Raw genomic sequence first — 72089 nt, 5'->3', positions numbered from 1 at the left:
ACAGGAGCCAGTAGTGTGCCCAGATGACCAAGAAAACCAACATATCCCAGCCTGTATCAGGAATAGTGTAAAAAATAAAACAAGATGGTTTAAGCTGGTACATTTACAATCAGCTGATCTACTGTGAGCTCAGAACAAGTATTTTTCTACATATAACAAAATTAATTTTTTTGCAGCTTGACAGGGTTAAAGGAACAAAAATTTATTGCAGTAACCAAACATTTCTCAATGGACAAGTGTGCAGTGATTACTTAACTAACACAAACAGTTTGCAGGCTCCATGCAAGGAATGTATGAGATAATTGTAGAGCATTCTCTTCCACTCGTATTTCACAAGTACTTTTTAGGTAGCTATGGAGACATTACAGCCTGTTTCATTTTGCTGTCATAACTAGATAGCTATTGACTGCTTGGTAAAATTCCTTGGAAGGTTGTGGAAAGATGAGGGAGTCTTAAGTACTGCAAGGTCTGAAAGCAAGAAGCTGAATAAAACAAAAACAGATTTCAGATGGAGACAGATGCATGGAGGCTCCTTGCAGGAGGTCCTCCTTTAGTACTTCAGAGTAAGGAGGTAAACATACTGCATGGATTTGGGAGGGGCAGGTCCTGCCTGACCAACCTGATCTCCTTCTATGATCAGGTGACCACCTGGTGGATGTGGGGCAGGCTGTGGATGTAGTCTACATGGACTGCAGCAAGGCCTTTGACACTGTCCCCCACAGCAAACTCCTGGCCAAGCTGTCAGCCTGTGGCTTGGACAGCAGCACTCTGTGCTGGGTTAGGAGCTGGCTGGAGGGCAGAGCCCAGAGAGTGGTGGTGAATGGTGCCACATCCAGCTGGCAGCCTGTCACTAGTGGTGTCCCCCAGGGATCAGTGCTGGGCCCCATCCTGTTCAGTATCTTTATTGATGATCTGGATGAGGGGATTGAGTCCATCATCAGTAAGTTTGCAGATGACACCAAGCTGGGAGCAGGTGTTGATCTGTTAGAAGGTAGAAGGGCTCTGCAGAGGGACCTTGACAGGCTGGACAGATGGGCAGAGGCCAATGGCATGAGACTTAACATGTCTAAGTGCTGAGTTCTACACAGTGACCACACCAACCCCATGCAGTGCTACAGGCTGGGGTCAGAGTGGCTGGAGAGCAGCCAGGCAGAAAGGGACCTGGGGGTACTGGTTGACAGTAGGCTGAACATGAGCCAGCAGCGTGCCCAGGTGGCCAAGAAGGCCAATGACATCCTAGTCTGGATCAGGAATAGCATGGCCAGCAGGAGCAGGGAAGTCATTCTGCCCTGTACTCAGCACTGGTTAGACCACACCTTGAGTACTGTGTCCAGTTCTGAGCCCCTCAGTTTAAGAAAGATGTTGAGTTTCTTGAACGTGTCCAGAGAAGGGCAACAAAGCTGGGGAGGGGTCTGGAGCACAAGCCCTATGAGGAGAGGCTGAGGGAGCTGGGGGTGTTTACCCTGGAGAGGAGGAGGCTCAGGGGAGACCTCATTGCCATCCACAACTGCATGAAGGGAGGCTGTAGCCAGGTGGGGGTTGGTCTCTTCTCCCAGGCAACCAGCAGCAGAACAAGAGGACACAGTCTCAAGCTGCACCAGGGGAGGTTTAAGCTGGATGTTAGGAAGAAATTCTACACAGAAAGAGTGATTTGCCATTGGAATGGGCTGCCCAGGGAGGTGGTGGAAGTGTTTAAAATAAGACTGGATGAGGCACTTAGTGCCATGGTTTAGTTGATTAGATGGTGTTGGGTGATAGGTTGGACTTGATGATCTTGAAGGCCCTTTCCAACCTGGTTAATTCTGTGATTCACTGTACAGTGTGCAGGCAAGAGAAGGATAGTCTCTCGACCAGGTCCAAAAGGAGAAGTATTTCTAGCTACCACTAACATCACTCTGCACAAAACCAGGCATTCTCCAAGGGTGTGCTGTGGCTTTGCTCCAACACAAAGCTCTCTGGAGACACGGTGGGACTCCATCCTTGCAATCATTATGCTGGGCTACACAATGTTCCCCTCTTCCTCTCAGCAGTTTATGTGGAAGCTTCATACCCAGCAAGCCTTGCAGGTCATCAGTGCCTTCCCTCTACACTCTGCAGGTATTCAGCCTTGGCACAGACTGGTTAAACAATCCTAAACTTCACTCTCCTTCCAACAACAGCTCAAGAGCTTGCTGTAAGCCATGCAAATGATGGTCATCAGCAACCAATTCTACCATGATGCTCCAAAACAATCCCACAGGAAAAGCCTTTTACCACATTGACACCTTTACGATCAAAACCTTCCACATATGAGGATTTAAGATCACACATCACAACAAGCAAGTCTGAAATACAAGATGCCAACCTAAAAAACAGTGTGTCACACAGAGAAGGACAGCAAATAATTATGGCTTTGGGCCCCATTTAGAACTCCTTCAGTCATGAGAACAACAGATCAGGCTCTTAACAGATTTCACCCTTTGGATCAAAGAGAAAGGAAAACCTGTTCAACCAAAGCATTTCTTTGAATTTCACCTTAGACCTAGTCACAACAATGGAGCCAGAACCTGCAGAATTATCTCTACTGCCAAGCTACAGGAAGTTTACCAGCACCACCCTGAAAACACACCTCAACTTTCTCATCTCCATGTTGTATTTAAAGCCTCATGGATGTTTACCAAAAAGATGCTCTCAAATAACCCTGCAACTGGAGGGGAGTAAGTCTCTGCTGTTGGTAAAAGCTTGAGCACCTACAACAGACCTGTTGCCAGTCCTTTCATGTAAGGCCCATCCACCTGTGCAACCACATCATCAATACTGTTTCACTAATTTGCGTGAAGGCTTGAAAGGGGGGAAGGATTCATCACCCTTTAAGCTCCCAAAAAAACTGGCTGAGGAGTGCCATTAATGCCCTCAGGGTGCACTGGTGTCACCAGCTTCTGTGGGTGGAAGCAGTCAGTCAAGACAGCACAAGAGAAGCTTTCACCACTCCCAGTGGCAGTCAATGTGGCCAACATTCACAGTGCCCTGAGCACAGGTTTGCCATGTGTTTCTCTAGCTGGCACTAGCAGCCAGCAAACAGCAAGGCTACCCAGCTCCAGTCCTCACCAGCACAGGGCTGTACTGGGAGTAGGACAAACTAGCCAGAGGGGCAGCACCACTGGGCAGCCCCAGACTCACCCCACATCTAGCTGCTCCCAGATGTTTCTGCCACCACAACTATGCCAGCAGCACCCCAGTTTTGTGGCATCACCACAAATCCAGCCGCATGCCCCACCAGGTACCAGAGGCACGTTATGTGACTGCTGCATCCCCATGCTGTGGGGCACAGCCCAGCCTCAACCCACTGCTGCTGGATGGCTACATGCCTCCCCCCAGGGTAATGGGGTGGAAGGGAGGCACATCTACATCCCCAACCCAGCAGCAGTCTTCCTGCTCACTCAGAGACCAGAGCCACCCCTCTCCCTGGAACCACACACCAAAATGGCCTCCAGTCCTCCCAGGCAAGAGTAGTGGGAAGAGATGTACACTCCTCCATAGTGTCCAAATTCCTGGATAGTGATGCACATCCCAAGGATACCCAAAACTCACATCTGATAGGGTCCTTCGGTTAGAATCTGTTAATTACATGTTTTACATCCAGGGGAAGATATAGACTGAGGTCTATAAGATACAGACCAAGCATTATATGCTCTCTGTGGAGGAAGAAAAGGAACCACAGCCCCAAACTAACCAATCCAACCAGCCAAAAACTAAACAAAACCCACAAAATATTTTTTAAATCCTCACCTAAGACAAGAAAAACTAGTTCTTAGAGCCAAATTAGGCTTAGCCAAGAAACATAAACAGGTATTTATGAACCTTTCCCTGCTCTTTCCCTCACAAATGTAATAAATTAAAAGTGTTGTCACAAGTTAAACAAGCTTCAGTTAAATGGAGGGGAAAAAAACAAACAAACACAAAACACGCTGGATGGCTCCAAGATCCAACTGACAAGTCTTTTCAGGTCTGCTCTAAACCAAAACCAACTTCCCAGAGATTTAAATTAAGAGTAAAGAAACCATCTCCTTTGCTTAAGGCTATTTTGGAAGCAGGACAGAGGATACTACAGCAAGACTGGCACCTGAACCCACCAGGAGGCATCCAGCTACCACATAACTTTCTTGGGAGATTAGTTGCTCAATACACCCACCTCTTCTGGAAGAAGACTTTGGCTCCACTGTGTGTACAGTTGTGAGCAGGAATTGGGAACACTAGAGCATGCCTTAGCTGCTCCAACATGTCCTTATATCCCACCTTCTATGTAAGCCACTAACCTGGTGAAATGGTCTATAATACACATGTTGTCCAGAAGAACCACCATTTGAACTTGGATCTTGAGAGAAGCCACCAGGGATGGCTACTTCAGCCTCCAGCTGCAACATGAAGATTCCTCCCTCGCAGCACAGAGATCCCTGTGAGGTAGGTTGCACAAAGCACTTCTCAGTGTGCAACACCTTGCATTTTCATTGTAACAGAATTTTGGAGAGGATGACATTTTTGCCTGGTTCTTAAAAGAGGAGCTCAATGTACCATCCCACCCCTCTCATTTAATAACAGTCTATCGGAGATGCTTCCCGAGCAGAAGAGAGAGCAAAGAGGCCTCAGCACAGGGAGCGAAGCCATCGAACCACCAGCTCTCACCATGAAGTCTATTTTCCAGCTTGGACACTTGGATAGGGAAACCAATGCAGGTCCCAGCACCAGGAACACTCCCTGTTCCCACACAGCCACAGCCCCATCCACACCCTAAGCCTTCACTTCTGCTCTATCCTGCACACAACAACTCTGAGAGACAGCACACTTAGCACAGAATCATAGAACTGTTGAGCTTGGAAGAGACCTCTGAGATCATTAAGTCCAGCAGCTTGCCTAGAGTACACAATCCCATTTCTCCCACCAGGCTCACTCCCAACACTCCTCCGGGATGGGCAAAGGTGAACTCATACTATATTTTAGCAGAGTTTTATAAACCTAAACCAGAGTTGTAAACGAAATACTTTGAAGGCCCAAGAAAAACTTGCAAAAGAAGGCAAGACAACACCATCATAAAGCAGACATCTACCAATACCCACTGGAACAAAGCTGGAAGTGGGGAGATTCAGACTGGACGTCTTCACCACGAGAGTGATGAGAGCCTGGAATGGGTTGTCCAGGGAGGTGGTTGGGGCCCCATCCCTGGAGGTGTTTAAGGCCAGGCTGAATGAGGCTCCAGGCAGCCTGATCTAGCGTGAGATGTCCCTGCCCATGACATGGGGGGGTTGGAGATAGATGATCCTTGTGGTCCCTTCCAACCCTGATTGATTCTATGATTCTATGGTCAAGCTGAGGAGATCTCCATAGGCTATATGCTCCCTCCCCATGACAACATCTTGTCTCCAGAACACTTCTTCATGAGAACACTACCTGATTCAAGCCTAAGGGAAAAGAGATTCTGGCACTCTCCATCTGGCAAGAGTGATTTTTACAAATCCATGGCAACTGTGTGTGCAGAATCCAAGTGCTACAACCATGTGGGATAAACAATTTTCAGAAACACAGAAACAACTCAGCACTTTTCTACAATGAAGATATTTCTTCGCACATGATCTTCAAGGAAGACATTATTTACCAGCATTACATTCTGTAGAACCTCAATTTGATACTACAGACACCTTCACATGCCAATCTCATGATGTCCAAAAGCATGGAGACCAGCTTCCAAAAGGGCCAGTCTGTTCTTTTGCCCATCCCACACATTCCCTATGACCCCTAGATCTAAAGAGCTAATCTTTTTCAACTGTGCTTACACCTTTCCCATGTTTTGCAAAGGCTGTATTTCTATCTAAACTTCATACATGGTTATAGCTAGTGAGTGCACATACCTTAGAGAGAAAATACCAAGACTTCAGTAAAACACCTATCTAGACATTCTGGATTATTCTGCATCCTTTGAAGAGACTTGAACTTTCTCAAACTCTGGAGGTAGTCAGAAATTAAATTTTGCTCAGATCAAAACCTATGCCCTAAAAAGACACTCAGTAGCACAGGACAGTCTAAGCATGCTCAGCAAATGCAGCACATCCTCAAAGCAACCTGAAAGGAGGCCAGAGTGAGGTGAGGGTCAGCATCTTCTCCCTAGTAATGAAAGTGACAAGAGGAAATTACCTCAAGCTGCAACAGGAAAGGTTTAGACTGGCTTTTAGAAGAAACTTCTTTGCTGAAAAGGTTCTCAAACACTGCAACAAGCTCCCCAGGGAAGTGATTGAATCCCCATCCCTGGAGGTGTTTTATAAGAGCCAGTGGTGCTGAAGCACATGGTTCAGCACCAGATTTGGTAGAGTAAAATATAAGTTAGGCTCGATCTTAAAAAATCTTCCAAACAGAACAAATCTATGATCAGAAGAGAAGGCTTTTGGGAGACCTCACAGCAGCCTTACGGTATATGAAGGGGACCTACAAAAAAAGCTGTGGAGGGATTGTTTACAAGGACATGTAGCACTAGAACAAGGGGCAATGGTTTTAATCTACAGAAGGGTAGATTTATCTTGGACATTAGGAAGAAATTCTTTACTATGAGGGTGGTGGAACACTGGAACAGGTTGCTAATGGAGTTGATTGAGGCCCCAATCCTAGAGACATTCAAGGTCGGGCTTGATAGGGCTTAGAGCAACCTGATCTAGTTGGAGATGTCCCTGCTTCATGCAAGGGGGTTGGAATAGAAAACATTTAAAGATCCCTTCTAACCCTAATCTGTGATAAACCTTAACTGCATCTTACTACAGCAGACAGAGAAGCCAGGTCTGACATTTTCTATGTCAAGGGAAGAAGCATAACAAAACAAACTCTGAGTCACTCAAATCACTCTACAGCAAGGAGTAACATCATTATTATTAAGGACTTCCCTTCTGAAATTAACTACTTAAGTCTGAAATCCTTAGTACTTGCTCTATGCTAGGTTGAACCTCTTGACCCATGACTGCCCAAGCATGAACCTGGCAGAAAACTAGACTCCCATGCCCATGCCTGCTGATAGAGCACATAGACAGCTGCATGCACAGCTGCCACAGCATTAACAAGAGGCACCACTCTTCCTCATGCCCAAAAATCAGATCCTGGTGCTAGTTTGGTAGATGCATGGGTGGGGTTTTTTCTGTCATGCATAGAAGAGCACAACAGGCAAAAGATTTGAAAATGAGGAGGCTGAGGGGGTTGTTTGGCAGTTTAATTGTTCCTACAGCACTGAAGCTATTTTTCTGTTATCGACTAAAAATAACATACATTTTATCTCCCTTCACAACCACCTTCATGTCCATGAGCTACTTGGGGTTACAGAGAACATTCATATATAAAATATACCCTGCACTTTTCCCTAGATTTTTGTTTCAGAGTTGATCGGTCCGGAGAAAGGCAGGCAAGACCAAATCATTACCATTTCCTCTTATTTTGACACATCATGACAGGGCAAGAAATTAAAGTTGTTCTCCCAAGAGTTTCACATTTGGAGCCACAAGAACTCTTTGATTTAAAATGTGCTGATTCACACTAGCAGTTATCAGATTCTTCTAGCCTGAGACATAATGACACAGCTGTGTTCAGCAGCACAAAGATTCTCCAGTTTAGAGTTCAAATGCTGCAGCAGCCAGCTCAAGTCTCAGACCTCAGTTTTCCACTGTTCTTTAAGAAAAAGCCTATAAAGAAAGATGTAAGTAGAAATCAACTTGTAGGTCACTGTACTTGATCTTGGTGCCTTTTGTTCATAGGTGGCCTTTGATGGGATTTTAATTATTCAAGAGTTACAACACTGTGCCTACTGGAAGTGTGATTAGCATCAAGATGTATGTTAAAAATAAAAAAAATAATAAAAAAAAACCCGACACTTTTTGTATTTTTATCTTACCTCAAACACCAGGAGCTAGCAACTACCTGTATGACTTCTGGTCCTGGTCCTTTGACACAACTTGTACTGCTTAATGGTGCAGAGCATCCCTACCTTAATGCAAACTGGGACATGGGTTTCCAGCCCAGCGCTGGACAGGAGATCTAATCAGGAAACCATATACATGCATAGCAAAGGGAACACACATCATAGGCAAGCAACTGTAAATCGAGTGTGACAACTGAATTATTAATGGAAAATCCCAGCCTTTAAGCACTACAGTAGCTGAACCAACACAGAAGTTAATTTGCAAAAGGGGGGGGGAGAGGGGAAAGTGGATGCATCATTACCTGCACCTTGAGGTGTGTTCACAGCTGAGCACCCACACTCAGAAGGAGAGATCCAAAGCAAAGATACCACCAGAAACCCACCAAGGCAGATGTTACAACTTGGCACGATCAACTGCTGAAGTTGCCAGAAGGCAGAAACGTGCAACAAGTGCAGATAATTATCCAATTGCATTAAAAACACTGTCCTCTAAAAAAAGGGACCAAGCTTTAACTCTGGATTGGACGCTGTGTTTTCCGAGCATTGGGCAAGAGATTTAATCTCTCAGGCATAGCATGGAGTCTTTCCTATGCTACAGAAAGATTAATGCTTGTAAACCTGCCATCTGCCAAAGACTTACCTGAAAAATGAACTACACTGATTTCTGAAAGTGCCACTTAATGGCAGTCACAGATCATCTGTTTAGCAGTCAACTTCTCAGCATTAACAGCAGTTCTTTTACAAAGACACAGGAAAGGCTGATGCCCTCCACCCAGTCAATCAAAGTCTGACAAAGGAAGAGTCCTAGGCACAGTAGCTTTGCTAAAGAGACACTGAAAAATACCACTTAGGCTCTGAGCACATAAACAAGCTTACACTAGGGCAAGACAGAGTGAGAACTTATACAAGACACTAAATAAATGGTGAGTATAAACACCAGCAGTAACCATGCAGCAAGACAAAGCAGTTTACCTCCCCCAGCCTGGATTCAAGAGCAAAGTTGCTAATGGGATGACTAATGGGATCTCACCATTGCAAATAGGCAGGGGGAGGGGGCTACTATTCAGCCTAAGTACAGGAAGACGCTGAGTGGTTTTATTTATGAAAGTGTTAAGTGTTTTTATGTATTCTTCATGCACAGCTGTATGCACAAGCTCTACCCAAGAAGAGTGAACACAACAAAACGCACCTGAATTGTCCAATAAATCCGTTCCTTGCATTTATACATTTACAGATTTAGCTTGGCCAGACAGAAATAGGTCAGATCATAATTGTACAACTTTAAAAAGCAACATAACTTGAGTTTTGAAAATAGAAAAGGCAGGTATGAGAACACACTGTTTTAAGTATACCAACCTAACTTGTGCATCATCATCACTTACAAAGTGAGGTAGTGGTTAGCAGCACCGTAAGGAAGAGTATGTAAAGTTAACAGCAGAACAGGCACTGACATCCTCTAACACTACACCTTTATAGAAAACACACAATGCAAAGCATGACGATGGAAATTAGTCACTTATTCAAATGAGTTTACAGCAACATTATCTTGTCCTGAGTAAGCTGAAGGTATACTTTGATGCAATCACATCAGTGTCAAGAAAGTGACTAAACCTTATTTGGTTTTAAATCTCTTCAAGGAAAGGATTTTCACTTCACTGAAAATGTTCCTTGAAGCAGTGAAAGAAACATCACAGAAACCCCGTTTGGATGGATTCAAGAAACACAAAACTTCCTGAAGGACACTGTACTGTGCACCTCATAACATGTAGCAATGCCTGTCCTCAAGCCACCCAGACACGGACAGTGAACAGGGACCAGGTTTTGTCCTCCTGTCCTCATCACAAGTGAGCAATGGGACCAGACAGGCTGCCAGCACCACCTGGTAACCTCAGTCTCCTGAGAATGGTTGTAATTTCAGGAACATGGAACATTCACAGAAATGTTATCCTCATGTTGACATGGGACACAAGCAAAGTCTCACCATACACCTCCACAGACATTTTCATGAGGACCCCACTCCTTCCTGCAAGGCATTCCACACTGCACAGGACATGCAACCCAAAATGGAAACAGAACTTACAACTAAGTAAGGGGAAAAAGGATGACATTTCTCTACATCTTTCTGCCTTGTGTTTCAGAGAAAAGCAAAAATACTACTCATCAACTTCTTCCAGAGCATGGATTTGCTGCAGACCCACACGTACAGGACACATCTTAGTACAGCAGAACTGACCCAGCAAGCAGATGACAACCTGGGACAAAACACGCTGAAGCTGAGGAAGTGACTGGATATGGAACCATGCATTTGGACTTGTCGTCTTGCCCTTATCTCTTTTAAGGAGGTTTCAGTGGCTGCTGAATATCTAACAGCACTTTGTTCAGACAGAAATACTACTGAAGACAGAACCCACTTCCTAAAGACCCCACTCCACAGTCAAGCAAACAGGTGGAGCTCCCACTGCCTTTGAAAAGGACAGAAACATCAAGTTCATACTCCTGGCACAGGAACACTGACCTGAATTTACGACCAATACAGCACACCACTAACAGTCACTCTCCCCAGCAAACAGAACAACTCCCTCTGCCTCTAGGACCTGATCTATCTGATACAGCTTTTCAAGAAGCCATCCCATTGTCACAACTTCCCAGGAACACGTACTATGCCAAACTATGGAGCACTTCAGCTCTTATTTCTTATTGAAGAAGTTGAGGCCAAAATCCTTGCTGCATTTGACACAAAGTTGAAACAGATTTCAGTTTTCCTAGCTTCCAGGATGCCTCTTGAAGCAATCTGCCATGCCAGCTCACTGAGAACAGTGGTTTTACTGAAACCCATACTCATAGGTTTTATTATAATTACAAGTCCCTTTTGTCCTACACAAATACAAATCCTCAAGCTATAGGTGGTACCTCTAGCAGAAGCAATAAATCCAGACTTAACTCACCAAAACCTCTTACTCCCAGACACTCAATAGTGTAAGCACAGAAAATATTCTTCATTCTACGACCCATTTTTGCTGTTTACTTTTTTGGAATGCAGGAGCACTCATATTGCTCAATCGTGCTGCCGTTGCAATACACACCAGAGCTTTCACATTGTGCTGTTGGTAGTATCTGTGCTTGGGCCAAACTAAGGAGAGCCAGCAGAGTCTCCGAAGGCTTTGCCACAGACAAACCTGAGTCCAAAACATTCCACCTGTGTTTCTGCACAAGCTCGGCAAGCGCTGCACCCCCAAAAGAGAGCACATATATGTTCCTACATCACAAAAAAGTATTTAACAACTAAATTCACATTTCCTCACACAAAAATAACTACATAGCACCTTTTTACTGCTACAGCTGCACCTCAGACAGTGTGTGAGCTGCTAGCACAGCTATTTAAATTTTTCAGAAGTCACAGATCTAAAAGAGACAGACCTGTAAGAAATAATAACAGGATGCAGGAAGCCTAGGCCTTAAATCAAAACACGTTTGTTAGCTTGAGCTCTCCACTGAAGTTTCAGAGCATTTGTGAAGCGTGGCTGTAGTATCCCACTAAAGCCTGAAAAGATTAAACCGGAGCCCATCCTGCCTCAAAACTTCCCGAAAAGTCGCGTCGATTTCCAGCATATAAATAAGTTACGATACGTCAGGACTCTCCCTTTAAAACCACTCTCCTTCCCCCTTCCAGCCCGGATGTCGCAAAAAGCAAGAAACACCTTCAATGCCGCCCCAGGAGCGAAGGCCGGACAGTTTTTGGCGAGGGAGAACTGTCTGGAGAGGTCGTCCCTCCTGGCACCCTCACCAACACCCCGAAAGCTACCCGTTCCCCGCGCGGCGCACGGCTGCCCTGCCCAGGGCGTTGGGTTCATGGTTCATGGCGGGCTCCCGCCCAGCCACTCGTTCCCTGGGGCGGATACACCCGGCGGGACAGACGGCCCCGGCCCACGACGGTGAGGAGGAGTCTGCTCCACTGCCGCCGCCAAGGTGGGGAAAGGCACCGAGGAGGCTCAGCCGCCGGGACGCAAATTTGAGAAGCCAAGCTCGGCTAGATTTCGGGCAGCCGGGCCCCGGGAACTTATGGAAGCGCCCCTTACCTGCACCCAAACCCCAGCGGGCCCCTCCCGGGACGCTCGTACCTCTGCTGGTTCCGGGCGGCCGCCGCTCGCTCCGCGCCGCTTCGCCGCCCACCCCGTCCCTGCTGGCCACGCCTGCACACCGCCCCCACCTCGCACACGACGAGCGGGATCCAGCCGGCCCGGGCTGGGCGTTTGCTTTGCTCCCCGGGGCAGGCGGCCTGATTGGACCCCACGGCAGTCATTCGGCGCCGCCGGCGAGAGGGGGGCGGGCTCGGCGCTGGGGCCTGGGCTCGGGTCGGAGTTCCGCTTCTCCACGCACTCAGCCTCGCCCTGCCCACAACCAGGCGCTCTCCATCAGGCGCCGCCCGCTGCCGTGGCCCGGGGTGGGGTGAAGGGCAGGGCCGGGTTCTCGCCGGCGTCCTGTGGAGTTGGGGCGGGTGCGAGTTCCTTGGGCTCCTTGCAGGGAAACAGCCCGAGCTGTCGCCCGTCCTGCCCCGTATCCGCGACACTCAATGCACACCTTCGCCGATAGTAACTTACACCCTCTAACGCGGGGCTGACTATAGTCCCCCTCCGAGATTGCTTCTTAGGAAGGGAAGGAGAACCAGGACCCCCGCGAGGAGGACTCCCGTTCCCGCAGCCCTAAGGAGACATCTACGGCCACCGCCGACTACCACGGCACTGGACACACGCCGTTGGCTGCCTCAGGCACAACCCTAGAACTAACCGTGCCTTGGTCTCTTGGCATACCAAAACAGTCAGCAGAGGCACTGGAACCCGAATAGGTTGTGGAGATTCCACCTCTGGAGGCATTCCAAACTCGCCTGGACGTGTTCCTGTGTGATTTACTCCAGGTGATCCTGCTCTAGCAGGAGGTTGGACTAAGATGGTCTTCAGAGGTCCCTTCCAACCCCTGCCATTCTGTGATACCGCTCTTTGAAGAGCAGAACCATGCCACTAGTGAAACAGAGAGCTTGGCTTCGCGGCGAGGTCCAACCAACCAGCTCTTAATGAGTTAGCCAAAACTTTTAATGTCAGAGTTCTTTCTCCCATTTCCTCTCCAAAGGCTTGGAAAGACAAACCTCTTACTACTTAGTTGTGCTTTTTTTCTGGTCACAATTTCTAAAAAAGTGGAAGTTGAAACATTTTGAATTTTCAGCAAAAACAGGAAGGTAGCATTTGTTGTTTAAGCACAGCTTGTAAAGATCAAAGGTGTCCAGAAAACTTTGGTCACCAGAGATGAGTGTTCACAAAGGATATAGATCCACTGATAAACAGATTTTCCCCAAGGGATAGACGTAGTTTCAGGTCTGAATATCTGTTACTTAATTTCATGTGAAACCTCAACAATGAGAGATCTCCATGTTGTCAGTCTTGGGGCCTCAGTTACCATTAAAGCTGTGGGTGCACAATTTTGTAGACATTGAGGCCACCTCTTAGCCACTGCATCTAACATTTTTGAAAAATAAGCCACTGATTTTCGACTCACTCTGTCTTCCTTCACTAGTGTTCTCTTAGCATGGCCCTGTTTAACATCCACATGTAATTCAGATTCTTTTTCTCAGTCTGGAAGGAACTTTGGTCAGTCTGCTTTTTGACACTTGAAGCTCTGCCTCCCTTCTGGTGTCCACAAAGTAACTTGTGTCAAAAGACCATACAGGGGTCTCACTAAAATGGAAAAATCCTCAAATCCATGTCTTGCAATATCCTATTAGCCCTAAAAATTGTTGCAGCTCTTTTTTAGTTTTAGGGAATGGTATTTTCAAAACTCTTTGGGCCCTTTCTGGATCAATACACCACAAACCTTCAATCAAAATATGTCCCTAATATTTAACCTTCTTTTCCATCATCTGTGCCTTGTTTTCAGATACTCTAAGCCCTTTTTCTAGCTTGATAATTAAGCAATTCCACCATGCTTCTATCATCTCCCCTTGTTCCCCTGTCACAAGCAAATCATCCACATACTGCAGTAACCTGATCCCTGGGGGTGGAGCAAATTCTCTCAGTATTTCTTATAAAGCTTGCCCAAACAGGAGTGGTACCTCTGTGTATCCATGCAAAAGGACTGTCCAGGTCAGACTTTGCTTTACTGTTTTTTCTTTTTCCACTTGCTCCCATTCACAGGCAAAGTACTGTTTGCTATCCTTTGTAAGTAGGCATCCCTAGAAGTATTCAGTCAAATACTGAATAATAGTGGCGTGAGGTTTAAAATAGTATAACGATCTGGTACCATGGGATGCCTTGGTTTAATAATCTCATTTACTATTCTTAAGTCTTACGGCATCCTATAGGTCCCTTAAAGCTATTTATTATTAGATGACTAGCTCTATCAATTAAAATCTTTATTATTTCATTCCTCAGCTTAGATAGAACCAGAGGATTAGCTTGGAGACTTTGTTAAATTCTTCTGATCCCCTTCAATCTAACACAATTCCCGACATCATTCCAACTGCTTCCTCTGTTCTCTTTCCTTGTCCACCCAAAAGACACAGGCATTCTCTTTTCCAATGCCCCCCCACCCCCCTGTACAATAAGCACAGCCAACATCCCCTCTGTGACCTCTACCTTTGCCTCTCAATTGTTCTCAAACACTTACTATGCATCTTTCTGAAGCTTTACTTGTCCTTGCTTCCTTGTCACCCTTAGTTATATTAATTTGCATTCCCAATTTATCCATTAAATCCTTTCCCAATAGATTGCAGTAACAATTAAGGGCAAATAAGAATTCACGCATTTTGAACTTATCTCCCAGATCTGTTAATAGTGGCTGGATAAAACATACCCATTCATCCTTTCCACTTAGGCCCTGAACTTTTAAAGATCCTTTTGACAGTGGTCCCTCTTTTGGCACAAAATTCAAGACAGATTGAGAGGCTCCAGTATCTACTAAGAAGTGTACCTCCTCTCAATTTGGACCCACTCTGCAAGTTTTCAAGGGCTCCCATGTGGTGGGCCCCTGGCATAATGGGAGCCCCTGACACCCCTAACAATACATTCCCATCAACTGGTGGACTTCCTTCTCACAAGGATCCACCTGTCTCTGCAGACATTTCCTCTTCCAATGCCCTTCTTTCCTGTGAATGGCACACTGATTTTTTTCCTAACCAAGGCCCTGATTTGCCCCTTCCTACCAAGAAAGACACTTTCTCTGCTGCCTTATCCCAGAAACAAACTCCAGCAGAGCCTCTATATCTCTCATTAGGACTGTAAATAGTCATTACAGCTCTAACAGCGCTATACAGGCATATACACTAATTTTCCCATGTTCCTCTCAACACCAAACTGAAAGCAGCTTCAGTTTCTTCCCCCACTAAAGGATTTTAATTTTGTTGGTGGGGGTGGGGGGCTGCCTGTAGTCAGAAGTAGCCCCATTTCACCAAAACTACTGAAACAAAGCTAAGCCAATAAATTTACGCAGCTTCAAAACAGACTTTTCAGGCTAAAGTGCCTGAGCAAAGACCTTCGCCTAATTAACTGCAAACAAATGTCAGTTTACACCCCTGTGCTACTCAATCTTCAAATCATGCCAAACACACAGAAAGCAGACACCTAGAGCAGAATGCAGGAAAACAAAACAAAACACCAACAACAGTCTCCTTTCAAGACCCATTCAGATGTGTTCCTGTGCGACCTGTGCTAGATTCTATGGTCCTGCTCTGGCAGGGGGGTTGGACTTGATGACCTTCAGAGGTCCCTCCAACCCCTAACATCCCATGATCCTGTGAACAAAAGTCTGAACACTGCAGAGATGAGGACAGTTAAGGGTTGAGGGTCTTACCCTCCAGGTACCAACCATGTTTAACACATGGCTGGCATTATTGCTACCACAGTTTGGCACCACAACAAAGATTCGCATCCCCAACCCTAATTTCCACAAATAGTCTTCTTGCCCACTCTCATTCAATCTCCATGAAGTGTTACCAGTTTGCTGTGGGCTGATCAGTAAGCTTCCCCATCCAGCAGGATTGTGCCAGGGTAGGCTTAGATTTGCTATTAGAAGAAACGTCTTCACTGAAAGGGTTCTCAAACACTGGAATAGGTTCCCCAGGGAGGTGGTTGACTCCCCATCCCTGGAGGTGTTTAAAAGATGTGGAGATGCGGTGTTGAGGCACATGGTTTAGCACCAGGCTTGGTGGAGTTAGATAATGGTTAGACATGATCATCTTAAATATTTTCTCTGACCAAAATGATTATATGATTCTACCCATCCCTCCAGAAATGGCTGGAGTTGGCCTAGCCCAATTACAAGCATTTCAGCAAATATTAATCCCCATTGAGAGTTGATATTCATCAACCTTTGTTTTCCGAGGCTGATCTGTTGATTCCTTTTTTTACACTCAGGTTCTTTAAACTCAGAAAGTGAAGATTCTTATTCAAGAACCTAATGCAGAAGGACTTTGTTAGTCAGGATGGTACATGAGCGAGATTGATCTGAGAACAAATCTGAGATGACAGGGCATTTCAAACAACTGTTTGAATTCTTTCATCAAAGCAAATATCTTTGCAAGTTAAGACAAATCTCTGATAAGGCTGTCTGGCTTGCTTCTCTCTCATCTCCCAGAATAGCTTAGCCCTTTTTGCTCCAGGCTGATTTGCAAGGAAATGTTGATTTTTCTCCACCTTCCTGAAGGTCCAGCAGCATCTGAGATGGCAAACATCTCACTTGTCCTTACCATGAAAGCTGCAGGAGGTTACAAAGAGTAAGAGTATTTTCCAGCATTCTTTCCCTCACTTTGCAATGGGAACACGTACCATCTCCATGGTTACAAATCAATAAATGGCGTTAAGCCTGGTATTGCAGGATCCCTCAGGCATTTTGAAAGCACAGCACCTCTTATGCAGTCTTCTTTGAGTAGTACTTCTACTTTCCTGGTATGTTCATGGATGGCACAGTACAACTGGGGATACACTGTTGTGGTGCAGTTACTCTTTCCAGCTGGATCAGCAGCATGAGCACACACACTCCAAGCCTCTGAGATCACGGGCACAAAGCGGGTGTGTCTGAGTGTCAGGGGTGGAAGCACAAGCAGGACCATGCCTCCTGCTGGCAGTGAATCTCAGATGAAGCTCCTTGCAGAGCAGCAGTGAATAACACTCTTATTCAATCTTCAGTGCGGCTATGCCCTGGGTTTGCCTGTACCTCACTGCTGAGTGACAAACATCAAATCCTAGAATCATTTCATCTGGAAAAGACCTTTAAGATCATTGAGTCCAACCATTATCTAACTCTATCAAGTCTGGTCCCTCAGCATCAGTGCAGTTCCTCATGCAGCTGTCCAGTCACACAAGCATTACTATCTTATTTCATACAGTTTAAGCGACTCACCTTGGTTAATTGGGAGTGTTAATGACTTGTAGTGATCCAGATGTCAGCTTCCCCTGGAAGGTATATGATATGAACAGTGTGATGGTCATGCCTCTCTATCAGTGAGTGGGGCCTCTCTACCAAGCAGGGCCCTGAAATACAAGTGATGTACATTACAGCAAATTTTTAGTTTCCTTTTTAAAACTTCAGCCCTTTATTTAGCCCCAGATGTTTTCCTTTTCACCAAACCCACTCCCCAGAATATAGCAGCTGAAAGAGCCATGAGATGTCCTTCTCAAAGGGCCATGATTTCACACTCTGGCTGTGCACATCTTTCATTTCAAGACAGCTCATAAAATGGATTTTGTGAGTCAGTCTCTTTATTCCTAGCCAGGTGTTAAACCCAAAGCTGAAAAAGGGTGTTTTCAGATCAGGTCTCTGCTACTGTCTCAGCTGGAGTTATGATAAGATCCTTTGAAGGCAGAGCTGGCACAGCTTGTGCAGATGTAGGTATTAAGCAGAGAAAATGGTGCTTCTGTCCTGGTAGCTTATTTCACTCAAGAAACCTGGAATTTACTCTCTCAGCAAAAGCATGGTTTTACTGTTAGAAGCCACATCTACCTTTGAAACATTCACTTTTCTGACCAACTGTTGTAGCTATGCTGCCAAAGCTGACCTGGCTTTCTACTACCTGAAGTATCCTGATAAATATTCAACAGAACTAGTAACTGTTTTAGCCAAAAGCTCAAGCTTTGGTATGACAATATGGTCAGTCTTGGGACAAAACATTGAACAAAGAGTTTCTAGCTGTCAAATCCAGCGTTTAACCTTCTTCCTTGTTTAAGTTCCTCTCCAATCCCTTCCTTAAAAGGAGAGGAGGAGAGATTCAGTGTCCAAAGGATCTGCTTAATCCACAGCAGCTGAAGTACAAAAATGCCCCCAAACTGTACCCCCCTAGAAGTGCCAAACCTTTGATCTCTATGTTCCCATCCCTGAGTCACCCTGTAGAAGAAAAGTCCTGCACAAAATGTTATCAGAGGAAAGCAGGCATGGTAGATGCAGCAGGACACAACCACCCTGCCAGAAACTCATTTTGTAACATCTGCCCAATCTGAAGATTTTTCTTCCAGATGCTGCTAAATTCATCCCTTGTAAAACTCATACTGTTAATCATGTCTGGCCTCATCACCTCATTACCTATACCTCACTGCTGATGACACCCTGTACCTAAATTTCTGTGCCCCAACCACTAGGATAACTCTTATTTGTCATTTCCCACTAATTCTGAGCTCACATAGCTTCATTTTGTCTAGCACTGGCTACACAAAGACATGACATTATTGGTATTTTGTTCCTTTCATAATGACTTTCACACTCCTATTCCCTTGGAAAATGTGTGAATTTTTTCCTTAATTTTGTCCTCAGTCTCTCAGGTACTCACCCAAGCACATCTCTTGGTTCAGTTTGTCCTTGGCATCAGCTTCTAGACTGCACCGTAATGAAAACCTGCCAGTGCTCCTGAATGCAGTTGTTCTATGATTCTGCTAAAACCAGGCTTAGAGGCATACCAGCTCTCCAGCAAGTAAAGCACTCATATAGCAATAAAATGCCTTTCTTAGGAGACTCTCACATATTGCATCCTACCATGTGGAAGCTATTCTCTCCACAGTGCCAACAAAGAAAACAATGGATGAAAAGGTGAAGGCTATATCTCAGTTCTCAGTATAATATCATACAGAGTCTCCTGAGGAAAGCTCTAAGCAAGGCAATGCATTTGCACAGTGCAGAGTAGCTGAATAGCTGCATTCACACCATCCAGCCCCTCTGCCACACAGCTGGCAAAAACGGCTGTGGTGCAAGCCCTGCTTCCAGAGCTGCAGATCTCTCTGCCTGGCACGCCATAGACATAACTCCAGAGCACACAATGAGTCAGTGTCAAAGCTAGCTCAGTCAGCTGCCCTCTAGGCTCAGGCTTTATCCTGCCTTCAGGAGAGAAAAACAACACCCGTGGTTCAGACATTCCTTAATGCTAGGGCTGAGAGGGCTGGAGGAGAAGGTGACAGTATCTTGCCTCGATGAGAGCAGGAACCACATTTGCTTCCCATTTACAAGTGCCCAAGATATGTGCACCTTGTTTACTCCTGGACTGACTTTTCTAGAAATGTGCTTCGATGGTGGCTTACTGAGGTGGGAAACAAGGCCAGGCTCCTAAGTTGAGTCACCCTGGTTGCGTGCAGGGCAGGAAGGGACGCTTTTGAGTAGCAAGCACCGGTAACTTGAAATTACTAAAATCTTCTGCTCCGGAGGGACAGTAAGCAAAATCTTAGGGACTGACTGGGATGGTCACTAAGCTATCTTACTGTATTAATCAGCCATGCTCCAAGCAAAGTGACAGACAACTATAACATGGGGATTATTTTATTCTGAAAGAAAGGAGAAATATGGAAAATACAGCTGAGAGCAAGCTGAAGGAGATAGTAATCATCACTTTAGCCGCTATTGCTTTGTTCTCCCTCCCTCTCTCTCAAGAGATTTTACACCTTAGAAATAGGGGGGAAACAACTTTCTTTCAAGAAACATATCTATTTTTTAGGTTAGAAGAAACATCAAAATGATCTTTACTCTCCACATCACTTGTGAGCCCTGTCTGTTTGTGTTAAGGATAAGTAGAAGAAGAGACAAAGGGATTTTGTTTAAGTAGGAACTAAGTCATGTCTCAGTTGGTGTGGCTGATATCAACAGTTTATAAACAGAATTTTAAGCCTATAGAATTAAGAAATATTGATATTGACAGCCTAAAACAAACTCTTGCTGGAAACAAACAATGGGGAAATCCCACTTCTGCACTCTTGTCAGAAGATGTGCAGGTTGAACTGAGTTTCAGTTATCTGTTGGTTAGCAGACAAAAGAGCTGCCTTGTCCCTTTACAAGTGCCTGAGTGCCTAACCGAAGTTATTACATAGACAATTTAAATCTAGACATCAAAACGCATTTTCAGATTGAATTTATTCAACAATGTCTCTGGTTAAAAGTTTTAACTTCCATCTCAGCCAAAATATTGGTTTTGACATTTTGAGAGAGATGCTCTTAGGATGAGGAGGTGAGTATTTTGGATCTTTGTGAAATGAAATATTCCAAGAACAGCAGCTAATCAAATTAATATAAAAATCAGAATGTAAATATTTAGCAATTCCATGGGAATGCACAAATATCCATCCATCATTTAGCCTGGTAGAAGCAGTGCTGACCAAGCAAGGATGTGAAGGCTGGGATGGATGCACAGTGGCAAAACCAAACACCACAGAAGTATCACCAGGCTGCAGGGTCACTCTGACTTATGAGCTGTGCTTCATGCGTTTGTTTTAGGTGTTCTGCTGCCACTGCAGCTCCTTCACAAGGGCAAGACTGACGGATGCAATGCAGGTTGCAGAAGTGAGTGGGTTTGGGAATGATGAAAGGCTGAACACACAAAGAAAAAGCAAGGGACAGAGAGCAAGAGGACATAACAAAACAATATAAGGGTGGAGAAGCGAATGTGCATCTCAGATGAGATTCATTATACTGAGTCTGATCTTGCTGAGGATGAAAGGCACACCTCCTCTGGCAGCCTGGTTTCATGAAAATACCTGCAGCTGTCATGTCTCATTGGCTAAATGCCGTTGTGCAGAAATGGGTTTACTAGCCCTATCAACTCATTAATACACAATTTGCTAATGCACACACACAAGGGCCAGGATCTTGCACCAGTGGTCCTGTTGTAGAGATTTTTGCGCCTAAAGCTTCTGAAAATATCTTTATAGAGACAGTTCTCCTTTAATTGGGGTAAGAGTGCACCATGTGCTGCAGGTTTCAACACCTGCAAGAGGAGATCTCTCTCAGTAAGAACAGCTATGCCTAGCTTCCATAACAGTGTCCTTGGTTCCTAAAATATTTTATCTTAAAAAGGTTCATGGAGAGAGTTTTGAATTTAAATGATCAAAGTTATTGTCATTTCTTCTTAACATCCATCTGGGGATATTTCTTGTAATCCTGGGTTCAGTAATGAACTATTTGAGCATTTCCAAATAACTTACTCTCTACTTTCCCTTACACAGATGGCTTCTTGTATAACTACATGCGACACTGCTATATTTGTACACAAACTGCCTTAAAATTTAAACAAAATTTCAGGAAGTTCAGATATGAGACTTTTAATTCATATGCAAACCATGTGCAGGGAACGTTCAAAAGAAGTTTCTACCCATCTTAGGCATTTGAAGAATGATGTTTTCACAGTTCAGATAAAATGGGGGTCAGAAGTAACCAGCATCTTTTGGCAAGTGTTTTACAAACATAAACGTCCCCCTTCATCTTTGGAAATCCAAACTTTAGACTGCATGACATTTAAAAATCTTGTTTAGGTTGTGTTTTTTGTTTTTTTTTTTTAACTAGACCATCCAGTCCAACCTTTGACCCAGCACTGAAGGGTCAACTCTAAACCACATCCCTAAGCACCAGGTCCACGCACTGCTTAAACACCTCCAGGAATGGTGACTCCATTGCTGCCCTGGGCAGACCATTCCAATGGTTGAGAACCCTCTCTGTGAAGAAATATTTCCCCTGGGGCAGCTTGAAACCATTTCCTCTGGTCCTGTCGCTTGTCACCAATGAGAAGAGACTGCCCCCTCCTCACTCCAGCCTCCCTTCAGGGAGTTGTAGAGAGTGATGAGGTCTCCCCTCAGCCTCCTCTTCTCCAGACTGAACACCCCCAGCTCCCTCAGACACTCCTCACAGGCCCTGTGCTTCAGGCCCTTCACTGGGCACACTCCAGAACCTCAATGTCCCTCTTGTAGTGAGTGGCCCAGAACTGAACACACTATTCAAGGTGTGGTCTCACCAGTGCTGAGCACAGGGGGATGATCCCTGTCCCCACAGGCCACAGTGCTTCTAATCCAAGCCAGGATGCCATTGGCTTTCTTGGCCACCTGGGCACACTGCTGACTCATATCTATCAAGGCATGCCTTGAGGTCCCTCTCTGAGTTACAGCATTCCAACCACACATCCCCAAGTCTGTAGCTCAAGCTAGGTTTATAACATAAGTTTAATTTTCTTTTTTTTAATAAATGAAATTAAATTCAATGTGAAAACCTGTGTCATAGAATCATAGATTGGTTTAAGTTAGAAAGAACCTTTGAGATCATTTAGTTCCAACCCCCTTGTCATGACCAGGGATATCTTCCACTAGACCCAGTTGCTCAAGGCCTTGAATGCCTCCCAGGGGTTGAGGGGGAAGGAGAGATGGGGCATCTGCAACCTCCCTGGGCAACCTGTTCCAGTGTCTTCCTAATATCTAGTCTAAATCTGCCCTCCTCAAGCTTCAATCCATCCCCCCTTGTCCTATCAAAACAAGCCCTTGTAAGAAGTCCCTTCTTGGCTTTCTTGTAGGTCCCTTTCAGGTACGGGAAGGTCACTATAAAAGCTCCTGAGAGCCTTCTTTTCTCCAGGCTAACAGCCCCAACTCCTGCAGCTGCAGGTAAATCTGCAGTTCCCAAGGGGTGTGTTTTGGCCACACAGCTCTTTTCAGGGAGACACGAAAGCCTCTATGGTCTGGACCCATCCGGATGCATTCCTGTGCAAGCTGCACTAGATTCTATGATCCTGCTCTGGCAGGGGGGTTGGACTTGATGATCTCTGGAGGTCCCTTCCAGCACCTAACATCCTATATTAATGCATGAGGATAGCAAATCTACAGCTGCCATTGGCACTGTGCTGTGCTGCAGAATTACATCTTCTGTTCATTATTACTCAGGGTTCAATATTCAGCTATAGAGAAGACATCTGGGTGGGTTATTGTGAGACAGGAAATACTATAGATAGCAGCACAGCATCACACTAGCTTTTAGCACAAAGCTCATCCTCATATGCTATTTTCTCCAAAAGCTTTAAAAAAAAAAATCAAATCACAGTAAGAATTCAGACTTAACTATCCATCTGGTGAGATTTAAATATAAAGAGTAGTTGCTATAACAGAAGTGTAGGGCTAATATGTCTTACTTTCTTCAATCATAGGTCAGCTCCAGATCCTGGTTTTCCAGTCAAAAAGCTGTGTCCCAGATATTGATTTAGTTTTAATTAATCAAGCCAAAAAACACTGCTGCTGCTTGCAAGTGCAGCTTCTCATATGCAGCTCAGGTTTGGTTGCTCATGCTCACTCTGTTTTTCAAGAGCTATCAACAAAATCATTACTTTAAGGCTGCATCAGCAACTCTTTACCAGGCAAGGCAAGCTAACAGCAGGAAGCAAGGGACTTCTCAAGGTCTTGAAGTCTGGCCACTCCCCCGTTCGCTGATGTTCATGGTTTTATCCTAATGGTACATGAATTCAAACTGGCAAGAACTTTCCACCGCATACCTGAACTACAGTCCAAGCTACCACATTGCTGTTCTTGTATAGGCATAGCATTAGCTAGCTGTACGTTAATCAGAAACACTACCTTAGCTTGGCAATAATTACACTTGGCAATTATTAACTCTCCATATACACTGCCTTCCCAGGTAGGAGAGTATCACTAATGCATAGTGTTCCTCTGCCTTGTGCACTTAAAAACTGATCTTACTGTAACAGTAAAGCAATTATTCTCAGAAAAAAAGGCCTTTGAAGTGTGGAGTTCTTTCAGCCTTGATTTCACAGGCAGGAAACAACTATATTAAGTGAAGAACAAAGGTCACACAGGTTGCCTGTAGCAAAGCAGCAAAACTAGATACAGATATACCAAGAATCAGGCTAGTTATTTAAAATGCAGTTGAACTCAGTATCCTCATATAAACAATGTAATGCAGAATAAAAATAGCAGTGGCGGTGCTCCCTCCTGTTTTCTTTCTCTTTCATGGGTTTTGTCACAGGTTCACCTGCCTGTTTCCCTATAACACAGAAGTGAGGGAAAGTAACACACAAAGAAAAGCTCCAGGTTAAGATAAAAAGAGTTTAAAATAAACGTGATAACATGACGCACAATTACCTTCGCCTGTTGCAGAAGCACTGTAGCAAAATGCAGAAAGCAGCACCTTAAAGCAGAAAACCAGCTCTCCAACTCCCACACATCCCGCTGCTGTTCCCACAGAAAAGAGCCAACACCCAAAACCCAGAACCCAAAGGCAGCAACTGGAACTGGAAGCCTCTCATGTTACAATCTGAACTTTAAGTCCCATAACACTATGCTCCAGCCTGTACTTTCATTTTGAAGCTGGCATGAGGCAGGATGCTTTTGAGTAACAGCAACAGATTTTCAACTCGACAGGGTTACAAAAACATTTGCCTCAACATACATCCTTTACTGCAAAGTAAGTTTAAAGAGCCTTCCCCAGCTCCTTATGAGGTTGAGGGAAAACTCTCAGTAGCCGTCGTGAGGGCAAATGAATCTGCAGACACTAATGTTAAAGCACTGGAGTTCATCCATCTCCCCAGGTTATTTTAGCATTAGTAAAAGATTAAGAAAAAAGAGCTCCCTGTCTAAAAGTACAGGTAAAAACCTCACAGCAATATGACTTGGTAAGCTCCAAATAGCAGTAATACCCATGAAGTCCTAGCACCATTTCAGATTCAAGATTCTAATTCCTCTTCTCAGCATTAAACTCATTTAACTGACAAAATTCTGCCACAGTACTGACAAGTAACTCCAAATGAAAACTCAGATAACGAGATTTTGTAGATTAAATTAGTCTCACACCAGATTTCTAATTAGGAAGGCTAAGTAAAACCCTATTTGAATCCTCATTTCAGAAGGCTGGTGAGATGAGGTACCTCTGCTACAACAGTGAGATTGGGGCTAGTGCTTAACACTTAAACATGATATTGTTAGTCTTGTTATGTCTCTTCATTTACACTTGTCTTTACACCACGACTTCATATGTGTAGAAAACCATGGGTATGCACAAGTAACTGGCAAGTGGGTATTTTTGAAACAATGTGAGAGGATCAGACCTTCACTTCTCATGGAAGTGTAGCCAGAAACAGCATTTCAATCCATTATGGACTTTGAAAATATGAACTTTTTCTACAGAAAGCTTTAAGAAGAAGAGAGTCTGTAGAGAGGCCAGCTGGATGACTCAGATGCCAACCAATAATTAGTCTCATTTTCCTTACAATTAAGTGTATACAAAAATCTTGCTCATTTTGAAGGAAGAAAACCCAACTTCATCAATGAATGATCAGTTCTCATCTTGAGCTAGATGACAAGTAATGTGGTCATTTCAGGAGAGACTCATTCACTGTGGGGAACAAAAATGTGCTCCCTTCCTCAGACTCCTCCTGAAACTTTTATTCCTATACTGTAGCATGAGTTCCAAAAGGCAGGCCTAGCAAACATTTTAATTTCAGTTTACAAGCTTTAGGAAAATAACCTCATTGCTCGAAAAAACACAGCAATCATAAGAACACCTTGTCATGGATTGAGTTGCTGTTATTCGTATCATGCTGCAGTCATGCCAGTTTCAAAAATGAAAGTGCTAACTGGAGTAAGGTATAATGGGGCTTGAAGTTCAGGTTGCAACACGGGAGGCTTCCTGTTCTGGTTACTGCTTCTGGGTTCCGCGTTCCTGTCTCTTTCCTGCAGGCATAGTGGCGGAATGGGTGGGAGTCAGGTAGCTGCTGGGTTTGGTTTTCTGTTTTATGCTGTTTTTTTTTTTCCCACTGTGCTGCTTCTGCAAACAGGCTAAGCTAAGTTAATCATGAATTGTATTATTAGATTAATTAGATTATTAGCTAATGCAATTATGCATTGTGCTTATGATATCTTATGCTACATTAAACTCTTATTTATCTCAGCCCTGAATTTTTGTATGTTACTCTTCCCCTCAACTTTTTTATTGGGGGAGCAGGCAGGTTAGCCCTTGTGCTAAATCATTGCACACCTAAAACATGGAAAACTGATAGGCAAAGTTAAAAATCTGGGAGTGGTGTCCTGAACTTACAAAAGGGAAGTCACATCTGCTTAATAAAGTTTGTGGCTATTTTCTGTATGGCTTTGCTGAAGCTAAATGCTGGCTGAGTTCAGACGTTTATCCTGGCTTTGCTCTTAAGCCAAGTTTCCTGTTTCCACAGTAGAAGCTCTGTGCAGCCTGTCTAACATTTGTTCTGAAGTTTCAGCAGAAGACCTTTAAATTACAGATTATTGTCTCTGATGCAGAAAGAACTGATTTGTTCATGTTTATCAAGATACATTCTCAAGAAAACGATATCAATACCGTAATGATCCTATGCGTTTGAGATATTTTGACTAAAATTGTTGTACTAAAAATCAAATTAGGTTTAAAATTGAGGTGCAGATCACTTCTATTTAGTTTTTAACCATTAGATTATTTCTGGGACTGACTGGTGTGCTGACGGTGCTGTCCTGTGCAGCCTGTTCAGAACCAGTCTTGGACTTTTTCAAGACAGTACTGCACCATTCTCACATTATTAGTAGTACCAGTAAAGCAGGAATCCCCCTGCAGGAAAATCACATTATCACAGTGTCACACTATCACAGAATGTTAGGGGTTGGAAGGGACCTCCAGAGGTTACTGAGTCCAACCACCCTGCCAAAGCGGAATCACCTAGGGCAGGCTATACAGGAACGTATCCAGATGGGTTTTGAACGTCTCCAGAGGAGACTCCATAACCTTTCTGGGCAGCCTGTTCCAGGGCTCCCTCACCCTCATAAAGAAGTGTGTCCTCCTGTCGAGACAGAACCTCCTGTGTTCAGGCTTGCACCCATTGTTCCTTATCCTGTCACTAGGCAGCACCAAGAAGAGCCTGGCACCTTCATCTTGACACCCACTCTCAGATATTTATAGACATTAATAAGATCCTCTCTCAGCCTTCTCCAGACTGAACAGCCCCAGGTCTCTCAGTCTTCACAGCAGAGATGTTCAACAGGATGGCATTCAACAAATCCAAGGAGAATGATGTGAGAGATGGTGCCAAACGTTTTCCTGAAGTCCAGGTAGACAACATCCACAGCCTTTCCCTCATCCACTAGCTGGGTCACCTGGTCATAGGAGGAGATGAGGTTGGTCAAGCAGGACCTGCCTTTCATGAACCCATGCTGGCTGGGTCCAATTCCACCATTACCCTGCACTTGCCATGTGAGCACATCCAAGATGAGGGAAGTCTTGATCATCCACTGGCATACATAAGATTACACTGAGTTACAAATAGAAGTGCTCATAAATTTTCTTGTAACCAAATGAAAATACCTATGAAAGTCTGACCACTTAGGACAAAAAGAATCTGCTCATCCCTAATTCCCACGTCAGTATGCAGACTTATGTCTTGACATACAATAGACTGAATTAGGACTACTGGAACAAGTTTCAAGTCTTGTCCTATGACAAGCTTCTTGCTGTAAAAATTTTAATTACTGGACTCCAAGTTACATCTTCCAAATTTCTTTTTCCAAAAATACCTGAACAACTTTGGCTCTGTATTTGAGTGGGACATCACCAAGACTGCTGTCTCAAATCCAAATTTGAAATCAAATCCAAAATTTTGAAAGCTTTATTCCATATTAGCCTGTCTTAATGCCTTAGCTTGATAAAAGCAAGGCACCGAAACCAGGCTGAAAGCAGCAAGATGAGGAATTAGAAAAGATAACTTGTAGTCCTAAAAAGTATCACATTTACTAACACAAACAAGCCTTTCCAGCAGTGCAAGTCCCAGCCCTGTGCCCGACTCCTTCCAGAGTGATAAGGTAAAGCTTCACATTCTGTTTATACAGTCCACAGAAACCTAAAACCAACAATTTTGAAATGGGTTTGATTATTGTCTGCCTGAAAAGGCAGTAGTTGCATTCTAGCCTAAGCAGGAAAAGAATTAACTTGAAAATATTTTCCCCTCAGACTGCTATCTCCTTCACTCTTTTTCAAGTTACAAACCCCTGTGCTTATCACCAAACCTGAAACACCATTAGAGTGATGGTGATAAAAGACAGAATCAGTAAATACTTTGTTTAAACACAGCAAACATGGGGATAAAAGAATAAACAATCCAGTCCCTTTGCTTGATCACAAAGGAATTGATAGAGCAGCATGCCACAGCCCCACTTATGCAAGCACCTTGCTTGTAGCATGGTTCAGAATTTCATCTGAGATTATTCATATAAAGTAGTTGTCCAGCCTGTTGTTTTTGTTTTGTTTTTTTGGAGGGGGGGAAGGGGGGTGTCAGCAAAAAATATGTATTCTTCCTGCAACTGCATCTGGAGCTTCACTCCAATTTGATCTGTTTATCTGCAAACTCCCACAACATGGGAGTGTTTCTCATGGCTTTCTGCCAAAGCAGCTAAGAACTCTGGAATAATGACCTCTTCATTCCTGAAATAGTCACACTGGAAACTTCTAGTTCCTTACAGGACTTGGATACAAAATGCCTCCAAGAGTTAGAAAATACTTCAGGAAACTAAATACATGGGTTGGTGTTTGTGCTTTGTTTTGTTTGGTTTTTTTTAAAGACAATCTAAGAGAAGGCTGTAAATTACTGTCATAAACCACAAGCAAGACAGCTCTGAAACACTGCCTGATTTAAAGAGTTTTAAAGATGGGAGTTCCTAAAGGAAAGCTGTCATAAATACCTCAGTAGTCAATAGCAGCACAAAGACAGAAGAAGCAACTGTTTGCTGTCTCTTCCAGTACCAGAAGCAACAATCCACAAATGAGGTAGTAATCTGCAAGTGAAGCTTGCAGGACCCAGAAAAGGGAAAAGTGGTGGTTTGGGGTTTTTTGGTTTGTTGTTTTATTTTCTGCAATAGGGAGGAGGTTTGTGGAACTCCCTATACAAATCGATGAACAAAAGTAAGTTTTTGTGAGCTCAGTGGAGAGGTGGTCACATAGACACACAAAAATCAACCTTCCTCAGGGTGTACCAAGTGGACAAACCCATTCAAGCTCAGCCCTGAGTTGAAAGCAGCAGAAGCAGCTGCTCTGCTTATCCTATTCTGAACATATCTTCAGGGGGCAGCTCATGTCTGTTACTGCCCACTACAGCATGGGCAGTTTTGAACACCATAGGTGCTCTTAAATTCCAAGCAGAATAAAGTGCAACCAGCATGGAGCTCTTCAGAAGAATTGTTCAACAACTGATTGCATCTTCCTGAAACAACAAGAAATTTACCTGCCTGGTTTTATTTTTTTTGATTTGTGTTGGTGTTTTGGGGTTTTTTGTTTGTTAGTTTTTTTTTTTTAAAAGGGGATTTATCATCTCTTCAATGATAACAAAATTATCTGATACTGCAACTGTATTTGTAGGGAGAAAAAAAAGAGTATTCCTAAAGATCTGTCAAATCATGTGTATAAAATATGAGGGATTAAGGAATCAATTTGCTTATCATCTTATTTTGACAAGACCAAGTCTAAGAAGGGAACAACTCCCATCAAAGAATTTTTATCAGTTCAAATTATGTTGTCAAAATACTACAGCCCCAGCAGCATTGTCTTCTCTACAATAGAGCCCTATCAGTAAGGTTTATAAAGTAGCAATCTTTGAAGTTAGATTTATTGTTTCCATATTACCTGAGATATTGTATAGTTCAAAGTTCTGCTGCTCATTTACAGGCCTTTTCACAAATGCAACAATATACTTCATTGTGGCAAGAAAGACAACTGATCATTAAGGTCACAACATTAATAGATGAGGGGAGAGCAACTGATGTCATTGACCTGGACCTGAGCAAAGCCTCCGACACTGTCCCACACCACATCCTGGTCTCCAAACTGGTGACACAAGGGTTTGATGGGTGGACCACGAGATGGATAAAGAACTGGCTTGATGGCCGCACCCAAAGTGTGGCTGTCAATGGCTCCATGTCCCAGCGGAGGCCAGGGACAAGTGGAGTCCCTCAGGGATCAGTCCTGGGACCAGTCTTGTTCAACATCTTTGATGGTGACATGGACAGTGGCATTGAGTGCACCCTCAGCAAGTCTGCTGATGGCACCAAGCTGTGTGGTGCAGCAGACAGGCTGGAGGGAAGGGATCCATCCAGAGGGACCTCGACAGGCTGGAGAGGTGGGCACAAGCCAACCTCAGGAGGTTCAACAGGACCAAGTGCAGGGTCCTGCATCTGGGTCGAGGCAATCCCAAGCACAAATACAGGCTGGGCAGTGACTGGCTGGAAAGCAGCCCTGAGGAGAGGGACTTGGGGGTGCTGGTGGACGAGAAGCTCAACATGAGCTGTCAATGTGCACCTGCAGTCCAGAAAGCCAACCAGAGCCTGGGATGCATCAGGAGAAGTGTGGCCAGAGGGTCAAGGGAGGTGATTCTGCCCCTCACCTCAGCTCTGGTGAGACCACACCTGGAGTACTGCGTCCAGTTCTGCAGCCCCTATTACAAGAGGGATATGGACATGCTGGAACGTGTCCAGAGGAGGGCCACCAGGATGATCAGAGGGCTGGAGCACCTCTCCTATGAGGACAGACTGAAAGAGTTGGGGCTGTTCAGTCTGGAGAAGAGAAGGCTCTGAGGTGACCTTCTTGTGGCCTTTCAATATCTGAAGGGGGCCTACAAGAAAGCTGGGGAGGGACTTTTTAGGATATCAGGTAGTGATAGGACTAGGGAGCATGGAATAAAGCTGGAAGTGGGGAGATTCAGGCTGGACGTGAGGAGGAAGTTCTTCACCATGAGAGTGGTGAGAGCATGGAATGGGTTGTCCAGGGAGGTGGTTGAGGCCCCATCCCTGGAGGTGTTTAAGGCCAGGCTGGATGAGGCTCTGGGCAGCCTGATCTAGTGTGAGGTGTCCCTGCCCATGGCAGGGGGGTTGGAACTAGATGATCCTTGTGGTCCCTTCCAACCATGACTGATTCTATGATTCTATGTTACTTTCTCTCAGCTGTGCCCAAGCTCCCTGAATTTGGCATGACGGATTACTGATGTCAGGTCACTTACATTTGGGATCTGAAAATGCCAGGGAAGACAACCTACCACCCAGACAGGGCCAGCAGTGCAAGATCTTTTCCCTAAAGCTTTTTGTGATTTCCAAAGACTGTGTGCTTATTTCTAGAGGTTTTGACATGAAAACAAATGAAGAATAAAGTCATGTGTAGTAACTCTCCACATATGTGAACTTGCCCTTTAATAAATCAGTCATGCTGAGATACTTTATTCCCTTTTCTCTGGTATTTAACCCAGAATAACCCAGAAAATTTAGTCATGACAGCCATCTGTCACAGTAATGGGAAACAATCTAGATCAGTCTTCCAGAAATGAGATACACACAGAATATACTACAGCAGCAGCAGCTGCATTTCACCAGCTCATTCATCACTTGTTTTTTTCTCCTGGATCCTCTAATTTTGCTGCTCTGAAACATGGTTTCATATCTTTTAATCTGCAAGAACCTCCAACCTCATATACCTTTTCAAGCTCCACATTTACACAGAAAAAATACTTATCAGGGATAGGGAATGAAATTATCATCTTCAGAGAAGTCCTAATTGCCACAAAGCTTTACAGCTTACAACTACTTCCTGGAATTGCATGAGACCTTTTATGAATTTACATGATACATGTCAACCCAGGGAAAGGAAGCAAAAGACTAAGTGAAAGAGGCCAGAAGTCAGGGTCTAGGGAGAAGCAGCATCACTCAGTTTGAATTATAAACACTACCGTGAGCAGCCACTAAAATTACGAACTTTATGTCTTGTGCTTGCAGGCAAACCCAATTTTCCAATACTCTAAATGTAAGATATACAGAAAAGACCAGGACTACAATGCACCACATGGACTGAAGTTCTGCTTTAGACCCAAACAACGGCGCTGTACTTGACCAACCACCACAAGGGATTCAGAAGAAGCACTTACAGTGTAGAACACAGAACTGTCGAATAGTTCAATAGGTTTAGCATATTGACATCTTTATGATTTGTCACTGTAAGACATGATGGTATTCTGAAGTGCCACATGACAGTCCAGGCCTTCCTGCAGTCTACCTCTGATCTGAGGCTGGTGACAGCCAACCATTACCCTCCACCCAGAGAGATCACTTTCTCATTCCAACAACACCCAGATGGTATTTGTCTCTACCACATTCTCATTCCCTGCTCCTAATGTTGAAAATAATTCTCTCATGTTTTGCTGTCAACACAGGAACTGGCTTCCCAAATAAGCTGCTGTTTGTATCAGAACTCTCTCCTATCAAACTTTTCTTATCTTTAACTCCGTACGTGCCTGCAGTAACAAATTAGTTGACCCACCTCCAAGTACAACCTCAGTAACTACTGAAGATTTTAAGAACCCGTTGACATCTGCTTTATCACTTACCAGACCTACTCGTGGCAAGACTCTCTAAGAACCAGATCCATGTATTCTGCTTGCTTCTGATCAAACAGGCTCTGGTTCAGCCTAGAGGCACTCCGCTTTCCAGGGACAGCCCAACTAAGCTGCAGCATTAGGAGCTTTTAGTACCTAGAAAATGCATGCTGGGTTACAAAATTACCCTGGCTAGGGAGTATCATCTTGAGCTATAAAAATCCACATTAGTTCAACCTCCCCATTTATATTTTTAGGAAGTGATCTTGGGAGTATTTCACATTTAATTTCAGTATTAAGTAGTCTGCTGACAATTATAACAGCAGTGCATCAAAATAACATTTTATTCACCTGAATTAACCACAGCCTCTGATAATCTGCACCATGCTAAGAAAAAAAACGTTAAAAAAAATTTGTCTATACTTAATTAGAATTATACTGTTAAGGAATCAGAAATAAAAACATACTATCTCAACTGGACTAAAAAGTATTAATTTCATCACTAATATTTACAAGTGACACTTTTCTTTGGAAAACTGTTTTAAACCAGACAAAAAAACCCCCCACAAATAGTAAAGGGAGAATCTGATGAATTGAGAGCCAGGAAATTGATCAGTGACTGCAAAAGACTCAAAGTTACATTTTAATTTTTTTGGTGTTTATTTTTAGGGAAATCCAAGAAGAATCCGAAAATAGTGGTTTAACTCTAGAGGGTTATACAAATCTTATGAAAGAATCAGGATGTTCCTTCAGTAACAACATCTGCACCATTTTCAAACTACTTCACTAAAAAAAGAAAGTATATTGTGGAAAGCCTGTCTAGTTTTAAGTTATTTACTCACTGATCTGTTAGTATGTCTTATGTTTTATTTGGAATTGATTTCTAAACTAAAATAAAGAAAATAAATTTTGCAGTGGCAAATCCCTAAATTCTCAGGCTTCATTTCTACAAATAGAGTTCTATCAATTCTTAGAAGGTACTTGTTTATTTTTTTTCCCCGCTTCCCTTCACAAAATACCCCAAAATTAATTTCCATTAATTCAAGTTTGATAATGGTTGGACTCAATGATCCTAAAGGCCTTTTCAATGATTCTATAATTTATTTCCTGTGAAGAAAAGTTTATTCTGATAAAGCCAGAGAACAGATAATTTTGGCCCCATGTCTACAGAAAAAAAAAAAATCTGAATGCAGGAAATGCATGCAAGTTAAATGCAATATATCTAGACTTAAAAAAAAAAAATAAAAGATAAATCAATCCAACAAGACAAGATGTCATCCACAAGTTTTGCAAAACAGTTTGTATTTGTAAGACACAAAGATGCTGTCAAAGCACAGGAAATCAGTGCCTGAGGAAACGATGCAGTGAATTCAAGAAAGGGCAGTCATCCAGCAGCAGAGCTGTGACACCTAGTGGCAGCCATATACGTTTGTTCACCCACTCTAGATGCCTTCAGAAGAGCTGAAACAAGCTGCCTATTGCTCACCTTTAGTTTTAAAACAAGTGCTTATGATGGTGCCTGTGTTTAAACAGATGTATAAAAATATGCACACGTATCAACTGTCTTCAAATACTTTCATTACCCACAGTAGAAAAAAAAAACCAAAAACCACCAGAAAATTTATGCTTTTATGATATACAAACAATGCAAAAGCTTTTTCAAACCTTTAATACCAGAGATAAAAAGATCTACTTTATATATTAATGCTATTATTGTTCTAACACAACCTATTAAGTGCCCTGTTCTTGAGTAATTTGCTGTAACTGTGATAGAATTCTTGCAAAAAGCTGTTCCCCAAAAGATCATCCTATGTGCCATTTACTTATAGCCAGGACTATATCACACAAATATTTTAAAAAGTCAAAGGATCAAGCAATAGAAAAATCACCCTAATCTCAAAAAAAAATCCAGTAGAGCTTATAAAGGATACTATAGAATTTTAAGATTTTTTTTTTCCACTAATAGACAGTGACAAGACAATCTATACCAACTCCTCTAGGGATGAGAACAAAAAGTTTAGCATTACTACAGTTTAACATTACTTTTCCTAGCTTCTAGGCACTGCCCCTCTAGTATCACATTACAGATAAAACAAACCTGGAATTAAGATTTTGTTTGCATACTGGAGAAGTGATTATTTTTCTCCAGATATTCTCTTCTGACTGTTACGGTGATCCAATTCAAAGCCTTGCTGCCAAAACTGTATGCTTTATTTTAACTTCTGACTCCCAAAACTGTGCTTCTGAAAAGGGGAAGGAATCAAAAATGGCATCACTTAAGATTTACAAGACCTTGCTTTGTAACTGTCGTGTGTGCAAATCATAATTTCAATGAAATTTAGTAATTACAAATGCTCTTAAACTGCTTAAGTATGGTAGGTTCTGCAGAAAATAACATGGTTAACATTCTACCATTTGACACAAAATAAATAACAGTTTAAGAAAACTAAGAAAAACAAACAAAAACACTCCTGTACATTATATAGTACCTTTGGGTTAAAGCTTCTTAGCAAAAATATAGTAATGTGCTTTAAGCATTCCAGTTACAGATGGTTCAGTATTAAAATTTCAAGGTTTCCCCATCACGAAAAAAATATTGCATTTTCCCATAGGTGCAGCAGAAAATGTCTGCTCTCTCTGAACAAGGTTTCAGTCTCTAAAAATATATAGACAGTAAATACAAATTCAAATGAAATATTAAAAAAATATAATACAGTACTGAGGGTGTATGGTTGTTGTGCATTATGGACTTTACATTCTTTCTTGTGGAGGAAAAGCAAAACTATAGAGCCCATTGTATATCACTGAGTTCAGCTGGATCCCCAAGTCCTCCATCAGCCTCCAAGTAATTCATAAGAGCTGTCATAGCAGTGTCCTCATTTTCACAGATGGCATCGAAGTCCAGATGAGAATTACCACCTATAAAAGATGAAAACATTAATGTAAGCAGTATAAAGCATAACAAATATAGAATTATTGAATCATTTCAGATGGAAAGACCTTCGAGATTGAGTCCAATCATTATCTCACTCTACCAACTCTGGTGCTAAACTATGTCATTCAGCACCACATTCTCTGCCTCTTTTAAACACCTCTAGCGATGGGAAGCCTGTTCCAGGGTTTGACAACCCTTTCACTGAAGAATTTTCTTCTAATCTAATAGCGAACCTAAATCTCCCCTGGTGCAACTTGAGGCCATTTCTTCTGTCACTTCTTACTATGGAGTAGAAACCAAGACTTATCTTACTACAACCTCCATTCAGGGAATTGCAGAGAGCGAGAAGGTTTCCCCCCGCAGCCTTCTTTTCTCCAGACCAAACCACCCCAGTTCCCTCAGCCTCATAAACCCTGTTCTCCAGTCCTTTCATCAGCTTTGTTGCCCTTCCCTGGACTTGCTCAAGTACCTCAATGTCTTTCTTGTAATGAGGACTCAAAACTGAACCCAGCACTCAAGGTGTGACCTCATCAGTGCTGAGTCCAGGGGGATGATCACTTTCCTGGTGTTGAGGGTCATGCTATTCCTGATACAGGCCAGGATGCTTACAGAACAGCATAGTGTAAGTCATACAAAAACACTCACACAGATTTTTTCAGTGTCTTATGATGACTTTAAGCTTATGCTAACTTCCAAAACATATTTGCTTTTAAACAGTACCTTCCTTTCATTGGAAGTCAGGATAAATGTTTACATTTCAATGTTAATCTAATCACATAACAGAAATAATAGCAGGCACAGTTCTAAGCACATACATAATTTGATTTAAGAAGAAAACTTTAATCTTGCCAACCTATTGGACTACCTCCAACCACTAGCTAATAACACTTGTATCCTTCCAGAGAAGTTCATGGCACTAGAGCAGAAAACTGCTTTCTACTTCGCTTCACTGGGAAACGACCATGTACCTAAATTCTCATCTGATATATTATGCTGGTTGGTTGGGTGTTTTTCAAACCCTTATTTAAAGGATTAGCTTTTTATTTCTTTAGTGGCTTTTTTGTTTGGTTGGTTGGGGTTTTTGTTCTTGTTGATGTTGTGGTGGGTTTTTTTATTTATATAAAGGCTCATAGCTAAACTGGAAGAAAGCTATAGTAACTGAAATAAGAGGGAAATGGAAAAGCTTCCAAGAGCCAGAGACAGGATAAGCATAAAGATTGCTTTTATGGGACTGTGCCTTTTATGTTGAAAAATACAATGGCATTCTCCTCTTACAGGGCCAGGAAATCTTATATCCTGACAAAGTGCTGCCTCAGACTGGAACGGGGGGGGGGGAAAACAAAAGGACATTGTGGAGAGGTTGGTGCTGGTCTCTTCTCACATGTAGATAGATAGAACAAGAGGCAATAGCCTCAAGGTGCGACTGGGTAGCTTCAGACTGGACATCAGGAAATATTTTTTCACAGAAAGAGTGGTCAAGCATTGGAATGTGCTGCGCAGGGAGGTGTTGAGTCACCAACCCTGGATGCGTTCAAAAGTTGTTTAGATGTGGTGCCTGGGGATATGGTTTAGGGGTGAACATCGTAGAGTAGGGTAAATGGTTGGACTTGGTGATCCTGAGGGTCTTTTCCAACCTAAAATGTTTCTGTATTCTGTGTTCTTCTGTGTAACCTGCTCTGGCTGGAGGATTTGAATAGATCATTTCCAGAGGCCCCTTCCAACCCCTGTCATTCTGTGGTTCTGTTACAGGACATTAGTTTTGTCATGGGATTAAATCACTGACGAAATTTTGCTTTTGGCCTTCCCATGATTAACACATCTGCTTTAGACCTCTCATCTTCAGGCAGGCAAGGCAAATCTTATGACAATTTATACACAGTTATAAAGTGGTGGCACTCAAAAATGACACAATTTATCAAGAATGCCTTCCCCCGCAACCCTCAAAATATCCACAAGAGGAAAAAAAAAACCAAACAAAAACCCAAAAACTTACTGAGGAGAGGTTCATTGCTGGGAAATGGAATAGCACCCTGGGTTTGTTCTGAAGTCTCTAGAACTTCTGTTTCCAAAGGACATAACTGAATCAAATCTTTATTTGGCACCTGAAAGAGCGGTAGTAGTAAAAGGGACAGAATTAAATTCTTAGTTTAGTCAGAATTATTGTATTACAGAAACATTATGCATTGCTATCAAAGTATTAAGAACTAAATAGAGTAGATAAAAAACATGATTCAGCAGGCAGATCTACTGCACTTAAAAATAATTCATTTTGTAAGTTCACATGGAACTGGACTTGGCTTAAATAAAAGCTGTTACTTATATATCTGTCAAAGGAAAGTTACTTCACAGTGACAGTATCTGCTTTACTGAGGGCCTCTTGAGGGTTCAGCAAAGAAATCTAGCACAATGAATTGTACTGGCATGTACTTTCCATGTCTAGTACCATAAACTACAAATTCCCAGTGACATCGTGTTGTGTCAATGTTGACCCATTCTAGCTAAAAGACAAAAAGACCCTCATAGCTCCCATGTTCTATATGCATTCTAAATGTGTCTCTATTATTTTGCACCTTGTTAGCATAATGATAAAAAAAAATCTAAGTAGTTTTAAATCACTTTTTGCACTTCACAAAAAGGAGGTTAGCATCACTAAAGATGGAAGTTGTAGTAACCCAAACATTTTTTTTACTTCCTGTTTGTTTCATGCAGTTTAGCGGCATAGATTTCTTGAGTTGCCTGACTTGTGTACATTCTACTAGGGAATTAATAAAGCTGAAATGCTTCAAGAAAGCATTGCAGCAACAAATGGGATACCAAATCACAGACTAAAGCAAAAAGAAAAACCTTCCATTAATACAGTTAAGTTACCCTTATGATGAGATGCTGCATGATTTAGAGTTCAATATATACAAGTCAACCATCTCTCAGGGGGAAAGACCTGCAGTAAGGCAGGGGAGAACTGATCATAAAAAAAGCAAGGAAACCAAACTATCCTAGTTTAGAGCAGGACAGATCGCTCTATTGCTCCAAAAGGGGCGAAAGAATAATGCTCACACAAATGGATTGAATAGTAATAGAAAGTTTAAATAGAAAACAATTAATATACTACAAAAAACTACAAAGCATAGTGGTGAGCATAGCAAAGCAAATAAACTGCAAAGAAATCCCTAGTCTAAACACACAAACCAACACTTCCTGTCTCCCCACCTGGGGTTCACCAAAAACCCCACAGGCTCTTTCTTCCACCCCCACATTTCTAGCCTGGTTTCAAGCTGGCCAGGCCTGAACTTCCCCCTGCTTTTTGCCCTGGCATTAGGCCTAAACAGGCCAAGCTTGAACGGGGGGTGGGGGAGGAGGGAGTTACTCAGGCCAAAGAGGCCTCTGATACTCCCCCATCATTATCAGATAAGAAAGCGTCTCTCGCCCATGGGAGCAGAGAGGGAAGAAAGAAAGACAATAACTTTGCAGCAAGATTTATAAGGGTGCAGGATTTACAGGCAGAAATACACTCTTGTTTGTGTCCACCCACTGGGTTGGACACACTGGACACTGGAGGTCTCGACTTCACGTCTTCTTTTTTTGAGGCACCCAGCCTAAACAGCCGCACCAAACCAATCCCTATTACAGAATAGTAGAGTCAGGAAAGTGATGGGACAATAAACTGTCTTTACATGGAAAGAAGTTTCCATTCAAAGAAGTGCTGATGGAGAAGTAAACCTTCATTCATATAGTGCAAAATATACAACAGACAATATACTTCAGTAAACAATATGTCATTTATTCTGCTAAGTATAATAGTTTGTGATGTTACCAGCACCAAGAGATAGGCAAAGGGGCATCATATTGTATCAATTGTTAGAAGACAACTGAGACAGTTTCAAAGTAAAAACTTCAAACATTTTAAAACTGAGAACATAGAGCATATGTTTTTTTAGAAGGGGTTTTCAAGAACACTAGAAGTATGAGAGAAAACAAGAACTGATGTTCTATTTAGGTTGTTAAATGGGTGAAAACTCTTTAACTGTCTGATGGATATGGAGCAGAAGTTTTAATTCCAAATGCAGAAGAGTCCTCATCACATCAATCACACTCATATTTAGCATAATTGCAAAGCTTCAGCAGAGATCCTAGTAACTGAGTGGACTACAGCATTCTCAGCCATGGGATAGCCCCTTAAGGCTTGAAATGATGCCCCCGTAAATGAGACAGCAACTTGTGCTGCTGTCACATCTCTTAAAAGACTTCCAGCTGCCAGGTAGCTGGTAAAACCTTACATATTCTCTCACAAAAACACAAGTCAGACTAATTTGGTTCAAACACAGGCTTTGAGCTATCTGACATTAACCTTTTACTTGAATATTTTTACAGGTAGTGACATACTCACATTGCTGCAGTTTATAGTTAAAGCTGGAGAAGGTGACTTTCTCAAGAGATGTGATGGACTTAACTCCCCAGACGGTGAAGAATGCAACCTAAAATAGCATATGTTTAATTGATTTACTAAGTCACACTGATCACAATCTGGAAAACAGCCTATGTGTTGCAGAACCCACCAGGCTCCTGTCACAAAGCATGTGCCAGCTAATCTGAGGCAATGTTGTCTTAATTCTCCTGCTGCAAGTTCTCATACTAGAAAAAGCAGCAGAGATCAATAAAGACCCTGGGTCATAATTACTTGAGCACACTTTCATTTTTCTGTTGAATCACCAAACACTGACAGACCAAAGAGTACCAGGTTTCAGAATTAAGCGTACTGGGACAAACAGCTACATTTCAAATACATACAGAATACACACAACATAAGGAAGCTCTGCTAAACTGTGCAGGGGAAAGAACAAATCATCCTTCTAGCGCTCCCTACACTGTTATTTTATGTCTTTCCCATATGTTCATAAAACTCCAATTAAAAATAAAGACTACTTGTTTATTACTGGAATTCTCTGAGATGCTCTTCCTCCCTCACCAAACATGCCAGATATGAAACTAACAGTGAAAATAACGTAGCTGGGGTCCTTTGGACTGCTTGCTCCCATATCCCCCTACTCTTCCCAACTCCCAAAGGACAAGGCTATAGAAGAACTGAGCCACTCTGGATGCTTTCCAACACTGCCTCAGATCCAAAACGTGATAAGGAATTGGAGGAAAGACAGAAGATGGGTGAATAAATGGCCTATCATCCGAAAGTTGAGTTATGGAATAATGATATTATAATGATATTATCCTTATAATAATAGTATTATCCATAGAATATTAGTTCCCTACATTCCAATATCCAATGCACCACGTGATAACCAGTACTGCCAAGTCTAAAAGCTGGGACAGAAACTCCAGTTTGAACAGGTTTATGGAAATTGCATGCCTGGAACAAAACTATGTATCAATACCAGCGATGCGTTCTCTGCCATGCACGAGATGGACATCAGGTTATAACTGGTATCTTGTAATGCCACTGGATCAATCTAAAACTTTTATACATATAACAATAAAAATTAAACTTGAATAATCCTCACATAATCATGTATAACTCTCCCATATCTTTACTTAAAAGTGTAACAAATGATGATAAGCATTTATTACCTTTGCAATTCTAATATTTCATTTGCAATTTCAGTTCCTATACTTCCAGCACCAAGAACTGTTCCAGAGGACATTCCAGGTACACTTACTAAAGACTGTTTTACAGTATCTAATAGTTAAAAACAAAACAAAACAAAATCAGACCTTAAGTTTGTAGCACTTTCATTACAGAGCAAGGGAAAAATCAGCTCAAGAATTCATTTTAAAGCAGTTTTTTTCCCCTCTGTCTCTTATTTTCAGAACTTAAATTCCTTGAAACACTTAACTCAGGGGGGAGAGTGTTGGAAATCCCATTTGAAATATGAAGTTGAGTGAATAATACATTTGGGAAGATTGCTGATTTCCAGTAGTGAAACCAGCTTTAATCATTATCACTTCCAGTCTCTCTTACAGACAACACAAAACACATGGGGGGGGGGAAATCCTTGGATTTTTTTAAACTGAATTATTCAAAAGAAAAATTTCAAAGGCAAAAAACTTTATAGCAAGATTATAAAACAACATGTTCAAATAAGAATCTGTGTATAGCAGAAAAATATTACCAAAACATAGATCAGTATCAGTATTACCCTGTATTCTAGAGGTAAACTCATACAATACGATTGCATTTCTTCAGAAAATCAGGCAAATTATGACAATCCTAGCTATAGCAGAGGCTGCTACAAGGAAAAGATAAGCTATAAGCCCTTCTGATTACAGTTGCAGGAATGACATGAATTAGGACACTGTAACTAGAAATTGTCACCAGAATTAGCTTCAAAAACAAAATAATCCTTTCTTGAAAACAATCTAGAATGAAAAAAATCCTGGATTGAATAAACCTAAAATTGCAGTGTTTGATCAGGAGATGCACCTATGATAGTTGTAATAAGAAACACATACCTTCTGCAGGCTGGGAACTGTAGAGGACCTGTTCTTCAGCTGACTCATTATGACCTCTGATATTTAAATATATTTTAAAAACAGAAACACAACAACAACAAAAAAAAAAAATCAGCAAGTTTTTCAAAAGGCAAACCCCAGCAAATTTACATTTGTCTTCAATAAATAGTAAGAACTAACATCCTCAAAGTCACAAAAAAAAGTCAATGTTCAATCCTTTGTAATGTTTATGAAGCACTGGGTGAAATACTAATTTCTACTTACTCTCCAAGTAAAAAAGAAAGAGCAATATAGTTGTCTATGTTCTATGACAAAACAACAAGGCTGCCATTTTTACTACTAGGAAGGAGACCGTTTAACCAGAAACAACTGCTACAAGTACAGGTCAGTGGCTATCTTCTGCCAGCAGCTGCTGCCTACCTTCCCTCCTTCAGACAGCTGCAGATGCCTAGGTCTGCAGGGGAGGGAAAAGTGCCTTTGTTGTTGGGCATCAATGGCTGCTGCCCAACTGTTGTTTTCTGTCTTCTTGAGGAAAAAGGACATGGGTACAATAGGTGGGTGATGTTGACTTAAAGACATGAACCAGGTATAGAATGGGGTAAAGGGCCCCCTTGACAGCTTGGGTTTAATAGAAATAAAATCCCCTTCATTCCCCTCTGAAAACCCCAGTCATCATCAAAGACCTTCAGCATCATTGGAACAATCAAAGTTATGGCTCCATTGCAAGGATGGAGAATGAAAAATAATTTAAAAGAAGAATTAAACACATACGCTTACTGTCTCACAAGCTCCTCCCTTGCAGACAGTTTGGAGAGCATCTTTTTGTCCTGCCATGCACTCCTACGATCTATCAGCTATGCTTCTCCACATTCTGACAGATGGTAGGTAGGGCAGCACAAAAATTAGGTCAGCTGGCACATGGCTGCCTTGTAAAGCTCAGAAGGAAAAGCAGAACTAACTTCACATTTCCATTTACTCGTATCTACTTTTCTTAAAAGATCCTTCCCTTCTTCCTTTAATAAGGAACTCTTCCACATCTTTCCCCCACCCTCTACTAAGACAGAGCAGTTTTTAGAGTCAAAGCCTGAAATAAAAGTAACTGGCAAATAATTTTTCCAGCTTACTCAACCACTTTTTGTGCAGTGTTGATACTTTCTAGTCTTGTCCTCCTTCTTAAATAGGTTGCTTTCTATTAATGCTAACTGTGATTCAGACAAGAAATAAGATGAGTGTTTATAAGAATTACTTACAATACCACAGTGTTGTTTGATACAATGTATTCCAGTTCTTTGGTCCACGGATTCATGAAACTAAACCACTGGCTCTTTAATGTAATAAAAGTCCCATCTTTTGCTCTAAATTTGTAGGAATTTGTAAATACTTTTTCTTTATTCTGCAACACTAGGTAAGAAAGGAAAGTTGCAATCACCATATTTATACTTAAAAAGATAAAGTTAAAAAACATTATCTGTTCTGTAGCATCATAAAACCAAAATGTTTTTGATGGGCATAAAATGCAAATTAAATACTGTAATGACAGACAGGACAGGACCCCTATTAAAATCAAACTATAGCTCCAGCAACATTTTACATCTTAAATTAAACACCCAGTACTAAGTTTATGCAAACCACTAGTAGGGAGACTCCTGACTTGGTGAACTTTCATAATCAGAGTCTTTAACAACATGATTAGGCACATTTGCTCTTTAGGATTCCTTCCTCCTAAGACTTGACACAGAGGATCGAAAGAAACATTAACATTTTTCCTTTGCAATTAAAGCACTCTACCAGGATCCAAGATAACAGAAGTTTCTCTGTCACAAGCATCCTGTGGGCATGCCTTACTGGAGATGGAGGAACAGACAATGCTAAGACTTAGTTTTATTTTCTCTCTGCTGCTGATTTCTTTACTTGTGGTGTTATCACACATCAGTTACACGTAGTTATAAGTGGTCTAGGAGGACCAATTATTTTGTACCTTGTTTATGTTTTTCAGCTAGATGATTGTGATCATCTTGATGGCAGTACTCATAACAAGAAGTTCCTAGAAGCTCCTGTGGCAGATACCCTAAAATTGCTGTTGCACTGTTAGAAATAAAAATATGAACTACAGCGGATTCAAACAATCACAAAGCTCATTTTCTTCACTCTCAAATAAAGCAGAAAACTCATATTTAAAGAAAGAGATGCTTGTGGTCACATTTAAGAAAAAAGATACAGCATTAGCATAGCTCTAAACCAACAGGGCATAGTATGGGCTGCAAATGATCCCTTTGCAACTCAGGAAAAAATAACAATGTTTAAATGTGCAAACCATATGTTAATGCAAGATACTTAGGATCATTAGGTGTTCCTATTAGCCAGTCAGGGTACTAGTCACATATAAGGAGTCATTACAAAAAAATCTCAGTTGTTGAATTTTGCTCTGCCACTCTAAGGAATAGGTTTAAACCACTTTTAGATGAAAGACAGGACAACTGAAAGCAATAAAAAATTTCCAGTGACAATAACAACATTTTAAAATGCCAAGTGCTAATGTGGTCTCTGTAACAAACAAAAACTTTTGTTTCAGAAAACTGTGAAAAATAGTAACCTAGCTTTTAGTTCTAATGAAATAATTTGGTACTTCATTTAGATAATAACAAATTTGATCCAAATACCAGGATTTTAAGAAGTACTATTGTTTTGGTTAAGTGTGTATCACTTATGTCATATGCATAGCATCTACCATGAGATGTTTCTTTATGAGTAAGTACACGAGTGCATTTTATGGCATATTTTCATCTTGCTCACTTAGCTTCTCCTTACTGAGCAATACATTCACTTTTGCACATCACATGCAAAACTTCCTAGATTTGGAACAAACTGCTGCTTCCTGCACACAGCACCTAGGAATTGTAACCTGCTTGAGAAATGGCAATTCTGACAGAAAGTATTAGAAAATTTAACTCGTGATGTCATTTTCATTTTCTCTTCATTAAAGAACAAAACGCTTACCGCTGATCTACATAAACAAATTTTCCATCCATGGCAAACCGTGTAACAAATTCTGTTGCTTTGACTTTTATCTCTCCACTCTTTTGTGGAACAATGTAAGGGTGTAACCTCCCAATTGCAACAAGACAGTTAAAGTTACTACTGTCCTTTTCTACATCATTTTCCTCTTCTACTCCCACCTCATTAGGAGGCCAGTTCTTCATATACCCAGTACAGTGAATGGTACAGTATTTTCTGTGATCTAATAAAAAGAAATGAAATAAGCAGCAGTTAAAGTTCAAAAAGTAAACTGAGTGACTTGTTTGCCATGAGACCAGCAACCATATTTTCATGCTTACCTACAATGCTACAAGGCTACTCATAATTTTACAGGGTGTTTTTTAATTCATTTTGTCTTCCTTCATGTTGGTTTACCTGGGAGAGCACTTCTAACCCTATGCAAATACAAAGTAAATCAACAGTCCAGTAACCCACAGATCACTATATGGTTGCATATATATTGGAAATTAAACTGGAGATGCACTCTGTAGCTTCTAAATCAATTTACTTCTTGTGAACATGACAATCTTAACACACGCTTACTATACAACTGCTAGGAGAATCAGTTGAGAGGACAACCCAAAAAAAAAACCCTCAGCTTTTTTTGTTTGATTGTTTGTTTTATCCGAGGTCTCTGAATTTCTCACACAAATCTTCTACATTTCAGCATACACTGTCATTTATTCCTACAGTAGACTCTTTGATGTCTATATAATATGCAAACACCCTTGCATGTATCAAGGCATAAAGATGACATTATTGAATCTTACAGATACTATCCATCTTTCAAAGAATTGCCTAAGTATTCTTTTTATCTGCATTCTGAACAAATTATGCATTACAGGATTTCATTTTCTAGCAACTACAGAAAACATGTATCAGCTCTGTAAAATGAAAAAAACTATTTAACCTACTGTGACTTTGTCAGTTTCTCAGATTGTTAAGGTGCCTTCCTTCAACACTGCTTTCCTAAGAAACATCTATGTAAGTTAAATTCTTATCTCAAATTATTTGGCACATCAAAGGAGACTGAATTCTATTTACTTACAATTAATAAACTTCTAAAAATATTTACTGTTTTATGGTATCTCTCAACAACAACCAGTTACATTAAAAAAAGCAGAGTAGGATGATTTTTTTTCAGGGTCAGTTTCAACACACCTTTGCAAAAATCAATGCTCAGGTATTAAACAGAAGCTGGAAATGACATTTTAAAAAGATACATTCACTGAAAATGTGAAAAGAGCATAGTGCTGTATAGGCATACCAAAATATTGACTATGTTAAAATGATTGGAAAAATTAATGGGATTACACCAATAAATTAACTTTACTATTTAAAAAAAGAAGAAAAAGGAAAGCAAAATCAATACTTTTAGGTACACACAACGTTAATCAGGAATAATAAAAAAAAAAAAAAAGGAGGTTTGCTTGCTTTCCCCCCCCCTTTAAAACAGTGGATTTTGCAGGTCTTATTAATGCTGTTATCTTCCCGGCATTTTGACATCATTTACATATGCCTTGAAGCATTTATGTATGCCTTATCAAAAGTTTCCTTCTTTTGATCCGCTCCAGGGCTTTCAAAAATTTCTGTGAGGCTTCTGCAATCTGACTCCAATAAATCATGCACTCCTAAAGAGTCACTGTAACTCAGGTGGGTTCCTACCTCCCTTTTTTCCAGAAGCGAACAGAGAGGATAAAACGTTAGACTGTTTCACAACATGTGCCTCTAGTACAGACTTACATTTGCTCTACCGCTACTCTGTGAAGGCTACAAGGGTCACATTACTGCCTCAGAACTCAAAATACATCAAGTTTCAAACCAGAAAGCCCCCAATTCATCTCCACCATTTGAATACCTTTCTTCTTTGGGTTAGGCAAGCACTCCTTTTCTTCTTTGACTGTGTTCCTACTACATTTTATCCGACAGAAGAAGGAACGTCGAGCACCAGAATTCAGTCGAGCTGGTCCAGCTTGAAAATCTGTGTGTACTTGCAAGCCAGCTTACAAAAATGTAGTGAAGTAGTTAAAAAAAAAAAAATCAAAATTCCAATCATTAAACTTTAGAATAAAAGGCCTTTTCTTAATTTTATTTTTTGCTTCAGTACATTCTCCTTACTGTTTAGTTGCCTGAATTTTGTCCTTCCAATTTAAAAAAAAAGAAAAGTCTAATAATTTAAACAGGGCAAAGGAAACATGACTGTCACACAGATGCCAAAGCTAAAAAGTACTACCAAACTACTTTTGAAACTTTTCCAGATATTTTGAATGGTTATTTTAACAAATATACTTTATAAAACTTTCAACTTCTATTGGGTACAAGGAAGAACTGCAAAGATGCTTATAAAACCAGCTAGGAAACAGTCATTAGCTGCACAGTACATAATGCTTTCCATATTAGACATAACTGTAAACAAAAGGAGATTTGGTTAAATTAGGATTGACACTTAGCATTTTCAGAGAAGACAGTGATTCTTGATATTGAAGTATTTTATCCCATGTTCGACTACATCAGGTCTTTTGTATTGACAAGACCTATCAAATACAAGAAAAAAAAGTAGTATGCCTGGTAGGAAGAATATCAGACCACATCTTGGTAAATGTAACACAATGCAAATTGCAGCAATTCTTACTATCTAAAATACAGTATTTTCTTTTCTGGGCTAGCTTTTAAACTGTAAGTACACTTTAAGCAGATGAGAAGCATTCTGATGTTTGGTTCAAAAAAATTATGCCTCAAGTTCATACACCTATGCATATATGAACCTGAGTATGTCTTGCATAATAACTACATTTAATAACATCTGTTTAAAAAAACAAAAATGAATGCATTCAAATCTAACTTACTTTTCCCATCTATGAGCTTCTCCCTAGGAGAGATATCTGAAGAAGAAAGTTGCTCCTTCACTTTTGCAACATCCTTTGGATGCAAGTAATCAAACAAACTTTGTCCAATTAAACTGGCCTGTTTAAAAACAAACAAAAAACCAAACCAAAACACAAAACCCAAAAGAAGTAAGAACCACATCATTTTAGATCAGCACACCACACATATAACTTGTGTCAGAAAACCAACTTTCTATGGCTCTTTGAAAAATAGCAGGTTTAGTTGGATATTAAAAAAGGTTTCTGCAAACCCATGTTCTATTGATGTACATAACACAATCCCTCACCCCAGCCAAAAAAGGTTATGCACAAAGTAACTTCATTCACCCATTACTGGGGGGAGGGGGTGTGTTAGGTAAGGAAATAGGAATATTCATAGTACTTAATGACTGAGCTCCAACTTCGTTGCACAAAATGGCACCACTAAGCCATGGAGGTGCCTAGAAGCAGCCCACTTCAGCAATCTTTACTAGGGCATATTTACAACAATCTATCCAGCTGGGACTCACTCAATGTGCTGCTGATTCAGAGCAACTGGCCTGCTGCACTACTGTAGGCAAAACTACCTTTGAAACAGGAAGGAATTAGAGAAGTGGGCTAGTCTGCGTTTTTTCATTGCTCAGCTTCACCACAGGAGATCACAACAACATGTAGAAAGGAGATATTTTGACAAGCAGTATTCTAGATTCAAATTGAACCTCATTTTGGACCCAGGCCACTTGGTATGTGATCACTGCACTTTTCCAATAAGCCAGAGTCAGAAATGGGTTTAATGAAAAGCTTGTAAGAAAGCAGCATAAACAGGCAGCCTCTTTCACTTGCCTGGTCCCCACCTAACCCTAAAGCAAATGGAAAAAAGCTGAGTGCCACTGAGAAAGGCCAATAATGGCTGTAACAAATGGATTAGGCTGCAGGATGGGATTCATAACCCAGAGTGATTCCCAAATAAGTTCATAAATTCATGGGTTAAGTCAGTGATGTTCTCTGAAACTCTGCAGCTGGAATAGTGAACATCTTACGAGTCTGGAGTAGGTACGTGTGATGACGTGAGAGACTCTAAAAGGTAATACTTAGTCCTTCAGTAAATCCAGTGGAGAAGTTTAAAAAAAAAAACAACACACCAACACAAAACCCAAACAAACACACAACACAGTCACCACCACCACCAAAAAACAAGAAAACACAAACACCACACCCAAACACAACAAAAAAACCCCAACAATCCAAAACCCCAAAAACTTCTTAGTCTTTGAATAAATTCAGTGTAAGTTTTTTAAAAGAAAAAAAGAAACAAGACCCCCCCCCATACTTCATGCTTGATCATAATATATTATATTAATATAACTGACATTTTTATAATTACAAGATTATTTTAAACTTTTTATTTAAAGCTAGTTTGGGATTTTTTAATTACCCTTCTGTTTACGAAGAAAATGAACATAGCACAAATGGCTTCAAAGTTAGAGAAGCAGACAGATGGAAACACTGGTTTAGATTCAGTTTTTGGAACAGAAGTCATAGATGCATGACCAAGTTATCATGCCTTATTTGTGGTAATTGTCCATGATGTCAAATATCAGCTAAAGGAAGGTGCTTACATTTTCTCTATTTCTCTTATTCTACAGGCTAAGATAACTCACACGATATCTCAGTTTCCTTCAAATTAAGAGCATATACATGGATAGTTACTGTGGGTGTGGTGTACGCACATAGTGTATCTGAGAGTAAAAGGAAACCTTTAATTAACTTCCATTGCTGAATTACTAATTTACACTGGCCTAAAAAAAAAAAAAACAAAACAAAAACACAAACCCACAAAATCACTTCACCATTAAAAAGGTATCATGGAGACAGAATTTAGAACATCTTCAAATTATCTCTTCCTCTTAGACTAACAATTTTCTTAAGCATGACTAAGTGAAATCTGGTATAATTACTCAGACCAGGAAAACTAACTGTATTTGCAAATACTTTGTACCAAGTTATTCAGCCTTACTCTGAAGGAGATGAAATCAAAGGAATCTCAAGAAATAATACAGAAGGACTGTCTCTTAGTAACATGGAATGTCAAAGTTTAAAAACTTAAGAAAATACAAAGTAGAAGCAAACCAAGAAACTCAGTTGTAACCACCTGATCATAATTCAGTATTTTACAAACTGATTCCGAGACAAACAAAATTTTTCCTCTGTTGCATCCAACCACAAACAAGAATCCATCTGCAGCCTGAAAATATAAAGATACTGGCTTTAAAAACATATACATAAAATAGACCATAAATATTAAAGACTACAAGGAAGCACACATTTAAACCTGATTTTTTTTTTAAGTAAATAAGCTATTAATCATACCAAAAAGCATTTAAGATTGCAAGGACCAAATCAGACCATCAGTTACAGAGAGGTAAACACAGCTTTGGGAAAAGAGGTGGCCAGCTACCAAACAGCTTAACTTGGGAGTCATCCGACAGATCTTGGCAAATTCTATTACTGCAGCAAAGGAAAATAGTTGCAAATAAGAAAGGGTAAAGGTGTGTGGGTCTACATGAAGTGCAAAAGCAAGGAGAAATACTTTTCTTCAGGTGATTTTTTTTTCATCTTTTTTAAAAGCAGATCTTTAAAATTTTGAATGAAGGACAGCAAACAACTGCAGGTTTATCTAACTATTCTCAGTACTTGCATAGAACCATAGTAATTTTTTGACTGGACAAAAACCTTTAAGATCGAGTCCAACCATTACCTAACTCTACCAAGTCTGGTGCTAAACCATGTCCCTCAGCACGACATCTCTGCCTCTTTTAAACATCTCCAGGGACAGGGATTGAGCCACCTCCCTGGGGAGCCTAGTCCAGCGTTTGAGAACCCTTTCAGTGAAGAAGTTTCTTCTAACAGCCAAACTAAACCTCCCTTGGTGCACCTTGAGGCCACTTCCTCTCATCGTATCACTTGTTACTAGGGAGAAGAGACCAACACCCACCTCACTACAACTTCCTTTCAAGGAGTTCTACAGAGCAAGTAGGTCTCCCTTCAGCCTCCTTTTCTCCTCTTCAGCCTCCTTTTCTCCTCACTAAACAACCTCCAGTTCCCTCAGCTGTTCCTCAAAAGACCTGTTCTCCAGATCCTTCACCAGATTCACTGCCCCTCTCTGGAAACACTCCAGTACCTCAAAGTTTTTCTTGTAGTGAGGGCTCCAAAACTGAACCCAGTAGTCAAGGTGTGCCCTCACCAGTGCTGAGTTCGGGTGGACGGACAATCACTTTCCTGGTCACATTATTCCTGATAGAAGCCAGGATGCTGTTGGCCTTCTTGGCCATGTGGGCACACTGCTGGCTCAGCATGCAGACTTCGATATCAACATTAAAAAAACTATGTATTAAATATGCAGATTGCACAAAGATTTACTACAACTGCAACGGCTGCTGTCTGCCACACTTTCAAATCATCTTCTGCATCCCTTTACGACAAAGCCTGTGTACTCCACAGTTTAAAGCCCAGTATTTATCAACTACAAAGCACCTGAAGTAAAAAGTGGGAGAAAAAGCACTCTTCAACTAAAAACTCTTAATTAATGGCAAGCTTTAATGAGGATATTATTAAACTGAAAATTTCCTTCCACTTACCCTAAGGATTAACTGTCGGAGCTCATCATCCTTTAAAAATGAAGGTTTATACCGGACTTCCGTGTAGGAGCTGGTTGAACCTGGAAAATAGATTATTTGTAGACAACAATGTCATAAGTTACATTGCAAATTTACTTTTAAGAGAAATATAATTGGGTTGTATTTTATAAATTTTCTTTGCAACCACAACAACTGAATTTAAAAAGGAAATAATTTTAAAATCCTAAAAACATTTAAAAATAACCCCCCCTCATAAACCTACAGTGGTAATTGTGGTCTTGTCCTTTACTCAGGAGAAGCCAAACAAACTTATCTTTAGATACCTTTAATGTACTGCTAGAGAAGTAGGATTCTGAAAACTGAATCTTCTAGTAATATTTTGTAGGCTTATTGCAGAAACCTTAACATTTGCTGAATCTGAGTAATTCCAAATTTATCAATTGTCTTTTAGCATGAACATTAATACTATATAACCAACAATCCACTCTACTGTAGCTGAATTTAATGTCTCACTAAAGAGACTCAGTACATTTACTGGCTTAGCACCTGTGGCAAGTACTTTAAAGTAATTTTTAGCCATTACAAGCACTTTCACAACTTTTTCTAGGTATTTTTTGAGGTAAAGTGCAGTTGAAGTTTCCAGAAAATTTCAGCATTCACTGTAATTTCACACAGAGCCTTGTACTTTCTTAAAGCTTTTGAAGATACTTCTATGGATGGAGTTCAGTTTTCATATCTTATTATTAAAGCACAAATGTTTGAGCTGAAGAATTCTTCTAGATGGACCTTTAAACTGCAAGCGTAATTAGCACCCTGATAACTTATCACATTATTTCATTATGTAAATTGGGCCTCTAGAAAACCCTTTGAACCTACATTATTCTATGATTTTATTTACACTCCTTTGACTATGACTATTTGGGTTCTTACTAGAGACTATTAGAGTGTTGAGGGGTTTTTTGAAAGGCAGTCTTTTGATATTTGCTTACCAAATTATTATTATGAAACTTCACTGCCAAAACCCTGAAATCTTGTGTGCTGCTGATAAACCATGCAATATACAACTTGTATATTGATATATTTGGGGAGGAAAAAAAAAAAAAAAACATACCTCCCCAAACCTAGAAATAGAAAAAGGAGGGAAAAATATATCCTGGTTTGATTCCAAGACTGAACCATTCATTGAGATCCATGATTAATTTTGCTAGCTGACTATTTTTGAGAACACTTTTTCTTGGTAGTCTCTAACATTTCAAGGTGTTTAAGACTCGTGTAATCAGTCATCATCCATGCTTTGTCTTGCAACATTCCTTTTCATTGGTCTTGCAGGCAAAAAAATGATTGAAAGACAACTATGTCCAATCATGATTTTGTCTTTAGTTTTACAAAGTTACACTGTGGAAGACTTAATCTGCTACTGAAGTGAGTTTTCTGTGTTCCCTACCACCGCAAATACTTACATCAGTTTCTTTAGGCAAGCATTTCCCATTGTGGAGGAAACTTTTTTCCTCATCTCACACTGGACAAACTACTCATCAGAACTATTTGGTGGTTTACAAATGACTTGGCCTTCAACTTAAGTCTTATCAAATTGCAGCTGATTGTTTGGGTCGTTTGTTTGTTTGTTTTTGTTGTTGCTGCTCTTTGTGGTTGGTTGGTTGGTTTGGGTTTTTTTTTTTCCCACAGTCTTTTACCATGATGTTGCAAGTGTCAAAGTCAAGAGATGTTTTGGAATTTCATGTTCAAGAGACAAATTCAACCATAACCATGGGAATAACAAAGAGTATGAAGAACATTTGCTTCTCTATTAGCAGTAGTGGAGCTAACAGCCACCAGTTAATTTGTTCTGCGATCTCTCCACTACTATTACCTAATAGTGAAGGGATCACAGAACACATATTTCATTTGGAGGCTGGAAAATGACAGACAGACATGCTTGATCGTTATAACTTTTAAAAAGAAACAAGGAATGACTCAATTGCAATGCAAACACTTAGCAGACAGAAAATACAGACACTGAAGGGTGGCTTTTTTCTCTGCTAATCTGAGCAAAAAGTAGAAATGGCAGTTCTGAAAACTACAAAAAGTTAAATGAAGAACAGACTCAGAACTGAATTCAGCAAGGAAGTGTAAAATAAATGATCATTTATTTGTTTAACATCAAAGAAGATACACAGTATAACTCCTGGTAGAATAAGGACTCTCAGGATGAGTTTCCTAAAACCCACCTTTTAAGGATTTTAAGTGTTGCACAGCCATGCGTAACACTGTAAGCTTGTCTAGTTTTCGTGCCATGGGATTGCACGCAGGTATCATAGCAGACAACTCCTCTATCAAATTATTCATTTTGTCTCTTCTTCGTTTCTCTGTTTGACTGTGAGCCTCCCTGAGGGAAAAAAAATAAACAGAACACATGATTTTCCCCAATAACATTCATCAGTTTAGTCTGGGGAATGGAACATATCACCAGAAATACTACTGAACTGAAACAGTTTTTCTTGCACCATGTATATCTCAATTGAATTGGATTCACTTGACCAAAGCAGAAGTGGTCACAATAATGGTGTGAAACTTTGAGGGGAAGAATGTCACAAGCAACAGCCTGATTATACATGGAAGGAATAAGAATCTATGAAGACATATTAAAATTAAATGCTTCTTGTGAGCCTTGATGTCCAAATGAACACCCTGACACCTCACTGCACATCAGAGAGGTTTTGATCTCATTAGTAATCACTGCAAGACATTTCTGTTCCCTGGTTTTATCTATGCTTGTTTTGTGTAACTAATACAGGATGTTTATACTGCAATTCAAAGGAAAAAAGAGGGAACGGGGAAAAAAAGGGGGGGAAGGGAAAAAAAAAGAAGAAAAAAAAAAAGACAAAACAAAAACACCAGAAGAAAAAGAAACAGAAGAAAAGAAAAAAAAAGAAGAAAGAAGGGGGGGACAAAAAGGGGAGAAATAAAAAAGAAGAATGCTCTTGGACCTTTACTAAAGCACCTCTGAACTATTTTATGCAAAGTCACAATAACCCAAGCTGAACAATGTCTTCTTGTTATCTCACTACCTTAAAAATCACCCAGATGGAAAAAAAGACACCAACACAACCATTTATTAATTGCACAGCAAAGTACATTTATAAGCACTTATAAAAGTAGTAGAAACAGAAAGAAAAAGCTATGCCTCATGCAATTTCACCAGATGTATTTTAGAAAGCTTTCCCATTCATTCACCTGGTAAGGTGATAGAGAAAGTTTCAGTCTTTGTGAAAACCTGTGTGGCAGGTTTTACCTCTTGGTAAGCCTCTGTCCAAGAAAAGAGAGATTCTCCTACACAGTTTTCAGGCACATGACAGTGCACACCACAAATGTATCTCAGGTCACATTTTCTGTAATTCTTTCTACTGGAATATGTTAGCTTTTCTAGTTGATGTCCTGCCCTCTACATACTCTAGCACATTGATAATTCATTCTATTCCCTCCTTGCCCAAAAGACAACCTAGCCACTCAATTATTAAAACAGGCTTTGTTTCCCTTTCGGATTAAGGTCAGACACAGTGGTAGGCAGCCAAACTGAGGGATAACAAATTTTGGTTAACTGATCTCCAAAACTTTTCCTCTCAGGCACACTGTAACAGAAAGTATTAAAGGTAATAAACTTAACTACTCTTGACCTGATGAGAACAAACAAAAGTACAGTTTTAAAGACATAGTCTTTTACTGTTTTTATTATTTCCCCTCCAATTAAAAAAAAAACAAACAAACATCTCTTCTCCACAGAAATAATTCTGGATCATTCATCCAAACAATTAGGTGTTCACAATGTGTGTAAGATGTGGTGCTTCAGGATATAATTTAGTGGTCTTGGTAGTCAGGGTACAGTTGGAACTTACTAATATTAAAGGTCTTTTCCAACCATAATGACTATCTTTTCCCTCTCCAAACTACTTTTTTTTTAGATGTTACCAGTTATTCTCAGCTGTATAGGTGCACTGAACTTCTTTGTCATACCAAGCAGGAACAATCAAGAAATATCTTGTATGTGCTTCTTGTATTGTGAAGGAAGGCAGACAGACACAAACATCTGGGGAAAGAGGACAATCTGCCACATCTCTAAGAGTCAATAAGAAGTTACAGAAACTTGAAAAGGTGGAAGTAGAAATTCAGGTGATGACTGGACGATTCAAAAAGCCTCTGTTACATTCCTCAGTTACAATGGGGAAAGGAGCAAAGCAAGTTCTCCAGGAAGCTTGAGAGAAGAAACACTGGAGGGAGACAACTGGTAAGAAAGCCCGCAAAGAGCCTTCCAATTATTTTTTTTCCTCCAACTAACAACCCAAAACTTATAGAAAAAAATTTACAATACGACATGAAAGTTATTAAAGCAATGTACATCTTACATAGAATTATGGGACAGTTAGTAAGGAAAGCTGGATTTTGGAGTCAAAAAAAGTAAAGATATTTTGGAGCACTTTCATTTCTTCCATTTTATTTAAATTACAGGAACACTTCATAATTATTAGTTAGCATACTATATAAATAATACTTTAGATAGCAGAGTGGATTATGTATTTCTGCTTTGACATCTCTGCTCTAAAGACACTTTTGTCTTTAGAACAACCTTGTAAACCAGTTTACAATAAAACAAATAGTTTAAAATATTTGTTTGAATGACTCATGAATGCATTTAGTCACACTGCATGTGAACTGTTACAAGCGCTCTACATGGATTTCAGTTGGGATTTGGGAAAAATGCAATAGCAAACCTTCAGTAGTTTGCTATATGCAAACTTGTTCCAGAACAAGAACTCCTTGTCATGTTTTACTTGAATCCATTTTCATGTGGTATAAATTTTAAATACCTCCAACTGTAAGCAAATCTAGAAAAAATAATCAATTCATACAGACAGGATCAGCTCCTCACTTTATACAAGACTTGAACCTACTGTGTTTAATTCTCATCTTGAAAATTTTACAACACAACTTTCATTAAAATTAATAAAAACTGAAATCCTCAAGGAGGGTATAAAAATTACTATATGTTCAGAGGGGAAAAGGAAAAGTTTACTCTTACATATTTGACAGTTTTAATGAACATTGCCCACAAGCTCACATTTTACTATTGTGATCTTAGCATTTACTAGCAAAATGTACTTTTATTGTAAATTAATACCTGAAATCTTTCATTTTAACATGTTCTTCATCTTCACTCCTAGACAAAACAAGAGAGAGTCTTACATGACATATTAAATGCTAGGCATTTCTTTCACTTGTATCAAGAAGATACAAAAAATATTACAAAGGTGCTAAGGCTTTAACAAAAGCAAACCCACAAAAACTCCTAAACCAAAGAAATGATCTGGTAAGTGGTGCATAACTGAAAGAGACCAAGACATATCTTGCAATATTCACAGTTACATGAACATATTGTGGAGTTATTTCATAATTACAGGGATACTTTTTATCCTGGAGAAAACAACATTAATGGAACATTCAAACAAAATCAAGCCTAGACTTAAGTTTTCTCTTTTTTTTTTTATTTAATATTTTACAAGACAGGTATCTATTCATGTTTCTCTTTCCAAAAATTCCAAGTCAAATGATGAAAAAGGGCAACAATATCTTAGATAAAAATCGGTCATGGTCAGAAAAAAATAAAATTAATTATTTTCCCACATCATACAGTAATGACTGTAAAGTCCATGTAATATAATTGCAGATGAAAGACAATCATAGCATCTGTATCCCAATAAATACCCAGCAGCAGGAAAACAAAGGATGATTCAAACAGGGGAAGTGATCTCTTTTCTTCCTGAAGATCATGGTGTTCTTCACCCACCATCTAGTAAGAATTTCAGAACATGGCCTAATAGTTACCTTTCCAATTCAGGATGAGTGTTTTGGTATTTGGAGAGGCAGTTTCAATCCAAATAGTGACTATTATTTTCTTTGAAGCAAAAACTGACACAACTGTTTTTAATCTTTCTACGGCAGTTCTAAATCTTTTTTTTAATTCAGCAGTGGAAACATTTCATGCAGTACTCTCAACTCCATTCCAGGGCAGAGACCTGCTAGCCTATACCAAGCCATATGTTTGCACCACATTCGTTTCTAAGGAGACAGATTGATCAGTCAGCAGCTGTTTCCTATGAGGAAACAGAGGCAGGAAGTGGAAGGACAGTTAGAGATCACAGAATCATAGAATGGCCTAGGCTGGAAGAGACCTTAGAAATCATCTAATCCAACCTCCCTGCCATGGGCAGGTATGCTTCTCAACTAGACCAGGTTATTCAAGGTCCCATCCACCTGGCCTTGAACATCTCCAGGCAAGGGGCATCTACAACCTCTCTGGATGAGATTATAGGTTTAGGAAAAATCCCAAAAGCTGCTTCCACCTGTAAGCACGCACTGACCCCTGCAAGGATGAAGCAGCCAGAGACAACACACAATTCAGAGATCCTGCTCTTCAGCCTGAGATCTCACTGGAACTCAGGAATCTTCTAGATGGTCTAATACACCCAAGCACAGGTGTAGGCTGGACACACAAGTCCAATTATGCTGCTTCAGAATTAGCAACAAATAATCTTTTTCTTTCATTTTAAAATAATTTTTTACCAGAAATGTGCATATACTATGAAATCCAACAGAGGTTACATTGTCTGACTGTAAAAGAAGAGGTAAGGGGGGGAACCAGACCAACTGCAGTGCAGCATGTGACCTATTAACCATCCATCCTTTTCTCTCAGGAGCTCCACTTGGGGAAGAATCTAGGACAAATCTGCTGCTCATACAATTAGTCACAACCTTTAATGGATTTATATAGTCTCTGTCCTAATAGCTGTGTTGTTACTGATGTAAATAGCTAGATTAAAACTACCTTGACTACATGAACACAAGGTGAAATTCCACCTCATGGCTATAATACTTGATTGGTCCTAGAAAAAATGGAATTTGTATTCACTAGGAAAAATATAAAGAATATCATCTTTTCCTCTAATTTATCAACTGGTTTATTAAAGGTACTTCCTCATTTCTTCTATAATGGAAGCAGAGCTATCAAAGACATCATGGAGAAAAAAAAAAATCTAAAAACAACAAACAATTTATCCCTAAAGTAAGATTTTTTTATACTATCCCAATAAGCCACTGACTACCCTGCAGAAAGGGACTCATATCATATGACTCAGAAGTGAGTCCTGGCAGCCAAAAGGACAAATCATTTCCTGGGGCACATCAAACACAGTGTAACCAGCCAGTCCAAACAGGTGATGGTGCTGCTGTACTTAGTGCTGGTGCAGCCTCACCTTCAGTACTGCGTGCACCTCTGACCCCACAAGCAAAGAAGGATGTGAAAGTCCTTGAATGCATCCAGAGAAGGGCAACAAAGCTGGTGAAGGAGGTGGAAGGAACATACTCTGAGTGGTTATGGACTGGGTTTGTCTGGTTTGGAGAAAAGAAGGCTGAGAGGTGACGTCATTACTTTCCAGAGCTTCCTGAGAAGGGAAAGGGGAGATGAGGTGCTAAGCTCTTCTCCCTGGTATCCAGTGATAGGATACATGGGAGGTGCAAAGCTGTGCCAGGGGACCCTGGGAAACATTTTTTTACTGAGAGGGTGGTTAAACACAGGAACAGGTTACCCAGAGAGGTGGTTGATGCTCTGACTCTGTTAGCCTTACTCAGCTGTTAAAGCTGATTTATTTGTTCCCATTTTTACCTTAACTTCAATACTAAGTCTCACAAAGCTGTAAGTAAGATAGAGTGTCTCCTTAAAGAAATATCACAAAACCTTAACATTGGATGGACTTCTCCATTCTGTTAAATACCTATAAGTTTATCACCTTGTGCTGTACAGAGACCTGCCCCTAGACAAAGCATTCCTTAGGGCAAACCACACAGGACAAACAGGGAAATGTGACATGTTTATAGCACCAAAAATAGAAATGGATTCATTTGCAAAAGAGTACCTTTTCTGAGGATCACCATCGACTTCAGCTGTATCCCTGCAGAGACAGATAATGAAGTAAGCAAAATGTAATTTCTAGCACAAAAAAATATCTTGATACATCCAATGAAAAATGTCACAGAACCATTTTAGTGGAAATGCCCGCTGGATTAGTTGTTTTCAGCAAAAACATTGTGTTTTAGTAACTAATTCTTCAGACACTAGTTCTTATAAAATAACGCTTTTTCAATTTTGACTTAAATGTGACTTCTTTTTTTTTTTCTCTCCATGACTGAGGTGTCATGAAATCAGAGAGATCCAAACTTCAGGGAAACACTATTGATGAAACCAGCACTTTTACTGAACAGGTCAAAATCAACAAGTTATACTGAAAAAGAACAGAGACTTTGTTTTAAGAAACTAATGTATTTCTGGAGTTTGCTGTGATCTGCAGGATACACTTGAATGTCCGAGCTGACAATTAAATCAACATCCACAGTATGGCTCCATACTGTAAATCAATGGACTACCTATGGAAGAAGCAGTGATTAAAGAGAATTGCTTTAATAATCACAAAACCCTGACAAATTCCTACCTCATTCCTCTTTTTTCAAATGTGGATTTTCCACACTCATTTGGAGATAACCCTAATGCACTAGATCTGCAGCCTGACTTACGTCCCTTTCAGCTGATTAATGTAGCTTTGAATACATCACTCCAAAAATAATTCTAGCTAAATGATTATTTGGTTAACTGGCATCTGTTAGAAAAAAGGAGAAACAGTTAACACTATCATCTCAGTAGTCAAGTATGACCCACTTAAAAAGACTGAGTACTACTGTAGGATAGCCCTCATTTTTAGGTCACAGCTCTGACAGGATATTTAAGCATATGACTGCCCTGATCACTGAAGAAGCAGTTCTGATTCTACAGTTCTAGATCAAAGTACTTGTAAGAACTAGTAATCTTGTTTCAAGCTTTAAGGTGATACTCTGTGAGACTTCAAGCAAGTTGAGAAGATTTTGCTTCAAAGAGAATTTGACTTTAGTAGCAGGTGAAGAAGAGGAAGTGGAAACCAAATGACTCAGGACAGAAATTTCAGAATCACACACAGGCTACCCAGACAGTTCTGGTGAGGAAACAGCATTATAGAATTCTACACATATTCAAATTTATGTTGGGATATACACAGAAACCATATACTTACTGGTTATCAGAATCACTTCCTTTGCGCTTCCTTGGAATCTCAGCCACAGAAGCATTGAAAGAAGTGGTGGTAGCAGGCTTAGTTATTGGATTCATGAGGCTGGGGACTCCAGAAGTGATGCATGAGTTTCCATCTATTGAGAAATTATCTGTGAATGAGAAAAAAAGGCTCAGTGCCCTTTAAGAGCTGAATCCATTCCAATTGTCATTTGGAAAAAAAAAAAATTGTCTGTGGCAGTTCCTATGCCTCTGATACAAAATATATAAAGGCTGCTCTGCTAGAACCTAAGTTACAGAAAAAAAGTATACTGTCTTCTCACAGTCTTGTAAGTATTTCATCAACCCAATCAACACACCAACACAATATGAAATATATCTATTCCCCTCCTTACACAATCTGAGCAGGCTACACTTTAATCCTCCAGCACCTCAAACATTCTGCTGCAAAACCACAAGATGTGCCATTAGCCAGCAAATCAAAATACTGAATTTCACTACATTAAATATGCCTTTTAAACAAGAAGGACATCCAAAAGATAGAAGTTTGCCATAGCTATGTTTCTGACATTAAATTGTCTATAAACACACATAATACCAGTAAACTGGAAGACTTGAGAGCTTGTCAAGTTCTCACAAATACAGGCTGGGAAGAGACTGGCTAGAAAGCAGCCCTGAGGAGAGGGACTTGGGGGTGCTGGTGGATGAGAAGCTCAACATGAGCTGTCAATGTGCACCTGCAGTCCAGAAAGCCAACCAGAGCCTGGGCTGCAGCAAGAGAAGTGTGGCCAGCAGGGCCAGGGAGGTGATTCTCCCCCTCTGCTCCACTCTGGGCAGACCACACCTGGAGTGCTGCGTCCAGTTCTGGAGCCTCTATTACAAGAAGGATCTGGAGGTGCTGGAAGGTGTCCAGAGAAGGGCCATGAGGATGATCAGAGGGCTGGAGCTCCTCTCCTATGAGGACAGACTGAGACGAGTTGGGGCTGTTCAGTCTGGAGAAGAGAAGGCTCTGAGGTGACCTTATTGTGGCCTTCCAGTATCTGAAGGGGGCTACAAGAAAGCTGGGGAGGGACTTTTTAGGATATCAGGTAGTGATAGGACTGGGGGGAATGGAATAAAGCTGGAAATGGGGAGATTCAGGCTGGACATGAGGAGGAAGTTCTTCCCCATGAGAGTGATGAGAGCCTGGAAGGGGTTGTCCAGGGAGGTGGTTGAGGCCCCATCCCTGGAGGTGTTTAAGGCCAGGCTGGATGAGGCTCTGGCCAGCCTGATCCAGTGTGAGGTGTCCCTGCCCATGGCAGGGGGTTTGGAACTAGATGATCCTTGTGGTCCCTTCCAACCCTGACTGATTCTATTCTGTGATTCTACCTCAAAGTTCCCTTCACTCAAGGAGAACTGCTTTGTTTCAGGGAGGGACCGAAGAGAAGTCACGAGACAAAATAATTCTTGCAGGAAAGGAAAACATTCCCAAGGAATCTAAGCACTTTTACGATTTCTATCTCAATGCAAAGCTATCACTCAGTTCATGTCTAGGTAAAGGATCAGAACTAACTCATGTTTCAGCAAATTTAGGTAGGCATTCCTTTAGGCTTCGTGTACTAGCAAACAAACTATCCTATGTGATACACCTGGAAACAATAAACGCCAAGAAGCGACAAACTGAAAGAAGATATTTAAGGAAGTGAGCATCTCCTACTTTTAGCAGGAGGTAAAACCCAATGTAAGTACTTCCAAAATACAGCAGGATACTTTATTGTGAGCTTTCTTTACTTTAGCATTTGTGTTGTCTATAAATGACAGGCAAAAACGTGTAAGGAAAACTATCCACAGTGCTATGGTTTTTTCGTCTTGGGTGTAAACACATCTTACATCAGAAAAATTACCTCTTAGATTCTTTGGAGAGTTAAATGAAAATAGGCTAATACTTGGAAAACAGCTTGCCTGGTCTTCCACTAATCCTCTCTCTACCAAGTCAGACGACACAGAGTCAGCCCCTATTTTATTTTAGAAAGCTCTTTAACTCATTAAGCCATGCAAGAAGTTCCAAAAAAGAAAGAGGTGTAAACACAAAGAATCAGTAAATGCTTGACAGTAACAGCTTTAGGCATCTGCAACAGAATGAAAATTTGGTTACTTCAAATATACAACATATTCAAGTTAGGAATAAAAAAAATGTTTTTAAAATGCCATCATAAATACTACAAGGGCACACACAATAGATGTTTATTTTTACAATATTTTTCATAATAGTCTCATTTTATATTTCTGCTATAAATCCACATAATTATGAAACAAACCAACCTCCCCCCCCCGCCCAGAATTCCAAATGAACTCCTTACTTATCAAGAGCAGCTTTAATTCACTTAGATCCTCGCAGCCTATAATTACTAGATTAAGTTATTGAAGCATAATCATACTTCATGAATATTCAGGAAAGAGCACTTACTAAACAGAAACCTAGATGCATCAGAGACAAGAATGCCTACAGCATAACAGATCCTTTCATCCTGAAACAAAGCAGGACAGGACAGACCCACTGACCTAAATACTCCTTTGCACACAGATGGCTAGCCTGCTTTCTAAATCAATTTCCTCTAAAGAAACAAAATGTGATGCATCATTCTATGACTGTATTTGCAGCTTCTCCAGTTTATCCTCCATATTATCAAAATAACTATTTTTTCCTCTCTCACTCAGGCAGTAAATTCTGAATGCTGCACTTATCTCGTGTGAATTTCCTAACAACACTCTTCTGATTCCAAGGTACTTATTCTCTCCCTAAAGAACGTCTTAACCTCCTGTAGTCTGTGATGAAAGACTTCTTTACTTCTTCAGCTATACCACTTTGGAAAAGCTGGACAAAGGGTTTAAAAATCTCTGTGTTCAAAAAGAGTCAGAATTCACCCCAATAACTAGGGTGTGCTTCCATGACAGGAAAAAGCTGGATTACCTGTCAGTTGCACACCATATTTCAATTTCTGTGAACGCTTTCACTCCATTAACACCAAAACCAAACACTCTTAAGAACATGTAAAGCACAACTAAATGTTTCCCAATTTCACAGCACTCTTGCTTCATGAAAAACAGTATCCAGAAAGACCGTTCTTCATTACAAGCTTATTTTCCTGAGAAACTGGAATAATTAATTAATTTTTAAACTATTAGAAACAGCTTAATTCAACTAGAGATATTTTGTTTTACCACCCCAAAGGCTGTTTCTTACACTACTCCGGTTTGCAAGTCAAATAAAATCCTAACGGAGAAATTATGCTTTTAAAATCAAAATTATTACTGTTCATTTCAAAGTTTTGTTAATGCCTTGGCATACTCATAGCTGAATTGTAATTGTCAGTGAATAGTTCCTTAAATACATACGTCTATTTAGGACCTGTGTTTGGGTCTCAACATTAAGTACCTACTCTTATCGATATTAAAATTTAAAATCATTTAAAAACATAATGTACATCAGGACAGATGAAGTAACACTGGGGAAAAACAAAACAAAACAAAACACCCCACTGTAACCATTCTCTCTGTGAAAAAGCAAAGGTCATCCAAACATTACAGCGTAAGAAAAACAGCTCAATCCCAGGAAGTGTACCAGAAATAAAAAAAATATTTCAACACTTACTTTACTACATTTCATAATCAGACAAACAAAGTATTTAAAGGAATGGTTCTCAACATATACAGCTCACATCACATCAACATACCAGACCATACCCTACTCAGACACAACCTCTCCTGTGTTTTTCTTCAAGGAAAAAAACAAACAAAAATATTACAGGCCCCAAGGGTGTTGACAAGGAAGTGAACAACTGCAAGTGAGCTACATGGAACTACTGATTAGAAGTGGCACATAAAGTAAAGACACACAAAATCAACCCTATTCCTATTCACTAAAGATTCTCTGTAAATCACATGCAGGACATGAAGAAACAAGGCTTGGGAGACTATATGTTTTTGTCATTATTGAATAATATTTTCTAAACGCAGGCCACATTCCTGAGTGATTTTCTCCACTAAACGCTTTAAGGTCTTCATTTCCTAAACAAACAAAATCTGTTTGAAGAATCTTATGGCCAAACATCATCAGCCAAAAAAGATAAGATTCACGTGAACAAATAAAGGTACCCACATCTGAACCAGCCACTCCAGTCCCTCCTGGGGGGAAGAAGGCATTTCTAGGGTCATTAGTCTCAAACTAAAATAGATTGTTACAGTTGGCTAGGCAAAAATACAACATTTCTTGTGTGACTGATGTCAATCTAAAACAGATTGCTAGTTGGTTATCACAGTATCACAGTACATTAGAGGTTGGAAGGGACCTCAAGAGATCATTGAGTTCAACACCCCTGCCAAAGCAGGATCACCTAGGGTAGTCTGCCCAGGAATGCATCCAGACTGGTTTTGAGTGTGTCCAGAGGAGACTCCACAACCTCTCTGGGCATCCTGTTCCAGGGCTCTGTCACCCTCACTGTAAAGAGGTTTCTCTTCCTGTTGAGGTGAAATCTTCTATGTTCAAGCTTGTACCTGTTGTTCCTTGGCTTACTATTACACACCACTGAAAAGAGCTTGGCCGCCTCCACTTGACACCCACCCCTCAGATATTTATAGACATTGATCAGATCCCCTCTCAGTCTTCTCAAGAATAAACAGCCCCAGGGCTCTCAGTCTCTCTTCATAGGGGAGATGCTCAAGTCATCCTCATGGCTCTCTGATTCTCTTCAGTAGGTCCCTGTCTCTCTTGAACTGGGGAGCCCAAAACTGGACACAGTATTCCAGGTGTGGTCTCACCAGGGCAGAGTAGAGGGGGAGAAGAAACATAGCTGAAGAGTGCCTACCTGTATTCAGTAATTATACAGAGACTGCAGTAACTAGCTTAGACTTGGGATATCTTAGAATCACAGAACCATTTCATCTGGAAAACACACTCTAGATCATCAAGTCCAACCATGAACCCAACACCACCATGGCCACTAAACCATGTCCTAAAGTGCCATGTCTACTCTGCAGACATCTAAACATGAGATGAACCACCCCCAAGGTGGCTATAGAACTATCAAGCAATTCTTAAAATGTAACAGCCACAGACAGCACCTGTTTGTGTTACATGTAACAAGTTTAAGCCCAAGACTATCATCCAGAATTACTGCCTTAATTATGCACTACCACCTCCTGACCCATTCATCCTCCTATGAAAGGTTAGCTTTTCTGGCTAGGAGTGCTCCTGGAGATACTTAAAAGTGAAGCTCAACAGAGTTCTGGGCCGCCTGATTTAGTTGAGGATGCTCCTGCTGACTGTAGAGGGGGTTGGTCCCTTCCAAGCCAGACCATTCTGTGATTACTTTAGTATGAAAATATCAAAATCATCAAATGAAATCAAACAAGAGGCTTGTTCAGCAGAACAAGTACAAGCAGAAAAATACAAGTCATGTAGGTATTAATGAACTAATAAAAAAAGCTGTTCAGCAGCCTTCATTTAGCCAGTTTAAAAAAGAACAAACTGCCATCTATCAGAACATCATGGAAAAACTGACTTGCAATAAAATGTCAATTAATAAGTACACCTGTATGACTGTGTAAGTGGCTGGGGACCTCCCACCCCTGGGGCTTTCACTCTGGTGGAGGAATTGCAGTGGGACAGAATGAGACACTGGAACAGGGTCCCCAGGGAAGTTGTGAATGCCACCTCCCTGGAGGTGTTCAAGGCTGGATGAAGCCTTGAGCAACCTGATCTAGCGGAAGGTGTGCCTGCCCATGGAGAGGACTGCCCATGGTGTGGGGGGGGTGGAAGTAGATGATCTTTAAGGTCCCTTCCAACCCAAACAATTCTGTGATTCTGTGACTGAAGGGTAGCATTCTTCACAGCCTGTGAATAAACATACACACACCAGACTTGGAGCCACACCACACATCTCTGCAACTGCTCAAGTCAACAACGTGTTAATATTGCCACAACCTTTCTAAGAATAAGGAACACAGCTTCCTTTACCCAGCAAGGCATTAGCAGTCCAGAAGGTTCCTCCTGCCAAGTGGTAGAGGAGCCAATGACAAAAGATGCTACGCTGGATCTTGTTCTAACCAACAAGGAGGGGCTGGTCGGCAATGTGAAGCTCAAGGCATCCTTGGCTGCAGTGACCATGAAATGGTTGAATTCATGACCCTCAGGACAATTTTATTTTTTAATAATTTTGTTTCACCTGAATTTTTTTTTTCCTTTCTCTAAATGCAGACATGTGAAGCATGGTATTCACTCAGATCTCCTCATTTTGGCTTTGCTTTTCAAGCATAGGTGAAGAATTGCATTCAGGTAGACCAACCTGGCTCTCAGGGATAGAATAGCAATATGAAACCCCAAGATGCTTTCTATAAGTGATGCATAATGCCAAGCTCACTAGCCCAGACTTCAGGAGAGCAGATTGAGTTCCTTAAAGATCTGCTCTCTAGGGTACCATGGGATAAGGACCTGGAAGGGAGAGGGACCCAAGAAAGCTGGATAGTATTCAGGGATCACCTCCTCCAAGCCCAGGAGAAATGCATCCCAACAAAGAGGAAGGTGGGCAACAATTCCAGGACACCTGCATGGATGAACAGGGAGCTCCTGGATAGTGGGAGCTGCAAAAAGTGGAAACACGGACAAGTAACCTGTGAGGAATACCAAGAAGTTGTCCAAGCAGCCAGGGATCAGTTAGGAAAGGTAAGGCCCAGACAGAATTACATCTGGCTAGGAATATCAAGGATAACAGAAAAGTTTGAAGTGCATCAGTGACAAAAGGAAGAACAGGGAAAATGTGGGCCCTCTCTGGAAGGAAACGAGACCTGGTCACACAGGACATGGAGAAAGCTGAAGAACTCAACATTTTTGCCTCAGTCTCCAATGGTAAGGGCTCTAACCACACCACCCAAATTGGAGAAGGCAAGGACAGGGACTGGGAGAATGAAGGTCTGCCCATTGTAAGAGAAGACCAGGTCTGAGACCATCTAATGAACCTGAAGGTGCACAAATCTATGGGACCTGATGAGATCCATCCATGGCTCCTGGGAGAACTAGCTGATGAAGTCACAAAGCCATTTTCCATCATATTTGAAGAGTCATGGTGGTCTGGTGAAGTTCTCACTGACTGGAAAAGGGGAAGCATAACTCCCATTTTCATAAAGGGACATAAGGAAGACCCAGGGAACTACAGGCCAATCAGCCTCACCTCAGAGCCTGGCAAGATAATTCCTGAAGACTCTGCTAGGGGGCACAGAAAACAAGAAGGTGTCTGATGGTATCCAACGTGGCTTCACCAAGGCCAAATCCTGCCTGACCAATTTGGTGGCTTTTTATGACAGGGTCACAGCACTGGTGGATAAGGGAAGAGCAAATGGCATCATCTTCCTGGACTTGTGTAAAGTGTTTAACACTATGCCACATGACATCCTGGTCTCTACGTTGGAAGGACCTGGATGTGATGAATGGACCACTCAGTGGATAAGGAACTGCCTGGACAGATGCTCTCAAAGAGTTGCTATCAATGACTCAGTGTCCAAATGGAGACCTGTGATGAGCAGAGTAGTTCAAGGACCAGTACTGGGACCAGTGCTGTTTAGCATCCTTGGTGACATGGACAGTGGCATTGAATGCACCCTCAGCTACGTGGTGTGGTCAACACACTGGAGGGAAAGGATGCCACCCAGAGAGACCTTGACAGGTTGGAGAGGTGGGCCTTTGTCAGCCTCATGAAGTTCAGTGAGGCAAAGTGCAACGTTCTAGGTCAGGGCAACCCCAAGCACAAATACAGACTGGGTGATGAGTGGATTGAAGAAGAGAAGAACTTGGGGTGATGGTTGATGAAGCACCTGACATACACCAATGTACACTGGCAGCCCAAAGGCCCAACCATATCCTGGGCTGCATCAAAAGATGTGTGGCCAGCAGGTCAAGGGAGGTGATTTTGCCCTTCTACTCTGTTCTTGTGAGACTCCATGTGGAAGAGAGCATCCAGTTCTGAAGCCTCCAACACAAGAAGGACCTGGATCTGTTGGAGAGGATCCAGAGGAGGGCCACAAAGGGTTAGAGGGTTGGAGCACTTCTGCTACAGAGACAGGCTAAGAGAGTTGGGTCTGTTCAGCCTGGAGAAGGCTCAGGGGAGATCTTACAGCAGCCTTCCAGTACCTAAAGGGGGCCTACAGGAAAGCTGGAGAGGGACTTACTATAAAGGCATGTGGTGATAGGACAAAGGGCAATGGTTTTAAATTGGAGCAGGGTAGACTTAGATCAGAGATTAGGAAGAAATTCTTTACAATGAGAATGGTGAGACCCTGGAATGAGATGCCCAGAGAAGTTGCGGATCCTTTATCCCTGGAAGACCAGGCTAGATATGGCTTTGAGCAACCTGGTCTAGTGAGAGGTGTCCGTGCCCATGGCAGGGGGGATGGGACTACATAACCTTTAAGGTCCCTTACAACTCAAGCCATTCTGTGATTTCTGCTTCAAAACATTTTCTGGCAGAAGGAAAGCAGAAGGAAGAAACTGCTTTGAATTGAAATTTCTCAAGACCACAGATGCCACAGACTATTAAAATGCATATTTTCAGAATGTATGTTCCTGGCATGCACAAAACCAAGTTTTGAGAAGTTTAAACAAGTCAAAATGATGTTAGAAGTGACCACAGCTAAAGTGTCACATTTGTGTTCTTAAGTCTGACTAGATGAGTTAATAAATTTGAAAACCTCACACAAGCTATTAGGCTCTGTTCACATTAGTAAGTACGTCATAACAGCAACAGGTCAGTAGAGAGAAGCAACTGGGGAAGAAGCCTCTGTTTCTAATTTTTAAGTACTTGAGGGAGCTTACACTAAATCACATTTAGCCTGGTTCACTGGGCCAAAACCCCTTACAATGCATGTGTGCTCAGGCCATCAGAACAAAATCACCAGTGCAGATCCTTATGTCTGGAGCTAGAGTGTGTTTGGCACATGCCCCGAGTAGCACCAACCTTGCTACAGTAGAACTGTAGTTTAGATTGCTCCTAAAGGAGCCCGTTTTATTCATACCACAACCACTCTGCAAAGCAAACCAATGAGCAGTCAGTGGGGATGATGGAATTCCATTCAAACCAATGCTACTGCTAATGTGCACCAAGCCTCTGAGTAGTTGCTCAACTTCAGGGCCTCAACCTGAAGTCCTTAGGAGTGCAGTCATAGAAGGAAACAGAAATACATACACACACACACACACACAAGTCTAGGCAGCCTAAATTCTCTAAGCTGAGCCACTACTCAAGACATCAAGTTGGATTCTTAAGTTTAGTCACAACTGACATGATAATTTTATTTTGGATAACTTGTCTCCAATTGCCTAAACAATTACAGCTATCTACCCATATATGTAGCACACACAGAAAAGCTATCAGGTCAAATAACTTCAGATCACTCTGTCATGTAAATGGGATTTATTTTCCTAAAATTATTTAAATTAATTCTTATGCCATATTTTCAACAGAGAATGGGAAAACTGTATCTATATCCTACATACACACAGTATTGTATTTGGAAGAAAGTTACAGGTATTGTGATATGCATCATTTCACAGGTCCTGCAAATGTGAAAACCTATATAACAAAGACACATATTTGCTAAACAGAGGCAAGATAGCTATGAAATATTCTTTTCATTTATTATTTTAGAGCTTTAAAATAGGCCATGAAAAGCATCTTCAGACCAATTACAGCAGTCTGCCATCCAGATCATAGCCCAAAGTATCTCTCATTGAAAGCTGAGTCCCAACAGTTTTTGAGTTAGTGAAAACAGGAGAAATGTACTGTCTAAAACAGGGTTTTTTTCACCACTTTTGTAAGAAAGCATAATGCAGGAACAAGATACGGAGACCTCAGTAATGAAACCATCTTATGAACAACACTATACAGACAATAAGCTTTTATAGTTTAACTTAAGAACACTGGATTTGTTTTTAACGTCACAAAATGATTAAAAGAAAAATTACAGTGTGCCAAATTATAGACATTTAATGAAAGATAATACAGGCAACCAACTACTTTCTGTCTCTATTTTTACTTAATTTCCCCTCTCAAGGTAGTCAATAATCACAACTTCAGAATTAAGACATTTATTTAACACATTTCCAAAACCAAATACCTGATCAAACTATTATTGTATAACTGCCTCTGCAATCACTTTGAGGCTCAAAGCAGGTCACCAACAGATATCAAGAGTCTTGTATATCAAAATTGATCACTGAAAAAAAACCAAAACCACCCAATGTACAAAACCAACAGAAAACCTCCCCAATCATTTACTGCTACACGAATTGAGGGTAGCTGCTTTCTTCTAAGTTTTTGACTCATATTACTGTAAAATGCTGATTCCCATCAAGTCGCCTGCAAAGCTTCCATGGTTTTACACACACAGAGTCAACCAGGTTGGAAGAGACCTCCAAGATCATCAAGTCCAACCAATCACACAACCGTAACTAATCAACTAGACCATGGCACTAAGTGCCTCATCCAGTCTTTTCTTTAACACCTCCAGGGACATTGACCCCACCACCTCCCTAGGCACCTTTAGTTGGCCCTGGAGTCAAAACAGGGCATTTTCAACAGAGTACTCACTATGATTCACTTCCCACAATGACCCACCAAATTATTTTGAACAATTTTACAATTAATTTGATTCTTAGTTGACGTGAACTGTCCAGTTTACAGTTTGGATTTCATACTGTGCAAGTATATCAACAATAACGTGTACACTCAAGTGAAAAAAACCCAATAGTAAGCAGCTAACCTTAGTGTGGAACTATTCCACAAAAAGAAGATACTTTTTAAAAAACCAGAAAAACTCCTGGTTCTTCAAAATCCATTAGAACAGGTATAAATAGGGGTATTAAAACTAAGGAGGGGGTTTCTTTCACAATAAAACATGAACATCTATGGGTCGTTGCTTTCCTAAATCTATTGCAAATGGAAATAGCTGCATATTTGAGGCTTTCTTTATTTGGACTTTTTCCTCTCCTTATGGTATAGAAGCAGCAAATTCTTGTTGTAGGCAAAATTTAAGTCACTGCAAAAACTCTAAAAAATCTCAGGACCAAAACCTTCACTTTGTTTTCAAACACTAGATTACTTGCTACAAAATTAGTAGAGGTGGAAAAATACCAATTATGCTAGACAACCAGATCCCCATATAGGTTAGAACACATATGACCCAACAGACATTTAGAAAACGACACCTTTAAGAATAATGATAAACAGATCTGCAATGATCTCTTAGGAGAGATTTGCTCATGTCTATTTTCCAAAACCCCTAACAAAACACCTCTTTCTCCTCGGAGAGGGGAAGCAACACACTCGCTTAAAAGCAGGAAAAAGCACAAGCAGCAGCTGCTGTTGGTTTAAAACTAACCTTGCTTTAATGCCAGAAACTACTGATTAGGAACAAGGAAGGATCATCAAGCTTTGGTCACCACAC

The 72089-nt window shown here is 40.9% G+C and overlaps 1 protein-coding gene across 1 annotated transcript; it reads right to left on the bottom strand.

Moving 5' to 3' along the window:
- Positions 1 to 35322: 35322 nt before the first annotated feature.
- Positions 35323 to 60731, bottom strand: BMAL2 (basic helix-loop-helix ARNT like 2). The gene is made up of 16 exons (XM_054399330.1): positions 60622 to 60731; positions 59437 to 59472; positions 56646 to 56684; positions 53701 to 53858; positions 51473 to 51552; positions 49987 to 50079; positions 47817 to 47934; positions 46829 to 46972; positions 44932 to 45172; positions 43913 to 44019; positions 43185 to 43335; positions 41935 to 41990; positions 41053 to 41161; positions 39860 to 39947; positions 37469 to 37577; positions 35323 to 35459 (listed from the first exon to the last, which is right to left on the bottom strand). Exons 1-16 carry the CDS (start codon positions 60714 to 60716, stop codon positions 35323 to 35325), a joined length of 1761 nt encoding a protein of 586 aa, XP_054255305.1. The 5' UTR covers positions 60717 to 60731.
- Positions 60732 to 72089: the final 11358 nt, after the last annotated feature.

Source organism: Indicator indicator, chromosome 3 (genome assembly GCF_027791375.1).
Source record: "Indicator indicator isolate 239-I01 chromosome 3, UM_Iind_1.1, whole genome shotgun sequence".
Classification (NCBI taxonomy): Eukaryota; Metazoa; Chordata; class Aves; order Piciformes; family Indicatoridae; genus Indicator; species Indicator indicator.
This window is presented reverse-complemented; position numbering and strand designations above follow the sequence as displayed.

What these genes read in the sequence shown, in the direction of transcription:
- BMAL2 (XM_054399330.1), bottom strand. Translation starts at nt 60,716, where the DNA reads ATGAATCCAATAACTAAGCCTGCTACCACCACTTCTTTCAATGCTTCT. An exon ending in TCCGACAGTTAATCCTTAGG is followed by an intron (nt 50,080 to 51,472) that starts GTAAGTGGAAGG and finishes TTATATTTTCAG; the next exon opens with GCTGCAGATGGATTCTTGTT. An exon ending in TAACTATAAACTGCAGCAAT is followed by an intron (nt 37,578 to 39,859) that starts GTGAGTATGTCA and finishes CCGCTCTTTCAG; the next exon opens with GTGCCAAATAAAGATTTGAT.